This window comes from Oncorhynchus gorbuscha, linkage group LG19 (assembly GCF_021184085.1).
Source record: "Oncorhynchus gorbuscha isolate QuinsamMale2020 ecotype Even-year linkage group LG19, OgorEven_v1.0, whole genome shotgun sequence".
Classification (NCBI taxonomy): Eukaryota; Metazoa; Chordata; class Actinopteri; order Salmoniformes; family Salmonidae; genus Oncorhynchus; species Oncorhynchus gorbuscha.
In genome coordinates this window covers 6,687,581-6,759,669 of record NC_060191.1, presented here as the reverse complement: position 1 = coordinate 6,759,669, position 72,089 = coordinate 6,687,581, and the positions used below count along the sequence as shown (strand labels likewise).

At 43.8% G+C, this 72,089-nt stretch overlaps 1 pseudogene; it reads right to left on the bottom strand.

The window, feature by feature from the left end:
- Positions 1 to 16,184: 16,184 nt before the first annotated feature.
- LOC124005951 lies at positions 16,185 to 65,966 on the bottom strand (annotated as a pseudogene).
- Between the last annotated feature and the right edge of the window lie 6,123 nt (positions 65,967 to 72,089).

Sequence of the window (72,089 nt, the reverse complement as noted above, 5' to 3'; positions counted from 1 at the left end):
TGGAGCTGATTATTATTATTATACACTTAAGAGACTGGAGTGAACAGCATCTCTGGTATTATGCTGGAGCTGATTATTATTATTATTATACACTTAAGAGACTGGAGTGAACAGCATCTCTGGTATTATGCTGGAGCTGATTATTATTATTATTATACACTTAAGAGACTGGAGTGAACAGCATCTCTGGTATTATGCTGGAGCTGATTATTATTATTATTATTATTATTATTATTATTATTATACACTTAAGAGACTGGAGTGAACAGCATCTCTGGTATTATGCTGGAGCTGATTATTATTATTATACACTTAAGAGACTGGAGTGAACAGCATCTCTGGTATTATGCTGGAGCTGATTATTATTATTATTATTATTATACACTTAAGATACTGGAGTCAACAGCATCTCTGGTATTATGCTGGAGCTGATTATTATTATACACTTAAGAGACTGGAGTGAAGAGCATCTCTGGTATTATGCTGGAGCTGATTATTATTATTATTATACACTTAAGAGACTGGAGTGAACAGCATCTCTGGTATTATGCTGGAGCTGATTATTATTATTATTATACACTTAAGAGACTGGAGTGAACAGCATCTCTGGTATTATGCTGGAGCTGATTATTATTATTATTATTATTATTATTATTATACACTTAAGAGACTGGAGTGAACAGCATCTCTGGTATTATGCTGGAGCTGATTATTATTATTATACACTTAAGAGACTGGAGTGAACAGCATCTCTGGTATTATGCTGGAGCTGATTATTATTATTATTATACACTTAAGAGACTGGAGTGAACAGCATCTCTGGTATTATGCTGGAGCTGATTATTATTATTATTATACACTTAAGAGACTGGAGTGAACAGCATCTCTGGTATTATGCTGGAGCTGATTATTATTATTATTATTATTATTATTATTATTATTATTATACACTTAAGAGACTGGAGTGAACAGCATCTCTGGTATTATGCTGGAGCTGATTATTATTATACACTTAAGAGACTGGAGTGAACAGTATCTCTGGTATTATGCTGGAGCTGATTATTATTATTATTATACACTTAAGAGACTGGAGTGAACAGCATCTCTGGTATTATGCTGGAGCTGATTATTATTATACACTTAAGAGACTGGAGTGAACAGCATCTCTGGTATTATGCTGGAGCTGATTATTATTATTATTATAATACACTTAAGAGACTGGAGTGAACAGCATCTCTGGTATTATGCTGGAGCTGATTATTATTATTATTATACACTTAAGAGACTGGAGTGAACAGCATCTCTGGTATTATGCTGGAGCTGATTATTATTATACACTTAAGAGACTGGAGTGAACAGCATCTCTGGTATTATGCTGGAGCTGATTGTTATTATTATTATACACTTAAGAGACTGGAGTGAACAGCATCTCTGGTATTATGCTGGAGCTGATTATTATTATTATTATACACTTAAGAGACTGGAGTGAACAGCATCTCTGGTATTATGCTGGAGCTGATTATTATTATTATTATACACTTAAGAGACTGGAGTGAACAGCATCTCTGGTATTATGCTGGAGCTGATTATTATTATTATTATACACTTAAGAGACTGGAGTGAACAGCATCTCTGGTATTATGCTGGAGCTGATTATTATTATTATTATACACTTAAGAGACTGGAGTGAACAGCATCTCTGGTATTATGCTGGAGCTGATTATTATTATTATTATACACTTAAGAGACTGGAGTGAACAGCATCTCTGGTATTATGCTGGAGCTGATTATTATTATACACTTAAGAGACTGGAGTGAACAGCATCTCTGGTATTATGCTGGAGCTGATTATTATTATTATTATACACTTAAGAGACTGGAGTGAACAGCATCTCTGGTATTATGCTGGAGCTGATTATTATTATACACTTAAGAGACTGGAGTGAACAGCATCTCTGGTATTATGCTGGAGCTGATTATTATTATTATTATAATACACTTAAGAGACTGGAGTGAACAGCATCTCTGGTATTATGCTGGAGCTGATTATTATTATTATTATACACTTAAGAGACTGGAGTGAACAGCATCTCTGGTATTATGCTGGAGCTGATTATTATTATTATTATACACTTAAGAGACTGGAGTGAACAGCATCTCTGGTATTATGCTGGAGCTGATTATTATTATTATTATACACTTAAGAGACTGGAGTGAACAGCATCTCTGGTATTATGCTGGAGCTGATTATTATTATACACTTAAGATACTGGAGTCAACAGCATCTCTGGTATTATGCTGGAGCTGATTATTATTATTATTATTATTATACACTTAAGAGACTGGAGTCAACAGCATCTCTGGTATTATGCTGGAGCTGATTATTATTATTATTATTATTATACACTTAAGATACTGGAGTCAACAGCATCTCTGGTATTATGCTGGAGCTGATTATTATTATTATTGTACACTTAAGAGACTGGAGTGAACAGCATCTCTGGTATTATGCTGGAGCTGATTATTATTATTATTATTATTATACACTTAAGATACTGGAGTCAACAGCATCTCTGGTATTATGCTGGAGCTGATTATTATTATACACTTAAGAGACTGGAGTGAAGAGCATCTCTGGTATTATGCTGGAGCTGATTATTATTATTATTATACACTTAAGAGACTGGAGTGAACAGCATCTCTGGTATTATGCTGGAGCTGATTATTATTATTATTATACACTTAAGAGACTGGAGTGAACAGCATCTCTGGTATTATGCTGGAGCTGATTATTATTATTATTATTATTATTATTATTATTATACACTTAAGAGACTGGAGTGAACAGCATCTCTGGTATTATGCTGGAGCTGATTATTATTATTATACACTTAAGAGACTGGAGTGAACAGCATCTCTGGTATTATGCTGGAGCTGATTATTATTATTATTATACACTTAAGAGACTGGAGTGAACAGCATCTCTGGTATTATGCTGGAGCTGATTATTATTATTATTATACACTTAAGAGACTGGAGTGAACAGCATCTCTGGTATTATGCTGGAGCTGATTATTATTATTATTATTATTATTATTATTATTATTATACACTTAAGAGACTGGAGTGAACAGCATCTCTGGTATTATGCTGGAGCTGATTATTATTATACACTTAAGAGACTGGAGTGAACAGTATCTCTGGTATTATGCTGGAGCTGATTATTATTATTATTATACACTTAAGAGACTGGAGTGAACAGCATCTCTGGTATTATGCTGGAGCTGATTATTATTATACACTTAAGAGACTGGAGTGAACAGCATCTCTGGTATTATGCTGGAGCTGATTATTATTATTATTATAATACACTTAAGAGACTGGAGTGAACAGCATCTCTGGTATTATGCTGGAGCTGATTATTATTATTATTATACACTTAAGAGACTGGAGTGAACAGCATCTCTGGTATTATGCTGGAGCTGATTATTATTATACACTTAAGAGACTGGAGTGAACAGCATCTCTGGTATTATGCTGGAGCTGATTGTTATTATTATTATACACTTAAGAGACTGGAGTGAACAGCATCTCTGGTATTATGCTGGAGCTGATTATTATTATTATTATACACTTAAGAGACTGGAGTGAACAGCATCTCTGGTATTATGCTGGAGCTGATTATTATTATTATTATACACTTAAGAGACTGGAGTGAACAGCATCTCTGGTATTATGCTGGAGCTGATTATTATTATTATTATACACTTAAGAGACTGGAGTGAACAGCATCTCTGGTATTATGCTGGAGCTGATTATTATTATTATTATACACTTAAGAGACTGGAGTGAACAGCATCTCTGGTATTATGCTGGAGCTGATTATTATTATTATTATACACTTAAGAGACTGGAGTGAACAGCATCTCTGGTATTATGCTGGAGCTGATTATTATTATACACTTAAGAGACTGGAGTGAACAGCATCTCTGGTATTATGCTGGAGCTGATTATTATTATTATTATACACTTAAGAGACTGGAGTGAACAGCATCTCTGGTATTATGCTGGAGCTGATTATTATTATACACTTAAGAGACTGGAGTGAACAGCATCTCTGGTATTATGCTGGAGCTGATTATTATTATTATTATAATACACTTAAGAGACTGGAGTGAACAGCATCTCTGGTATTATGCTGGAGCTGATTATTATTATTATTATACACTTAAGAGACTGGAGTGAACAGCATCTCTGGTATTATGCTGGAGCTGATTATTATTATTATTATACACTTAAGAGACTGGAGTGAACAGCATCTCTGGTATTATGCTGGAGCTGATTATTATTATACACTTAAGATACTGGAGTCAACAGCATCTCTGGTATTATGCTGGAGCTGATTATTATTATTATTATTATTATACACTTAAGAGACTGGAGTCAACAGCATCTCTGGTATTATGCTGGAGCTGATTGTTATTATACACTTAAGAGACTGGAGTGAACAGCATCTCTGGTATTATGCTGGAGCTGATTATTATTATTATTATACACTTAAGAGACTGGAGTCAACAGCATCTCTGGTATTATGCTGGAGCTGATTATTATTATTATTATTATTATACACTTAAGAGACTGGAGTGAACAGCATCTCTGGTATTATGCTGGAGCTGATTGTTATTATACACTTAAGAGACTGGAGTGAACAGTATCTCTGGTATTATGCTGGAGCTGATTATTATTATTATTATACACTTAAGAGACTGGAGTGAACAGCATCTCTGGTATTATGCTGGAGCTGATTATTATTATACACTTAAGAGACTGGAGTGAACAGCATCTCTGGTATTATGCTGGAGCTGATTATTATTATTATTATAATACACTTAAGAGACTGGAGTGAACAGCATCTCTGGTATTATGCTGGAGCTGATTATTATTATTATTATACACTTAAGAGACTGGAGTGAACAGCATCTCTGGTATTATGCTGGAGCTGATTATTATTATTATTATACACTTAAGAGACTGGAGTGAACAGCATCTCTGGTATTATGCTGGAGCTGATTATTATTATACACTTAAGAGACTGGAGTGAACAGCATCTCTGGTATTATGCTGGAGCTGATTATTATTATTATTATACACTTAAGAGACTGGAGTGAACAGCATCTCTGGTATTATGCTGGAGCTGATTATTATTATACACTTAAGAGACTGGAGTGAACAGCATCTCTGGTATTATGCTGGAGCTGATTATTATTATTATTATAATACACTTAAGAGACTGGAGTGAACAGCATCTCTGGTATTATGCTGGAGCTGATTATTATTATTATTATACACTTAAGAGACTGGAGTGAACAGCATCTCTGGTATTATGCTGGAGCTGATTATTATTATTATTATACACTTAAGAGACTGGAGTGAACAGCATCTCTGGTATTATGCTGGAGCTGATTATTATTATTATTATACACTTAAGAGACTGGAGTGAACAGCATCTCTGGTATTATGCTGGAGCTGATTATTATTATACACTTAAGATACTGGAGTCAACAGCATCTCTGGTATTATGCTGGAGCTGATTATTATTATTATTATTATTATACACTTAAGAGACTGGAGTCAACAGCATCTCTGGTATTATGCTGGGGCTGATTGTTATTATACACTTAAGAGACTGGAGTGAACAGTATCTCTGGTATTATGCTGGAGCTGATTATTATTATTATTATACACTTAAGAGACTGGAGTGAACAGCATCTCTGGTATTATGCTGGAGCTGATTATTATTATTATTATACACTTAAGAGACTGGAGTCAACAGCATCTCTGGTATTATGCTGGAGCTGATTGTTATTATACACTTAAGAGACTGGAGTGAACAGCATCTCTGGTATTATGCTGGAGCTGATTATTATTATACACTTAAGAGACTGGAGTGAACAGCATCTCTGGTATTATGCTGGAGCTGATTATTATTATACACTTAAGAGACTGGAGTGAACAGCATCTCTGGTATTATGCTGGAGCTGATTATTATTATTATTATAATACACTTAAGAGACTGGAGTGAACAGCATCTCTGGTATTATGCTGGAGCTGATTATTATTATTATTATACACTTAAGAGACTGGAGTGAACAGCATCTCTGGTATTATGCTGGAGCTGATTATTATTATTATTATACACTTAAGAGACTGGAGTGAACAGCATCTCTGGTATTATGCTGGAGCTGATTATTATTATTATTATACACTTAAGAGACTGGAGTGAACAGCATCTCTGGTATTATGCTGGAGCTGATTATTATTATACACTTAAGATACTGGAGTCAACAGCATCTCTGGTATTATGCTGGAGCTGATTATTATTATTATTATTATTATACACTTAAGAGACTGGAGTCAACAGCATCTCTGGTATTATGCTGGAGCTGATTATTATTATTATTATTATTATACACTTAAGATACTGGAGTCAACAGCATCTCTGGTATTATGCTGGAGCTGATTATTATTATTATTGTACACTTAAGAGACTGGAGTGAACAGCATCTCTGGTATTATGCTGGAGCTGATTATTATTATTATTATACACTTAAGAGACTGGAGTGAACAGCATCTCTGGTATTATGCTGGAGCTGATTATTATTATACACTTAAGAGACTGGAGTGAAGAGCATCTCTGGTATTATGCTGGAGCTGATTATTATTATTATTATTATTATTATTATTATTATACACTTAAGAGACTGGAGTGAACAGCATCTCTGGTATTATGCTGGAGCTGATTATTATTATTATTATACACTTAAGAGACTGGAGTGAACAGCATCTCTGGTATTATGCTGGAGCTGATTATTATTATTATTATACACTTAAGAGACTGGAGTGAACAGCATCTCTGGTATTATGCTGGAGCTGATTATTATTATTATTATACACTTAAGAGACTGGAGTGAACAGCATCTCTGGTATTATGCTGGAGCTGATTATTATTATTATTATTATACACTTAAGAGACTGGAGTGAACAGCATCTCTGGTATTATGCTGGAGCTGATTATTATTATTATTATACACTTAAGAGACTGGAGTGAACAGCATCTCTGGTATTATGCTGGAGCTGATTATTATTATTATTATACACTTAAGAGACTGGAGTGAACAGCATCTCTGGTATTATGCTGGAGCTGATTATTATTATTATTATACACTTAAGAGACTGGAGTGAACAGCATCTCTGGTATTATGCTGGAGCTGATTATTATTATTATTATACACTTAAGAGACTGGAGTGAACAGCATCTCTGGTATTATGCTGGAGCTGATTATTATTATTATTATACACTTAAGAGACTGGAGTGAACAGCATCTCTGGTATTATGCTGGAGCTGATTATTATTATACACTTAAGAGACTGGAGTGAACAGCATTTCTGGTATTATGCTGGAGCTGATTATTATTATTATTATACACTTAAGAGACTGGAGTGAACAGCATCTCTGGTATTATGCTGGAGCTGAGTGAACTGGAGTGAACAGCATCTCTGGTATTATGCTGGAGCTGATTATTATTATTATTATACACTTAAGAGACTGGAGTGAACAGCATCTCTGGTATTATGCTGGAGCTGATTATTATTATACACTTAAGAGACTGGAGTGAACAGCATCTCTGGTATTATGCTGGAGCTGATTATTATTATTATTATACACTTAAGAGACTGGAGTGAACAGCATCTCTGGTATTATGCTGGAGCTGATTATTATTATTATTATACACTTAAGAGACTGGAGTGAACAGCATCTCTGGTATTATGCTGGAGCTGATTATTATTATACACTTAAGAGACTGGAGTGAACAGCATCTCTGGTATTATGCTGGAGCTGATTATTATTATACACTTAAGAGACTGGAGTGAACAGCATCTCTGGTATTATGCTGGAGCTGATTATTATTATTATTATACACTTAAGAGACTGGAGTGAACAGCATCTCTGGTATTATGCTGGAGCTGATTATTATTATTATTATACACTTAAGAGACTGGAGTGAACAGCATCTCTGGTATTATGCTGGAGCTGATTATTATTATTATTATACACTTAAGAGACTGGAGTGAACAGCATCTCTGGTATTATGCTGGAGCTGATTATTATTATATTATACACTTAAGAGACTGGAGTGAACAGCATCTCTGGTATTATGCTGGAGCTGATTATTATTATACACTTAAGAGACTGGAGTGAACAGCATCTCTGGTATTATGCTGGAGCTGATTATTATTATTATTATACACTTAAGAGACTGGAGTGAACAGCATCTCTGGTATTATGCTGGAGCTGATTATTATTATTATTATACACTTAAGAGACTGGAGTGAACAGCATCTCTGGTATTATGCTGGAGCTGATTATTATTATTATTATACACTTAAGAGACTGGAGTGAACAGCATCTCTGGTATTATGCTGGAGCTGATTATTATTATTATTATACACTTAAGAGACTGGAGTGAACAGCATCTCTGGTATTATGCTGGAGCTGATTATTATTATTATTATACACTTAAGAGACTGGAGTGAACAGCATCTCTGGTATTATGCTGGAGCTGATTATTATTATTATTATACACTTAAGAGACTGGAGTGAACAGCATCTCTGGTATTATGCTGGAGCTGATTATTATTATACACTTAAGAGACTGGAGTGAACAGCATCTCTGGTATTATGCTGGAGCTGATTATTATTATTATTATACACTTAAGAGACTGGAGTGAACAGCATCTCTGGTATTATGCTGGAGCTGATTATTATTATTATTATACACTTAAGAGACTGGAGTGAACAGCATCTCTGGTATTATGCTGGAGCTGATTATTATTATACACTTAAGAGACTGGAGTGAACAGCATCTCTGGTATTATGCTGGAGCTGATTATTATTATTATTATACACTTAAGAGACTGGAGCTGATTACAGAGACTGGATCTCTGGTATTATGCTGGAGCTGATTATTATTATTATTATTATTATACACTTAAGAGACTGGAGTGAACAGCATCTCTGGTATTATGCTGGAGCTGATTATTATTATTATTATTATTATACACTTAAGAGACTGGGGTGAACAGCATCTCTGAACAGCATCTCTGGTATTATGCTGGAGCTGATTATTATTATTATTATACACTTAAGAGACTGGAGTGAACAGCATCTCTGGTATTATGCTGGAGCTGATTATTATTATTATTATATTATACACTTAAGAGACTGGAGTGAACAGCATCTCTGGTATTATGCTGGAGCTGATTATTATTATTATTATTATTATACACTTAAGAGACTGGAGTGAACAGCATCTCTGGTATTATGCTGGAGCTGATTATTATTATTATTATTATTATACACTTAAGAGACTGGAGTGAACAGCATCTCTGGTATTATGCTGGAGCTGATTATTATTATTATTATTATTATACACTTAAGAGACTGGAGTGAACAGCATCTCTGGTATTATGCTGGAGCTGATTATTATTATTATTATTATTATACACTTAAGAGACTGGAGTGAACAGCATCTCTGGTATTATGCTGGAGCTGATTATTATTATTATTATTATTATACACATTAAGAGACTGGAGTGAACAGTATCTCTGGTATTATGCTGGAGCTGATTATTATTATTATTATTATACACTTAAGAGACTGGAGTGAACAGCATCTCTGGTATTATGCTGGAGCTGATTATTATTATTATTATACACTTAAGAGACTGGAGTGAACAGCATCTCTGGTATTATGCTGGAGCTGATTATTATTATTATTATACACTTAAGAGACTGGAGTGAACAGCATCTCTGGTATTATGCTGGAGCTGATTATTATTATTATTATTATTATACACTTAAGAGACTGGAGTGAACAGCATCTCTGGTATTATGCTGGAGCTGATTATTATTATTATTATTATTATACACTTAAGAGACTGGAGTGAACAGCATCTCTGGTATTATGCTGGAGCTGATTATTATTATTATTATACACTTAAGAGACTGGAGTGAACAGTATCTCTGGTATTATGCTGGAGCTGATTATTATTATTTATTATTATACACTTAAGAGACTGGAGTGAACAGCATCTCTGGTATTATGCTGGGAGCTGAGCTGTATTATTATTATTATACACTTAAGAGACTGGAGTGAACAGCATCTCTGGTATTATGCTGGAGCTGATTATTATTATTATTATACACTTAAGAGACTGGAGTGAACAGTATCTCTGGTATTATGCTGGAGCTGATTATTATTATTATTATTATACACTTAAGAGACTGGAGTGAACAGCATCTCTGGTATTATGCTGGAGCTGATTATTATTATTATTATACACTTAAGAGAGACTGGAGTGAACAGCATCTCTGGTATTATGCTGGAGCTGATTATTATTATTATTATACACTTAAGAGACTGGAGTGAACAGCATCTCTGGTATTATGCTGGAGCTGATTATTATTATTATTATACACTTAAGAGACTGGAGTGAACAGCATCTCTGGTATTATGCTGGAGCTGATTATTATTATTATTATACACTTAAGAGACTGGAGTGAACAGCATCTCTGGTATTATGCTGGAGCTGATTATTATTATTATTATTATTATTATATTATACACTTAAGAGACTGGAGTGAACAGCATCTCTGGTATTATGCTGGAGCTGATTATTATTATTATTATACACTTAAGAGACTGGAGTGAACAGCATCTCTGGTATTATGCTGGAGCTGATTATTATTATTATTATACACTTAAGAGACTGGAGTGAACAGCATCTCTGGTATTATGCTGGAGCTGATTATTATTATTATATTATACACTTAAGAGACTGGAGTGAACAGCATCTCTGGTATTATGCTGGAGCTGATTATTATTATTATTATTATACACTTAAGAGACTGGAGTGAACAGCATCTCTGGTATTATGCAGCTTTAAGAGACTGGAGTGAACAGCATCTCTGGTATTATGCTGGAGCTGATTATTATTATTATTATACACTTAAGAGACTGGAGTGAACAGCATCTCTGGTATTATGCTGGAGCTGATTATTATTATTATTATACACTTAAGAGACTGGAGTGAACAGCATCTCTGGTATTATGCTGGAGCTGATTATTATTATACACTTAAGAGACTGGAGTGAACAGCATCTCTGGTATTATGCTGGAGCTGATTATTATTATTATTATACAAGAGACTGGAGTGAACTTAAGAGACTGGAGTGAACAGCATCTCTGGTATTATGCTGGAGCTGATTATTATTATACACTTAAGAGACTGGAGTGAACAGCATCTCTGGTATTATGCTGGAGCTGATTATTATTATACACTTAAGAGACTGGAGTGAACAGCATCTCTGGTATTATGCTGGAGCTGATTATTATTATTATATACTTAAGAGACTGGAGTGAACAGCATCTCTGGTATTATGCTGGAGCTGATTATTATTATTATTATACACTTAAGAGACTGGAGTGAACAGCATCTCTGGTATTATGCTGGAGCTGATTATTATTATACACTTAAGAGACTGGAGTGAACAGCATCTCTGGTATTATGCTGGAGCTGATTATTATTATTATTATAATACACTTAAGAGACTGGAGTGAACAGCATCTCTGGTATTATGCTGGAGCTGATTATTATTATTATTATAATACACTTAAGAGACTGGAGTGAACAGCATCTCTGGTATTATGCTGGAGCTGATTATTATTATTATTATACACTTAAGAGACTGGAGTGAACAGCATCTCTGGTATTATGCTGGAGCTGATTATTATTATTATTATACACTTAAGAGACTGGAGTGAACAGCATCTCTGGTATTATGCTGGAGCTGATTATTATTATACACTTAAGAGACTGGAGTGAACAGCATCTCTGGTATTATGCTGGAGCTGATTATTATTATTATTATAATACACTTAAGAGACTGGAGTGAACAGCATCTCTGGTATTATGCTGGAGCTGATTATTATTATTATTATAATACACTTAAGAGACTGGAGTGAACAGCATCTCTGGTATTATGCTGGAGCTGATTATTATTATACACTTAAGAGACTGGAGTGAACAGCATCTCTGGTATTATGCTGGAGCTGATTATTATTATTATTATAATACACTTAAGAGACTGGAGTGAACAGCATCTCTGGTATTATGCTGGAGCTGATTATTATTATACACTTAAGAGACTGGAGTGAACAGCATCTCTGGTATTATGCTGGAGCTGGAGTGAACAGCATCTCTGGTATTATGCTGGAGCTGATTATTATTATTATTATATACTTAAGAGACTGGAGTGAACAGCATCTCTGGTATTATGCTGGAGCTGATTATTATTATACACTTAAGAGACTGGAGTGAACAGCATCTCTGGTATTATGCTGGAGCTGATTATTATTATTATTATACACTTAAGAGACTGGAGTGAAGAGCATCTCTGGTATTATGCTGGAGCTGATTATTATTATTATTATACACTTAAGAGACTGGAGTGAACAGCATCTCTGGTATTATGCTGGAGCTGATTATTATTATTATTATTATTATTATTATTATACACTTAAGAGACTGGAGTGAACAGCATCTCTGGTATTATGCTGGAGCTGATTATTATTATTATTATTATTATTATAATACACTTAAGAGACTGGAGTGAACAGCATCTCTGGTATTATGCTGGAGCTGATTATTATTATTATTATACACTTAAGAGACTGGAGTGAACAGCATCTCTGGTATTATGCTGGAGCTGATTATTATTATTATTATACACTTAAGAGACTGGAGTGAACAGCATCTCTGGTATTATGCTGGAGCTGATTATTATTATTATTATACACTTAAGAGACTGGAGTGAACAGTATCTCTGGTATTATGCTGGAGCTGATTATTATTATTATTATATACTTAAGAGACTGGAGTGAACAGCATCTCTGGTATTATGCTGGAGCTGATTATTATTATACACTTAAGAGACTGGAGTGAACAGCATCTCTGGTATTATGCTGGAGCTGATTATTATTATTATTATATACTTAAGAGACTGGAGTGAACAGCATCTCTGGTATTATGCTGGAGCTGATTATTATTATACACTTAAGAGACTGGAGTGAACAGCATCTCTGGTATTATGCTGGAGCTGATTATTATTATTATTATACACTTAAGAGACTGGAGTGAAGAGCATCTCTGGTATTATGCTGGAGCTGATTATTATTATTATTATACACTTAAGAGACTGGAGTGAACAGCATCTCTGGTATTATGCTGGAGCTGATTATTATTATTATTATTATTATTATTATACACTTAAGAGACTGGAGTGAACAGCATCTCTGGTATTATGCTGGAGCTGATTATTATTATTATTATTATTATTATAATACACTTAAGAGACTGGAGTGAACAGCATCTCTGGTATTATGCTGGAGCTGATTATTATTATTATTATACACTTAAGAGACTGGAGTGAACAGCATCTCTGGTATTATGCTGGAGCTGATTATTATTATTATTATACACTTAAGAGACTGGAGTGAACAGCATCTCTGGTATTATGCTGGAGCTGATTATTATTATTATTATTATTATTATAATACACTTAAGAGACTGGAGTGAACAGCATCTCTGGTATTATGCTGGAGCTGATTATTATTATTATTATACACTTAAGAGACTGGAGTGAACAGCATCTCTGGTATTATGCTGGAGCTGATTATTATTATTATTATACACTTAAGAGACTGGAGTGAACAGCATCTCTGGTATTATGCTGGAGCTGATTATTATTATTATTATACACTTAAGAGACTGGAGTGAACAGCATCTCTGGTATTATGCTGGAGCTGATTATTATTATTATTATTATTATTATAATACACTTAAGAGACTGGAGTGAACAGCATCTCTGGTATTATGCTGGAGCTGATTATTATTATTATTATACACTTAAGAGACTGGAGTGAACAGCATCTCTGGTATTATGCTGGAGCTGATTATTATTATTATTATACACTTAAGAGACTGGAGTGAACAGCATCTCTGGTATTATGCTGGAGCTGATTATTATTATTATTATACACTTAAGAGACTGGAGTGAACAGTATCTCTGGTATTATGCTGGAGCTGATTATTATTATTATTATAATACACTTAAGAGACTGGAGTGAACAGCATCTCTGGTATTATGCTGGAGCTGATTATTATTATTATTATATACTTAAGAGACTGGAGTGAACAGCATCTCTGGTATTATGCTGGAGCTGATTATTATTATACACTTAAGAGACTGGAGTGAACAGCATCTCTGGTATTATGCTGGAGCTGATTATTATTATTATTATACACTTAAGAGACTGGAGTGAAGAGCATCTCTGGTATTATGCTGGAGCTGATTATTATTATTATTATACACTTAAGAGACTGGAGTGAACAGCATCTCTGGTATTATGCTGGAGCTGATTATTATTATTATTATTATTATTATTATACACTTAAGAGACTGGAGTGAACAGCATCTCTGGTATTATGCTGGAGCTGATTATTATTATTATTATTATTATTATAATACACTTAAGAGACTGGAGTGAACAGCATCTCTGGTATTATGCTGGAGCTGATTATTATTATTATTATACACTTAAGAGACTGGAGTGAACAGCATCTCTGGTATTATGCTGGAGCTGATTATTATTATTATTATACACTTAAGAGACTGGAGTGAACAGCATCTCTGGTATTATGCTGGAGCTGATTATTATTATTATTATTATTATTATAATACACTTAAGAGACTGGAGTGAACAGCATCTCTGGTATTATGCTGGAGCTGATTATTATTATTATTATACACTTAAGAGACTGGAGTGAACAGCATCTCTGGTATTATGCTGGAGCTGATTATTATTATTATTATACACTTAAGAGACTGGAGTGAACAGCATCTCTGGTATTATGCTGGAGCTGATTATTATTATTATTATACACTTAAGAGACTGGAGTGAACAGCATCTCTGGTATTATGCTGGAGCTGATTATTATTATTATTATTATTATTATAATACACTTAAGAGACTGGAGTGAACAGCATCTCTGGTATTATGCTGGAGCTGATTATTATTATTATTATACACTTAAGAGACTGGAGTGAACAGCATCTCTGGTATTATGCTGGAGCTGATTATTATTATTATTATACACTTAAGAGACTGGAGTGAACAGCATCTCTGGTATTATGCTGGAGCTGATTATTATTATTATTATACACTTAAGAGACTGGAGTGAACAGCATCTCTGGTATTATGCTGGAGCTGATTATTGCCCTGCTCCATTGCTGCTTATTTTAGAGAAAGTCCAATGAAATATGACTGAAAACAATATTTATTGTATTCCATAAGAATAGTAGATGTATGTAGAGGTATGAACAAATTCAATATTTACTTTACAGTGGTTACAGTAATAATTTAAAGCCTGTATATTCATTAATCAGTAAACGTTCAATCGATTTGATCAAATATAAATCAGTCCATTGACAGACATGGAGTCATGATTCATGATGTGATTTCATTATCAAACATGTCATTGCTGTCATATACAGTGTCATAAAGATACATGGAGTTCAGTGATACAGACAAACACTACAAACACATTCATACATTCAACAATACCAGGACAAGGAGACCAACCATGATATTCACAGATGAAGAACATAGAACATCTGTCCATTTTTGTAGTTTGAAAGACACGGAGAGACCTGAGAAACTGAAATAGTGAAAAGGAATAGGCTGTCTGTCTTGAGTAGAAACAAATCATTAAAGATGATTGAGATCCACAGAAAAATAAGGAAAGAGGCTACCATGGTACAAAAAGTATTATTAGCTACTAGAAATTCCGAAACTACAAGTCCCAGAAGCACTGTGTACACCTGTTCTTCCTGCTCCCTGAAAGCTGTACATCTGCAGAGCATCAAATGAGCCTGCACAGAACTCCATTACCCAGGATGCACCTTGACACCTTCTCACTGAATGAGGCCAGAGAGGTCTTCATTTAAGAAACAGAATCCACAGAATTCCCTCAGTCGCCATCTAAATCAGCTCTTCAGAATCTTAGTTCTCCCTATCTCCATCCATATCCGGCACGGTAGGAAGAGATGACACAATGAAGACACGAGTGGAGGAGGAGGGTGGTGAGGTGGGTGGTGAGGTGGGGGAGACGGGGGAGGAAGGCTCCTGAGGGGGACAGTCTGTCCCTTCACTGTTGGGGGTGGAGGTATCACACTCTGCACCTGCACTGGAGCCACCTGCTCCTCCGGTGTTCCCCCTGGGTTCCTCCTGAGCCTCATCCATGTCTCCCACTGTCCTAACCACCTCATCATCCTTCCACCTTTCCATCTCTTCCTCCCTCTTTTCTCCATCTCTACCCTTTTCTTCCTTAACCTCCCACCTAAACCCCTCGGCCCCTTTCTTCCTACTACCCCCTCCCTCCCTCTTCCCCCCCTCACCCCACAGCTCCCTCTCCCTGGTGGGGGAGGAGGGGGTGGTGGGAGGAGCCTCGTGCTTCTTGGCTTTACGGTTGGCATCTCTGAAACTGGCCAGAGGGGGGCGCAATCTCACCCCACAACGGGTGGAGCCCTCGATGGCCTTCTGCAACTGTGAGAGGTAAGAGAGAGGGAGAGATAGAGAAGGAGAGATTCAAGGGGAGAGATAAATATAGAGGGGGAGAAGAGAAAATGGAGGGAGAGAGAAGGGAGAAGGGGAGAGAGAGAAATAAAGAAAGAGGGGAGGGAAATAGAGATTGAGATGGAGGGTGGGTGATAGAGGAAGGGAAAGAGAGTGAATAGAAGTGGTTAACATAGCATGTCATAACACAAGCAAAGCATCTTAATACAGGTTTACTGTGATAAGTCAGAGACTAACACCGTTGATGGTGTAATAGTGTGACTCACTATTCGGGTACAACAGAACAGCAAAGCAACAGCCAACTGAACAGGCTCCATGTATTTGTATGTGTATTTATTATGGATCCTCATTTTTTCCTGCCAAGGCAGCAGCTACTCTTCCTGAGGTCCAAACAAGATTAAGGCGATTACATCACCTAAAAATGTAACAGTACATCATAAAACACATTACTAGACCACTACTCTACCACTACATATCTACAATACAAAATGTATAATTTTACAATGTACATGTGTGTAAACTGTGTGTGTTAGCGTGTGTGTGCGTTTGCGTATGTGTCTCTTCATAGTCCACGTTGTTCCTTATGTAGTATTGCACGTGTCTGTTCTGGACTTGGGGACTGTGAAGAGACCCCTGGTGGACAGGCGTGTGGGGTATGAATGAGTGTCTGAGCTGTGTGCTAATTGTTTTAACAGACAGCTCAGTGATTTCAACACGTCAATACGTCTCACGAAGACATGTAGTGATGCAGTCAATGTCTCCTCTACTTTGAGCCAGTAGAGATTGACCTGCATGTTAATGATGTTATCTCTCCTCTACTTTGAGCCAGTAGAGATTGACCTGCATGTTAATGATGTTATCTCTCCTCTACTTTGAGCCAGTAGAGATTGACCTGCATGTTAATGATGTTATCTCTCCTCTACTTTGAGCCAGTAGAGATTGACCTGCATGTTAATGATGTTATCTCTCCTCTACTTTGAGCCAGTAGAGATTGACCTGCATGTTAATGATGTTTTCTCTCCTCTACTTTGAGCCAGTAGAGATTGACCTGCATGTTATTGATGTTATCTCTCCATGGACATGTGTTCTTCTATGTGGCACTTGACCATATGACTGGGCAGTAGTCCAGGTGTGACACAACTAGGGCCTGTAGGACTTGTTTTGTTGATAGCGATGTCAAGAAAGCAGATCTTAGCAAACGTTGCATCAATATGTCTTGACCATGACAGTTTACAATCCAGGGTTACTCCAAGCAGTTTAGTCAAGCCCACTACTGTTGTGTCGTCTGCAAACTTGATGATTGAGTTGGAGGCGTGCATGGCCACACAGTTGTGGGTGAACAGGGAGAGGGCTGAGCACACACCCTTGTGGGGCCCCAGTGTTGAGGGTCAGTGAGGTGGAGATGTTGTTTCCTACCTTCACCACCTGGGGGAGGCCCGTCAGAATGTCCAGGACCCAGTTGTACAGGGCAGGGTTGAGACCCAGGGCCTCCAGCTTGATGATGAGCTTGGAGGGTACTATGGTGTTGAATGCTGAGCTGTAGTCAATGAATAGCAGTCTTACATAGGTATTCATTTTGTCCAGATGGGATAGGGCAGTGAGCAGTGCGATGGCGATTGCATCTGTGGACCTGCTGGGGGGGTATGCAAACTGAAGTGGGTCTAGGGTGGCCAGTAAGGTAGCGGTGATATGATCCTTGACTAGTCTCTCAAAGCACTTTATGATGACAGAAGTGAGTGCTACGGGGCAGGAGTCATTTACTTCAGTTATCTTTGCCTTCTTGGGTACAGGAACGATGGTAGCCATCTTTAAGCATATGGGGACAGCAGACCGGGATAGGGAGAAATTGGAAATATTCGTAAACACACCAGCCAGCTGGTCTGTGCATGCTCTGTGGATGGGGCTAGGGATGCCATCTGGGCCTGCTGACTTGAGAGGGTTAACACGTTTAAATGTTTTACTCACATCTGCCACTGAGAAGGAGCAACTCCACCTTGTCCCTGTACCTGCATTTCGCTTGTTTGATTGCCCTGTGGAGGGAATAACTACACTGTTTATATTCAGCCATATCACCAGACCTCTTTCCATGGTTAAATGCGGTGGTTCGCTCTTTCAGTTTTGTGCAAATGCCGCCATCCGTCCGCGGTTTCTGGTTAGGGTAGGTTTTAATAGTCACTGTGGGTACGACATCTCCAATGCACTTATTTATACACACACTCACCCAGTCAGCGCCAATGTCATTCTCTGAGGCTGACTGGAACATATTCCAGTCCGCATGATAAAAACAATCTTGGAGCGTTGCTTCTGATTGGTCAGACCAGCATTGAATGGTTCTCGTCATTGGTACATCCTGTTTGAGTTTCTGTCTATAAGCCGGGACGAGCAAGATGGCGTCGTGGTCGGATTTGGAGGGCGGGGGAGGGCTTTGTTTGCATCGCGGAGGTTAGAGGAGCAGTGGTCGAGAATATTAGCCCTACATGTTGTGTAATCAATATGCTGATAAGATTTGTAACATTGATCTCAAATTTGCTGTGTTAAAATCTCCAGCTACAATAAACGCAGCCTTCGGGTATATAGTTTCCAGTTTACATAGAGTACAGTGAAGTTCCTTGTGTGCCGTCTTGGTGTTCTTAGTATCAATTTCTCTCAGCCAATCATCAGTCATTTGTGTAAGTGCCGTACATGCTGAGTGCCCTTCTCTATAAGCGTGCTGAAAGTAATTTGTTTACTGTGATATAGCATTGTCTCTGGTCAAAAATGTTTTTCAAACGTCTACTAAGGGTTGGTAGCAGGCTGATTGGTTGGCTGTTTGAACCAGTAAAGGGTGCTTTGCTATTCTTGGGTACCGGAATGACTTTTGCTTCTCTCCAGGCATGATGGCGCATGCTTTCCTGTAGGATTAGTTTAAAGAGATGGCAAATAAGAGTGGCAATATAGTCCGCCATCATCCTCAGTAATTTTCCATCCAAGTTGTCATTCCCAGGTGGTTTGTCATTGTTGATAGACAACAATAATGTTTTTACCTCATCCACACTCACTTTACGGAATTAAAAAGGACAACGCTTGTCTTTCATAATTTGGTCAGTTATGCATGGATGTGTAGGTTCAGAGCTTGCTGTTGGCATGGCATTCCTCAGTTTGTTATGTCAATGTAATTACTGTGACACTGTGAGATCATCATCAGAGAACGACGACAGAGAGGCAGAACAAATGGACAAGCTGTGTGTCTGATGCTTCTACACTGCAGAAAAGGAAGACTCGGCATACAGACAGGGAGAGAGAGAGAGAGATAGAGAGAGCTTGTGTGATCTCACCTACGACTCCCACCAGTTTCCCAATGCTGGTAACCTAGGCATGGCTGAGACCCAGCAAGGGGAACAAAGTGTGGGTCTGTCAGAGAGAGAGAGAGAGAGAGAGAGGGAGGCATATTTGTCAATATCCTACAGCATGTAGTGTTTATAATGGCTTAAAGTGGCTACATAATAGCACAAGGTGCTAGCTACAGTTGATACCTTGTGAAAGGGGGTTCTCTCCACCAGCTGAAATGTGGAAGGATCAATCCATATCTACTCCATACTGATTGGCTTATCCAACTCTTCTTCTTCCCAGGCTTTGATCTGCATTAGCCAATCAGAGAGCAGAGAGGGTGATTGACAATATAAAGAGGGAGTAATAATTTATGATATTTGATTCTACTCGTGGAATCCTTTTAGTGCTAGATGAAGTGCCCAGGTCAGGGTGTAGAGGTCAGGGATCAGGGGTTAGGGGTTAAAGGTTGATCAGGGTGAGTGAGACACATTACCTCCTCTGAGGACATGGTGTCAGTGAGTGGAGGTGGGGTGGATTCCTGGAGAGAGGAAAAGAGAGAAAGGAAGAGATAGAGAGAGAGAGAAAGAGAGAGAGAGAAAGAAAAGAAGGAGTGTGAGGCAGAAGGGGGTGTTGGTTTAGAGATTTTAGTTATTTTCTCCCTCCAGGTTTACAAAGTGTCAGATCAGATGCCCCCTTGTGGTGCTATTTCTCCATCACACAGAATGACACATTTGCTCATTACATATCATATGGTACATTATAGCAAGGTCATGCCATTGACATGAGCGTGTGTCCCCTACTGGACAGAATGTGATATTGCTCCTCTTCGAGCTACCAGAGGAACGCTTGAGGTTGATGTTGGCCTTAACCACAGATCCAGGATCTGGATGCCCTTAACACCAATCCAAACCTCAACCATTATGGGAATGAAAAACATATTCTAATATATCTGACTCTGTATCAGTGGTTACAGCCAACCTCTATATTGATATGGAATGATACCTGAGCTTCAGCCTGGCTGGTTGAGGAAGAGGAGAAGAGGCGCTGAAATATTGCCCTCACAGACTGTAGGGAACGCTTCTCTGAAAGACAGGACAGACATTTAGAAGTGAGTACATTGGGTAAACATTCTCACTCCAACACATTCTCACTCAAACACCTTTGTACAGAAGGTGCTGGTTAATTGTTGTAAACAAACCCCATGAGCAATCGATAGAACAGCAGGTCTAATATTGATTGCTTATAAAAATTTGAAGCGCTAACAGCAAACCAACAAGCCAACTACCATATGTACACAGAGATTGTACACAGAGATGTTTTTATTGTAGATACAGTATCTGGTTGTAGAGTAGTGGCCTAAGAGAACACACTTTATGTGTTGTGAAAAGTGTTATGAAATGTAATGTAATACTTTAAATTGTATATAACTGCCTTAATGTTGCTAGACCCCAGGAAGAGTAGCTGATTCTTGGCAGCAGCTAATGGGGATCCATAATAAATATATACATGGATGCACTGGTAAGAAAATAGCAATAGTGGGTACATATGCTGACATTTTGTGTGATTCATGTCACCTGAGCAAGTGTGATTGGTGGAGGGCTCCTGTGGTTTGGGGTTGGGAGTGGCCTATTCTGTTCATCTTGTACAGGAGAGGTCTAGAGAACAAACAAAAGGGCTAACCAGGTTGATAACCAAGTATTACATGATGGTGTGGATAATTATAATGTATTATAAATGTAATTATAAAGGCATTATAAGTATACTGATATGTATTCCTTTAATAAGTATAATAAATATGATGCTATCGTTCAATCATTCCATCTATCCATCCATCCTTCCATCCTGTCACCTCTCCTCCCTCCTCGTCTACTAAAGTGAAGGACTTCCAGCCCTGACCTCAAAGATACGCCTCTCGGCTGAAAGCCACCAATCAGAGATGGCCTGCAGCTCTGTCCTCTCTATAGACCCCAATAGGATCATAGACTCTGAGGAAAGACAGGGAACGGGGAGAGAAAGAGAGTAGAGAGAGAGCGAGAGAAGGAGAGAGAGACAAGAGAGGGATTTCAGTGGATGGATGTGTGTCATCTACGGTGCATGGCATCAACCTTCCTATAACATGTCTCACCTTTGGAGTCGACCAGAGGGATGGTTTTAAGGGAGGTGGAGTCTAGCAGATAGCCCAGCTCCCGATAGGTCGACTGGGAGGACAGGAAGTTCACCTTCCGCACCATCATGTCCTCCACAAAGATGTTGTACTTACTGAGAGAGGATATATGTGAACAGTGGCTGCTTGAATCTTTATAGCACACAAGGTTGCATGTACACTAGAACTGTTTGAGCCACAACAGTTCTCTGCATAAACACTTATTAGAGCCATAATGGCGACCGTTCCAGTACCTGATGTGTCCGAGGCTGAGCTCGGGAAGGTATGGCAGTTTCTTGACCTGGATAATGGAGTCGTAGAGGGAGGGCTGCAGGCCCTGGGCCACCATGTTGGCCAGGATCACCGCCACCATCATGGGCAGGATGTGGGAGATCTGGCCTGTCAGCTCAAAACAGATCACAGCCGTGGACACCGTGTGGGTTACTGCCCCGGTCAGGGCCGCGGCACCTGGGATAAGGAGGGCGGGAGAGAGAAGGGGGGGAAGGAGAGAGGGAGAGAGGTAGGGGAAGGAGAGAGGGAGCGGAAGGAGAGAGGAAGGAGAGAAGGAGGGAAAGGAGAGAGGAAGAGAGAGTATAGAGGGAGGGAATGAGAGATCAGGAGTCACGACAAGGCAGAAAGGGAAGGAGAGATGGTGTTAAATGACATCATTGTGTATGACAGGATAGTGGGCTGTCATTTTTGATACCGTTCAAAAGTTGGGGTCACTTAGTAATCATTTCCTTGTTTTTGAAAGAAAGGCCGTTTTTTTGTCCATTCAAATAACAACAAATTGATCAGAAATACAGTGTAGACATTGTTAAAGTTGTAAATGACTATTGTAGCAGGAAACGGCTGATTTTTAATGGAATATCTACATAGGCGTATCGAGGCTCATTATCAGCAACCATCAATCCTGTGTACCAATGACACGTTGTGTTAGCTAATACAAGTTTATAATTTTAAAAGGCTAATTGATCTTTATAAAACCCTTTTGCAATTATGTTAGGACAGCTGAAAACTGTTGTGCTGATTAAATACAACTGGCCTTCTTTAGACTAGTTGAGTATCTGGAGCATCAGCATTTGTGGGTTTGAGTACAGGCTCAAAATGGCCAGAAACAAAGTACTTTCTTTTGAAACTCGTCAGTCTATTCTTGTTCAGAGAAATGAAGGCTATTCCATGCAAGAAATTGCCAAGAAACAGAAGATCTCGTACAGCGCTGTGTACTACCCCCTTCACAGAACAGCGCAAACTGGCTCTAACCAGAATAGAAAGAGGAGTGGAAGGCCCATGTTTCTGGCCAGTTTAAGCCTGTAATCGAACCTCTAAATGCTGATGCTCCCGAAATAGTCTAAAGAAGGCCAGTTTTATTGCTTATTTAATCAGAAATACAGTTCTCAGCTAACATAATAATAATTGCAAAAGGGTTTTCTAATGATCCATCACCTTTCCAGAAACAAGTCTCTCACTGTTTCAACTTGCTATAGACTTCCCTCTGCCCCCAGCTGTGCCCTCGATACCATATGTGAATTGATTGCCCCCCCATCTATCTTCTGAGCTCATGCTACTAGGTGACCTAAACTGGGACATGCTTAACACCCCGGCCATCCTACAATCTAAGCTTGATGCCCTCAATCTCACACAAATTATCAATGAACCTACCAGGTACAACCCCAAATGCGTAAACATGGGCACACTCATAGATGTCATCCTAACTAACTCGCCCTCCAAATACACCTCTGCTGTTTTCAATCAAGATCACAGCAATCACTGCCTCATTGCCTGCATCCGTAATGGGTCTGTGACCAAACAACCACCCCTCATCACTGTCAAATGCTCCCTAAAACACTTCTGCGAGCTGGCCTTTCTAATCGACCTGGCCGGGGTATCCTGGAATGACATTGACCTCATCGCGTCAGTAGATGATGCCTGGCTATTCTTTAAAAGTGCCTTCCTTACCATCTTAACCTCTTCAACCTAAGGGGGCGCTATGTCATTATTGGATTAAAAAACGTGCCCGTTTTAAGCGCAATATTTTGTCACGAAAAGATGCTCGACTATGCATATAATTGGCAGCTTTGGAAAGAAAACACTTTTCAAAACTGCAAAGATATTATCTGTGAGTGCCACAGAACTCATGCTACAGGCGAAATCAAGATGAAACCTCAAACAGGAAATGAGCAGAATTTTTGAGGCTCTGTTTCCCATCGTCTCCTTATATGGCTGTGAATGTGCCATGAATGAACCTAAGCTCTCTGCCGTTCGTCCAAGATGTCTGCAGCATTGTGACGTATTTGTAGGCATATCATTGGAAGATTGGCCATAAGAGACTACATTTGCCAGGGGTCCGCCCTGTGTCCTTTGTCTAAATTGGTGCGTAATTTTCAGCTGCTGGCATTTTCCCATGGGATACATAGGGGAAAGCACGCTTCCACAAATGATATATCTTTGAAGAGATATGTAGAAAAACACCTTGAGGATTGATTCTAAACAACGTTTGCCCTGTTTCAGTCGATATTATGGAGTTATTTTGGAAAAAGTTCAGCGTTTTTATAACTGAATTTTAGAACATTTGCTATCTAACTGAGAGTCTCCTCATTGAAAACATCCAAAGTTCTTCAAAGGTAAATTATTTTATTTGAATGGTTTTCTGGTTTTTGTGAAAATGTTGCCTGCTGAATGCTAACGCTAAATGCTAATGCTAGCTATCAATAGCTATCAATACTGTTACACAAATGCTAGTTTTGCTATGGTTGAGAAGCATATTTTTGAAAATCTGAGATGACAGTGTTGTTAACAAAAGGATAAGCTTGAGAGTTAGCATATTGATTTAATTTCATTTGCGATTTTCATGAATAGTTAACGTTGCGTTATGGTAATGAGCTTGAGGTTGTATTCACGATCCCGGATCCGGGATTGCTCGCCGCAAGAAATAAGCATGCCCCATTCAAAAAATGTAGAACTAGGAATAGATATAGTCCTTGGTTCACTCCAGACCTGTCTGCCCTTGACCAGCACAAGAACATCCTGTGGCGTTCTGCATTCGCATCGAATAGCCCCTGTGATATGCATCTTTTCAGGGAAGTTAGGAACAAATATACACAGGCAGTTAGAAAAGCTAAGGCTAGCTTTTTCAAACAGAAATTTGCATCCTGTAGTACTAACTCAAAAAAGTTCTGGGACACTGTAAAGTCCATGGAGAATAAGAACACCTCCTCCCAGCTGCCCACAGCTCTGAGGCTAGGAAACACTGTTACCACTGATAAATCTACTATAATTGATCATTTCAATAAGCATTTCTCTACGGCTGGCCATGTTTCCCACCTGGCTACCCCTACCCCGGTCAACCGCCCGGCACCCTCCACAGCAACCCGCCAAAGCCCCCACCATTTCTCCTTCACCCAAATCCAAATAGCTGATGTTCTGAAAGAGCGGCAAAATCTGGACTCAATCTGAACCCTCTCTTTCTAAAATTATCTGTCGAAATTGTTGCAACCCCTATTACTAGCCTGTTCAACCTGTCATGTTTTGTCATTTATTATCTTGTCTTGTCCCTGTGCTTCCCATTCTATTCGTTTCCCTCTGCTGGTCTTATTAGGTTCTTTCCCTCTTTCTATCCCTCTCTCTCCCCCTCCCTCTCTCACTCTCTCGCTCTCTCTTCTCTCTATCGTTCCGTTCCTGCTCCCAGCTGTTCCTATTCCCCTAATCAATCATTTAGTCTTCCCACACCTGTTCCCGATCCTTTCCCCTGATTAGAGTCCCTATTTCTTCCTTTGTGTTCCGTTCCTGTCCTGTCGGTTCCTTGTTTAGAATTCACCGTGCTGTGATTGTGTATCGCCCTGTCGTGTCGTGTTTTCCTCAGATGCTGCGTGGTGAGCAGGTGTCTGAGTCTGTCTGGTTCAAGTGCCTTCCCGAGGCAACCTGCTGTTCACCTGCTGTTCAAGATCGAGTCTCCAGTTTGTCCTCGTCATTTCGAGTGAAAGTTGTGTTTTTTTGTTTGTATTTACTTTACTGGATTAAAGACTCTGTTTTCGCCAAGTCGCTTTTGGGTCCTCTTTCACCTGCATGACAGAAGGAACCGACCAAGGAATGGACCCAGCGACTTCAGACGCTCGTTACACTGCCGTCGAGATCCAAGGAGCCATGCTCGGCAGACACGAGCAGGAATTGTCTGCTGCTCGCCATGCCGTGGAGAACCTGGCCGCTCAGGTTTCCGACCTCTCTGGACAGTTCCAGAGTCTACGTCTCGTGCCACCTGTTACTTCCTGGCCTGCCGAGCCTCCAGAACCTAGGGTTAATAACCCACCTTGCTACTCCGGGCAGCCCACTGAGTGCCGCTCCTTTCTCACGCAGTGTGAGATTGTGTTCTCTCTCCAACCCAACACATACTCTAGAGAGAGAGCTCGGGTTGCTTACGTCATTTCACTCCTTACTGGCCGGGCTCGAGAATGGGGCACAGCTATCTGGGAGGCAAGGGCTGATTGCTCTAACAAGTTCCAGAACTTTAAAGAGGAGATGATTCGGGTTTTTGACCGTTCAGTTTTTGGTAGGGAGGCTTCTAGGGCCCTGGCTTCCTTATGCCAAGGTGAACGGTCCATAACGGATTATTCTATTGAGTTTCGCACTCTTGCTGCCTCTAGTGAGTGGAACGAGCCGGCGCTGCTCGCTCGTTTTCTGGAGGGACTCCACGCAGTGGTTAAGGATGAGATTCTCTCCCGGGAGGTTCCTTCAGATGTGGACTCTTTGATTGCTCTCGCCATCCGCATAGAACGACGGGTAGATCTTCGTCACCGGGCTCGTGGAAGAGAGCTCGCATCAACGGTGTTTCCCTGCTCCGCATCGCAACCATCTCCCTCCTCTGGCTCAGAGACTGAGCCCATGCAGCTGGGAGGGATTCGCATCTCGACTAAGGAGAGGGAACGGAGGATCACCAACCGCCTGTGCCTCTATTGCGGAGTTGCTGGACATTTTGTTAATTCATGTCCAGTAAAAGCCAGAGCTCATCTGTAAGCGGAGGGCTACAGGTGAGCGCAACTACTCAAGTCTCTCCATCAAAATCCTGTACTACTTTGTCGGTCCATCTACGCTGGACCGGTTCGGGTGCTACATGTAGTGCCTTGATAGACTCTGGGGCTGAGGGTTGTTTCATGGACGAAGCATGGGTTCGGAAACATGACATTCCTTTCAGAGAGTTAGAGAAGCCTACGCCCATGTTCGCCTTAGATGGTAGTCATCTTCCCAGTATCAGATTTGAGACACTACCTTTAACCCTCACAGTATCTGGTAACCACAGTGAGACTATTTCTTTTTTGATTTTCCGTTCACCGTTTACACCTGTTGTTTTGGGTCATCCCTGGCTAGTATGTCATAATCCTTCTATTAATTGGTCTAGTAATTCTATCCTATCCTGGAACGTTTCTTGTCATGTGAAGTGTTTAATGTCTGCCATCCCTCCCGTTTCTTCTGTCCCTACTTCTCAGGAGGAACCTGGCGATTTGACAGGAGTGCCGGAGGAATATCATGATCTGCGCACGGTCTTCAGTCGGTCCCGAGCCAACTCCCTTCCTCCTCACCGGTCGTATGATTGTAGTATTGATCTCCTTCCGGGGACCACTCCTCCTCGGGGTAGACTATACTCTCTGTCGGCTCCCGAACGTAAGGCTCTCGAGGATTATTTGTCTGTGTCTCTTGACGCCGGTACCATAGTGCCTTCTTCCTCTCCGGCCGGGGCGGGGTTCTTTTTTGTTAAGAAGAAGGACGGTACTCTGCGCCCCTGCGTGGATTATCGAGGGCTGAATGACATAACGGTTAAGAATCGTTATCCGCTTCCCCTTATGTCATCAGCCTTCGAGATTCTGCAGGGAGCCAGGTGCTTTACTAAGTTGGACCTTCGTAACGCTTACCATCTCGTGCGCATCAGAGAGGGGGACGAGTGGAAAACGGCGTTTAACACTCCGTTAGGGCATTTTGAGTACCGGGTTCTGCCGTTCGGTCTCGCCAATGCGCCAGCTGTTTTTCAGGCATTAGTTAATGATGTTCTGAGAGACATGCTGAACATCTTTGTTTTTGTCTATCTTGACGATATCCTGATTTTTTCTCCGTCACTCGAGATTCATGTTCAGCACGTTCGACGTGTTCTACAGCGCCTTTAGAGAATTGTCTCTACGTAAAGGCTGAGAAGTGCTCTTTTCATGTCTCCTCCGTTACTTTTCTCGGTTCCGTTATTTCCGCTGAAGGCATTCAGATGGATTCCGCTAAGGTCCAAGCTGTCAGTGATTGGCCCGTTCCAAGGTCACGTGTCGAGTTGCAGCGCTTTTTAGGTTTCGCTAATTTCTATCGGCGTTTCATTCGTAATTTCGGTCAAGTTGCTGCCCCTCTCACAGCTCTTACTTCTGTCAAGACGTGTTTTAAGTGGTCCGGTTCCGCCCAGGGAGCTTTTGATCTTCTAAAAGAACGTTTTACGTCCGCTCCTATCCTCGTTACTCCTGACGTCACTAGACAATTCATTGTCGAGGTTGACGCTTCAGAGGTAGGCGTGGGAGCCATTCTATCCCAGCGCTTCCAGTCTGACGATAAGGTTCATCCTTGCGCTTATTTTTCTCATCGCCTGTCGCCATCTGAGCGCAACTATGATGTGGGTAACCGTGAACTGCTCGCCATCCGCTTAGCCCTAGGCGAATGGCGACAGTGGTTGGAGGGGGCGACCGTTCCTTTTGTCGTTTGGACAGACCATAAGAACCTTGAGTACATCCGTTCTGCCAAACGACTTAATGCCCGTCAAGCTCGTTGGGCGTTGTTTTTCGCTCGTTTCGAGTTTGTGATTTCTTACCGTCCGGGTAGCAAGAACACCAAGCCTGATGCCTTATCCCGTCTGTTTAGTTCTTCTGTGGCTTCTACTGATCCCGAGGGATTCTTCCTTATGGGCGTGTTGTCGGGTTAACAGTCTGGGGAATTGAAAGACAGGTTAAGCAAGCACTCACGCACACTGCGTCGCCGCGCGCTTGTCCTAGTAACCTCCTTTTCGTTCCTGTTTCCACTCGTCTGGCTGTTCTTCAGTGGGCTCACTCTGCCAAGTTAGCTGGTCATCCCGGTGTTCGAGGCACTCTTGCGTCTATTCGCCAGCGCTTTTGGTGGCCGACTCAGGAGCGTGACACGCGCCGTTTCGTGGCTGCTTGTTCGGACTGCGCGCAGACTAAGTCGGGTAACTCTCCTCCTGCCGGTCGTCTCAGACCGCTCCCCATTCCTTCTCGACCATGGTCTCACATCGCCCTAGACTTCATTACCGGTCTGCCTTTGTCTGCGGGGAAGACTGTGATTCTTACGGTTGTCGATAGGTTCTCTAAGGCGGCACATTTCATTCCCTCGCTAAACTTCCTTCCGCTAAGGAGACGGCACAAATCATTATCGAGAATGTATTCAGAATTCATGGCCTCCCGTTAGACGCCGTTTCAGACAGAGGCCCGCAATTCACGTCACAGTTTTGGAGGGAGTTCTGTCGTTTGATTGGTGCGTCCGTCAGTCTCTCTTCCGGGTTTCATCCCCAGTCTAACGGTCAAGCAGAGAGGGCCAATCAGACGATTGGTCGCATACTACGCAGCCTTTCTTTCAGAAACCCTGCGTCTTGGGCAGAACAGCTCCCCTGGGCAGAATACGCTCACAATTCGCTTCCTTCGTCTGCTACCGGGTTATCTCCGTTTCAGAGTAGTCTGGGTTACCAGCCTCCTCTGTTCTCATCCCAGCTTGCCGAGTCCAGCGTTCCCTCCGCTCAAGCGTTTGTCCAACGTTGTGAGCGCACCTGGAGGAGGGTGAGGTCTGCACTTTGCCGTTACAGGGCACAGACTGTGAGAGCCGCCAATAAACGCAGGATTAAGAGTCCAAGGTATTGTTGCGGCCAGAGAGTGTGGCTTTCCACTCGCAACCTTCCTCTTACGACAGCTTCTCGTAAGTTGACTCCGCGGTTCATTGGTCCGTTCCGTGTTTCCCAGGTCGTCAATCCTGTCGCTGTGCGACTGCTTCTTCCGCGACATCTTCGTCGCGTCCATCCTGTCTTCCATGTCTCCTGTGTTAAGCCCTTTCTTCGCACCCCCGTTCGTCTTCCCTCCCCCTCCCGTCCTTGTCGAGAGCGCACCTATTTACAAGGTACATAAGATCATGGACATGCGTTCTCGGGGACGGGGTCACCAATACTTAGTGGATTGGGAGGGTTACGGTCCTGAGGAGAGGAGTTGGGTTCCGTCTCGGGACGTGCTGGACCGTTCACTCATTGATGATTTCCTCCGTTGCCGCCAGGATTCCTCCTCGAGTGCGCCAGGAGGCGCTCGGTGAGTGGGGGGTACTGTCATGTTTTGTCATTTATTATCTTGTCTTGTCCCTGTGCTTCCCATTCTATTCGTTTCCCTCTGCTGGTCTTATTAGGTTCTTTCCCTCTTTCTATCCCTCTCTCTCCCCCTCCCTCTCTCACTCTCTCGCTCTCTCTTCTCTCTATCGTTCCGTTCCTGCTCCCAGCTGTTCCTATTCCCCTAATCAATCATTTAGTCTTCCCACACCTGTTCCCGATCCTTTCCCCTGATTAGAGTCCCTATTTCTTCCTTTGTGTTCCGTTCCTGTCCTGTCGGTTCCTTGTTTAGAATTCACCGTGCTGTGATTGTGTATCGCCCTGTCGTGTCGTGTTTTCCTCAGATGCTGCGTGGTGAGCAGGTGTCTGAGTCTGTCTGGTTCAAGTGCCTTCCCGAGGCAACCTGCTGTTCACCTGCTGTTCAAGATCGAGTCTCCAGTTTGTCCTCGTCATTTCGAGTGAAAGTTGTGTTTTTTTGTTTGTATTTACTTTACTGGATTAAAGACTCTGTTTTCGCCAAGTCGCTTTTGGGTCCTCTTTCACCTGCATGACACAACCTCTCTTTCGTATCGTCTGAGACTCCCAAAGATTGGAAAGCTGCCGCGGTCATCCCTCTCTTCAAAGGGGGTGATACTCTAGACCCAAACTGCTACAGACCTATATCTATCCTACCCTGTCTTTTTAAGGTCTTCGAAAGCGAAGTTAACAAACAGATTACCGACCATTTCGAATCCCACCGTACCTTCTCCTCTATGCAATCTGGTTTCAGAGCTAGTCATGGGTGCACCTCAGCCACGCTCAAAGTCCTAAACGACATCATAACCTCCATCGATAAGAGACAATACTGTGCAGCCGTATTCATCGACCTGGCCAAGGCCTTCGACTCTGTCAATCACCACATTCTTATTGGCAGACTCGACAGCCTTGGTTTCTCAAATGATTGCCTCGCCTGGTTCACCAACTACTTCTCTGATAGAGTTCAGTGTGTCAAATTGGAGGGCTCACATTTACAGACTCACATTAAGCATCTCCAATTCTAAATGAATCGGCTTTCTATATTGCAACAAAGCATCCTTCACTCATGCTGCCAAACATACCCTCGTAAAACTGACCATCCTACCGATCCTCGACTTTGGTGATGTCATCTATAAAATAGCCTCCAACACTCTACTCAAAACTGGATGCAGTCTATTACAGTGCCATCCGTTTTGTCACCAAAGACCCATACACTACCCACCAAACCCACTGGCTACAGGTTATCTACAAGTCTTTGCTAGGTAAAGCCTTGCCTTATCTCAGCTCACTGGTCACCATAGCAGCACCCACTCGTAGCACGCGGTCCAGCAGGTACAGTGGGGCAAAAAAGTATTTAGTCAGCCACCAATTGTGCAAGTTCTCCCACTTAAAAATATGAGAGAGGCCTGTAATTTTCATCATAGGTACACTTCAACTATGACAGACAAAATGAGAAAACAAATCCAGCAAATCCTGCAAAAATCTCTGAAGCTGGAGACTCACATCTCCCTCACTAACTTTAACCTACCTCATCCTCATACTGTATTTATTTATTTATTTATCTTGCTCCTTTGCACCCCAGTATCATCTACTGCACATCTACAGCACCATTCCAGTTTTTAATTGCTATATTGTAATTACTTTGCCACCATGGCCTATTTATTGCCTTAACTTACCTCATTTGCACTCACTGTATATAGACTTTTAGTTTTCTTTGGTTCTACTGTATTATTGACTGTATGATTTGTTTATTTCATGCGTAACTCTGTGTTGTTGTATGTGTCGAATTGCTATGCTTTATCTTGGCCAGGTCGCAGTTGCAAATGAAAACTTGTTCTCAACTAGCTTACCTGGTTAAATAAAGGTGAAATAAAATGTAAAAATAGCCTTTTAAAATGATAAACTTGGATTAGCTAACACAACATGCCATTGGAACACAGGAGTGATGGTTGCTGATAATGGGCTTCTGTACGCCTATGTAGATATTCCATAAAAAAATCTGCCGTTTCCAGCTACAATAGTCATTTACAACATTAACAATGTCTACACTGTATTTCTGATCAGTTTGATGTTATTTTAATGGACAAAAAATGTGCTTTTCTTTAAAAAACAAGGACATTTCTAAGTGATCCCAAACTTTTGAACGGTAGTGTGTATACTCGTAATAAGACTAAGTAATTGGCCTATTAAAATGTTTATCTGTCTCCGTAAAGATAATTAGCAATATGCAAGAGACTATGGTTGAGTTACACTAATAGACAATGAATAATAAACATCTGAGTTGTTTGGACTCAAAACCTGAGTTGTTGACCAATAGTATTACTGTAAAGTTAACCTCCAATCAGATGTCAGACCTACATGATGTAACCTCTCAGAGGTGTGACAATGATAACCCATAGCAAATTCCTGCATACAGCTGATAAGAAGAGCCACTTCTGGGGCTGGGCTGCCCTGCAACAGCAGCAAGGCAAGATGAGACTTCAGAGGAGACTCACCAATGACAGCATAGCCCCCGGGGAGATAAACTATCCCATCACACAGGATACCGTTTGGGAAGAGAGTGGCCATGATCTCCCCTACCAGACGCCCAAATGCTGCCCCTGGGGAGAGGGATTTATAGGCAATACATGGATTTATAAAAGGTTATTCTATAAGTCATGAACATAAACTCTAATAAGTTCAACAATGTTCTCTGACCTCTCCAGCCATGAACTGTCCGAATCCAGGAGGAAAGGTCAGGGTGGCGATGACAAACGTCACTGTACCTGGGTAGATCAACCGACTGAACACACGCACGCACGCACGCACGCACGCACGCACGCACACACACACACACACACACACACACACACACACACACACACACACACACACACACACACACGCATGCGCACAAACACAAAGACACACACACAACACACAATATTATTAAACAACTGGGATACTCAGCCGTTATAACAAACCACAATGCCATTACTTAAATGTGAAGCATTTTAGGGTAATGACATAAATTGTCAGGAATCTCCTCCCAGTTCATTGTCTGGCTGTCAGGCTGTTGAGTTCATGGCAGGACACCTCTACAGCTCTGCCCCTCCTAATGTGGGAGCTCAATGTACCTTGACTGGTGAGTCAATGGCTAAGTGAATGTGTCTAACTGGGTGAATGGCTGGCTGTTAAGCCCTGCTTGTCTGGGTCAATGTCGTGTAACAGATTACTTTGTAAGAAGAGGCTACCCAAATGAAACTCATCTGGAATGGAATGTGGAAAGTGTCAGGGATCTGGGTAATAGTGTCTGCTAAGCATTACAATTGTGAAGACATTTGAGTAAGTGTAACAGTGTGTGTGTACTGTGTGTACGTATTGTGTGTATGTACTGTGTGTGTGTACTGTGTGTGTGTACTGTGTGTACGTATTGTGTGTTAATGTACTGTGTGTGTGTACTGTTTGTGTGTACTGTGTGTATGTACTGTGTGTATGTACTGTGTGTGTGTACTGTGTGTGTGTAATGTGTGTGTGTACTGTGTGTATGTACTGTGTGTATGTACTGTGTGTGTGTACTGTGTGTGTGTACTGTGTGTGTGTACTGTGTGTATGTACTGTGTGTGTGTACTGTGTGTGTGTACTGTGTGTGTGTACTGTTTGTGTGTACTGTGTGTGTGTACTGTGTGTGTGTACTATGTGTATGTACTGTGTGTGTGTACTGTTTGTGTGTACTGTGTGTGTGTACTGTGTGTGTGTACTGTGTGTATGTACTGTGTGTACGTATTGTGTGTATGTACTTTGTGTATGTACTGTATGTATGTACTGTTTGTGTGGATTGTGTGTGTGTACTGTGTGTATGTACTGTGTGTATGTACTGTTTGTGTGTACTGTGTGTGTGGATTGTGTGTGTGTACTGTGTGTGTGTGTACTGTGTGTGTGTACTGTGTGTGTGTACTGTGTGTGTGTACTGTGTGTGTGTGTACTGTGTGTGTGTGTACTGTGTGTGTGTACTGTGTGTATGTACTGTGTATATGTACTGTGTGTGTGTACTGTGTGTGTACTGTGTGTGTCTACTGTGTGTGTGAACTGTGTGTGTACTGTGTGTATGAACTGTGTGTGTACTGTGTGTATGTACTGTGTGTATGTACTGTGTGTGTACTGTGTGTATGTACTGTGTGTGTACTGTGTGTATGTACTGTGTGTACGTATTGTGTGTATGTACTTTGTGTATGTACTGTGTGTATGTACTGTGTGTGTGTACTGTGTGTGTGTACTGTGTGTATGTACTGTGTGTACATATTGTGTGTATGTACTTTGTGTATGTACTGTGTGTATGTACTGTTTGTGTGGATTGTGTGTGTGTGTACTGTGTGTATGTACTGTTTGTGTGTACTGTGTGTGTGGATTGTGTGTGTGTACTGTGTGTATGTACTGTGTGTATGTACTGTTTGTGTGTACTGTGTGTGTGTACTGTGTGTGTGTACTGTGTGTATGTACTGTGTGTGTGTACTGTGTGTGTGTACTGTGTGTGTGTGTACTGTGTGTGTGTACTGTGTGTATGTAGTGTGTATATTGTAAAGTGACTGTTCCACTGGATGTCATAAGGTGAATGCACCAATTTGTAAGTCGCTCTGGATAAGAGCGTCTGCTAAATGACTTAAATGTAAATGTAAATGTATATGTACTGTTTGTGTGTACTGTGTGTGTGTATTGTGTATGTGTACTGTGTGTGTGTACTGTGTGTGTGTACTGTGTGTATGAACTGTGTGTGTACTGTGTGTGTGTACTGTGTGTATGTACTGTGTGTGTGTACTGTGTGTGTGTACTGTGTGTATGTATGCGAGTGTGTGCATGCGTGATGTCTCACTGCTTGGTGAGAAAGCTCCTGAGAGAAGTCTGTCTCCTCATCACTAGAACCACCTGTCTGTTCAGGTAGACAACAGACAGACAGGGGACAGAGAGTCAGGAACCCACAGGAGATTCTACAACAGACAGACAGGGGACAGAGAGTCAGGAACCTACAGGAGATTCTACAACAGACAGACAGGGGACAGAGAGTCAGGAACCTACAGGAGATTCTACAACAGACAGACAGGGGACAGGGAGTCAGGGACCCACAGGAGATTCTACAACAGACAGACAGGGGACAGAGAGTCAGGAACCCACAGAAGATCCTACAACAGACAGACAGGGGACAGAGAGTCAGGAACCTACAGGAGATTCTACAACAGACAGACAGGGGACAGGGAGTCAGGGATCCACAGGAGATTCTACAACAGACAGACAGGGGACAGAGAGTCAGGAACCCACAGAAGATCCTACAACAGACAGACAGGGGACAGAGAGTCTGGAACCTGTAAAGAATTGCTATTCTCTTATGCAAGTGATCAGCCTACTGCTAAATGCATGGCTATAACTCACAGTAAAGGATGTGGGGCCCCCTACAGGATAACTCACGCACACACACCCCCATCCAGCACACACACAGTCCCCTTTAGCTGAACGGATGTGACGGCGGGATTCGAGAGTGACGGACGGCCCAGCTGAGCCAATGGCGGAAGACTACAGACGGAAGGCCCAGCTGAACCAATCCAAAGACCCGATCTCCCAGAATCAACCTACTTTCTGTTTTGTATAAATTGTATTGTAACGGTTCACTCTTTCTCTTTTTCCTGCTGTTCTGTGCGAGCGAATGGGAGAGCCGTATATACGTGTACCAGATATTCTCACTCTGAATAAATCTGTCGCTTGTCGTACAATCTACCACCTTGTCTGAATCGATCCTTAACCGGCTCACCCTTCTACATATCCTTTTATCAACAGAATTTGGTAGCGGGAGGATGGTTTAATAACGGTCCGGTCGAAGAGAGTTGATTGGGTGTGAGAAGGAGAGTGACGGAAGGACGGTTCCAAAAAGACGGGTGAAAGAAATTCGGGGAGGACAATAATTCTGCTCAACTCGGGAAACTGATCTAAAAGGTGCACCATAAATAAGGTAAGCAAAACCTGTTAAATCAAACTTTGCATATTGTCGTATAGTCTGTCTAAATTTTGATCAGTATTTCCGAGTAAGTATGAATTCTTGTGTAAATTTATAATTTGCTGACAAGTTGAAAGTACAGTGAAGTGAACATATGTGGTACAAACCGGCGACGGCCGGGTGATTAAATCATTGATGAGATATCAGTAAGGGGGTAGTTAATTACTATTCATTAAATCTGGCGACGAGGGGATAAATTGTAATTTTGTCCCGTGACCCGGTCAGCACAGTCTGATAGCTTTCAATGATGAGGTATCACTTTTGAGGCCTGGAGTAGTTCCGATAGGGGTCAATAACAGATCAGTAAGTGAATGGTTAATTACTATTCATTAAACCTGGCGCCGAGGGGACAAATTGTAATTTTGTTCCGAGACTCGGTCGAAGTCCAGTCTGATGGTGTTGATTGATAGGGGTCGGACACGGACATGGATTTGGATAAGATAAGTTCCGATAGCGGTTAATAACAGGTCAGTAAGTGAATAGTTAATTACTATTCATTAAACCTGGCGCCGAGGGGACAAATTGTAATTTTGTTCCGAGACTCGGTCGAAGTCCAGTCTGATGGTGTTGATTGATAGGGGTCGGACATGGATTTGGATTCAGCACGGTAGAGATTAGGGATAAAAATCAGTAAGGGGATAGTTAATTACTATTCATTAAACCTGGCGCCGATAGGGGAAAAGATTGGCAACTTTGTCCCGCGACTCGGTCGAAGTCCAGTCTGATAAGTAGTCCAAAAGATAGGCTGATAATGTTTAGAGAGAACACGTGTATTTGTAACTGTTCATATAAAATGTAATGTGGTTGTAATTGTCTCCATCAAGATTGTTGATGGTTTGAGAGAGAGAGAGAACTCAAGAAGGGTTATTGGATAATCCGAAACTTATATGTTGTATGTAAACTTCCATGTTGTATGTAAACTTCCATGTTGTATGTATCTATAACTTCTGTGTAAAATGTATAATCAGGAACAAAATGACTGATGTATAATTGAAATAAGATCTGAATATAATAATTAATATTGTGACTATATAGTCGAATAGATCCCTTGGTTGCGCGCTCCACAAAAGCTATACCAACCCAATCGTTTTTCTCGAACTGAATATTCAAGGAAAAGGCAGAGTGTGAGCAATAGTGCCTCCTCGAATACATCGTTGTTATTAACTAACGACGGGCTAAGCATATTCTAATTATATTCAAGTAGTCTGATAAAATTCCGATTAAGTTACGATTGAATTAAAATTGAATTACGATTTAAAATTCACAATGGCGACCCCCAATACTTCAAAGCTGAAGTTTAATGAGTTCCTAGATAAAAAAATAGAATATAGATCAGGGGGAAAGAGACAGTGGAAGGATATAAAGAAAGTCTGGGAGGGAGTAAAGTTAAGATGGACGCAAGCAGGTTACCTAGGAGGGGGACTGCCAACCGGGGTCCAGTTGAAAACAATGGAATGTGGGTTAAGGGAGACGTTGCAGGAAGCTAGAGACAAGGAATTGGGAAGAAACAAGGCCCATGTATTCAGGAACCTAGGGACCAAACAGAGAAAGAGAGCAGAAGAGGAACTAAAGATAGGAACTTGGGCCATAGAAGAAGCGCAGAAAGCACAACTGAATAAAAATCCTGAAATAATGGGGGTGGTCACTTCCTCACAAGGGGCAGATGAACAGACGAGCTACCACCAGAAGATGGCGCCAAATCCCTTTCCCTCTGCCCTGGTCACTTCCTCACAAGGGGCAGATGAACAGACGAGCTACCACCAGGAGATGGCGCCAAATCCATTCCCCTCTGCTCCATCAAAATCTGAGCCCTCAACAACCCAACCCCTTTACCCAATCCTGTCAAATATGCCTCCACCTTATAATGAAGAGAAGAGAAGGGCTGGGCCCGCATCAACACAGGCCCCTGTTTTCCTTGTAAAAGAAGGAGTACTAAAAGGGGATACTTTGATCATAGGGGGCCACCTGGAGTGTGAATTATTAGAACCTGGCCCACAGAGTTACTCCACACCAGGGGTGCACAAAGGTGCACACCAGGGCCATCTGACCTGCATGCCCCTCGATCTATGCGAGAACAGCTCCACCTCAGTGGCCACACAAGGAATCCATTCACAGATGGAGCAGGGGGCAACGGGAGCAGCTGGAAGTCAAAGGGGAGAGATACCCCATCTCCCGCACATCCAGTGTATATGGAGAACATAAAGGGGAACCAAGGAGCGACATTCGTAAGGAATATTTCACAAGTGGCAGAATACCAGACGAAAATCTAATGTCTTTCAGCGAACCGGAAGAAGAGGGGGAAGATGATATGGAACTGCAAGAGGAGACAGAGGAAGACGTTCCCCTCATGTCTGCAGGTGTATGGGAGGCGAAACCCAACTTAAACTCATGGAAGAGGTTACAGCAGAAACGGGTGAAGCAGTCCTGTTACAAGGGATTTTTAAGGGAAAATCAACCCCGTTCAAACGGCAGTAAGACAGTCGCAGCGCATCATAGATAGACAAAGGAGAAAAGGGGAAGAAGAAGCGAAAAACGACAGGAGCTGTATCAAATGCCACTCAGGATGGATGAAACATCTAACCGAGAGGAATACGTTGCCTGGAAGATGCAAGATTTAACGGCCCTGATGGAACAGCTTCCGAGCTTACATGGGGGGGCCTCAGCCTGGCTGTTTCAGCTTCAAGCCTTAACTTCCGGGATCCGGCTTGCCCTGGGGGACATGAAAGCCTTATTGGCTAGGTCAACCGACTTCACGACCATGAAGGCCATAATAAACACAGCAGGACTGGGATCCCATGGGGCTTCAACAGAACCTGAAAAATATAGGGGAGCACTGTGGGATGAGCTGAGAAGGGCATATCCCACCGAGAAAAACTATGACACCCTTACCTCATTCACTATGGAAGAAGGGGAGAAGGCAGCTCAATACCTGGACAGGGCAAAGACAACCTGGAGATCAGTGCATATTGAACCCCATGACCAGAGCGGTACCACTCTCAGCATGTGGAAGGAGATGGTGGTGAATGGGACGCCGACAGAGGTGAAGAACAAGCTTAGGGCCACAGTGGGGCTGATGGCCTTGTCCACTGCTCAATTCAACTCCCATATACACCATCACATCTCTCAATACAATAAAGACAAAGGCACGGCTGATTCACAAGTACAATCGCTGCAACTCCAGTTGCTCAAACTACAATTAAATGAAGCCCAAAAGATCGCGAAACCAAAAAAGCAAATGGTGGTGGAAGACCCCACGGATATAGCTAAGATTGTATCCCAGACCATAAATCAGATGTTGGTGACCGTTCCAGTATCACCAACCCCCGCACAGGCACCGGTCGAGTACCCTCCAACTCCAGGAGCCAACTACGGATATGGGGGTTATGATCAGCCAGGGTTCTCCAACCCCCCGGGACCAACATGGGGGGGGCCGACACGAGTAAGACCCTCTCATTGCTACAACTGTAAACACGAAGGCCATTACGCCAGAGACTGCTCCGCTCCCCCCACACAGCAGCGCCTGTCATATTTGGCTAACAGGGGGAGGAGAGGTGGACAAAGGGGAAGAGGGGCCCCATGGTACCTAGCCCCTGTCCAGGGATATCCACCAGCCCCTGCCCAGGGATATCAACCAGCATACAACCCAGCGTCTCCTACTGGCCCGACCTTCCAGGGGATGTCAGAGGGGCAACCCTCATGGGAATGAAGCTGCCCACCACCACCAGTCGGGTTAGATGGCCAACGATTCCCCGTCCACACAGAACCCACCATCATGTGTGATATACAGGGAGTCACTCACAGGTTCCTTGTGGACACAGGATGCACACATTCCGCCATCAATTCGCATCAACCCCTCTCTTCAGACAAAGTAAAGGTGGTGGGGGTTTCCGGAAATCCTGAAGATCAATACAAAACTACTCCACTATTATTCCAGTGGGGGCCTTCCAGTTTAAAACACCAATTCCTATATTGTCCAAATTGCCCAATTAACCTACTGGGTCGAGACCTGCTCTGTAAATTGGGATGCGCAATCTACCTAACTGAATCAGGGGTGGAGGTTTCGCTCGATACACCGCCAAGGGCCCGAATCCTGATGCTCCCAATTCTGCCCGCACCTGTTCTATCCACCACACAGGAGGTTTACTGGTTCAAATGCCTGCCATCTGGACCTGGCACTCCTGCCATCCAATTTCAATTCAACCAATGGAGGAAGCTAATATACACCTTTCATCCCTACAAGACACCACAGGCAGAATTACACTGCACACTCAACGTTACTGACGATGAAGACACACCATACACACAAGATTGGGATGAAAACATGATGCATCTTACCCCGAATATACGGTGTCTCACCATTGTGTGTGGCCCTGAGGGGGTGGCAGCCCCAGTCATACTCCCACAACATATTAAACCTTGGTATCAACTGGGACCGGACTCTACTCCTCACGTGACCCTCGCAGTGGGAAATGGACATGAGGCCCGAAGTCTAGGTCCAATGATAAAAAGGGCCTCGAAACTCACTTGGGAAGCGACTAGTGCACCAGGCCTGTTGAAGGCAACCACCGAAGAGATGTGGCGGCTGACTATGGTGGACACTGAAGAGCGGTGCCAGCCTGAGCGTCTCACGCTCCCCAGGCACCACGGAAAACCATATTCTGATCACCCTTCCTCCTGTGCTGTCTTGAATTCCATTGACAAGGCAATATGGACAACCACACCATTTGACGTGGGAAAGATACAGGTCCAACCAGTGCGCATTACCCTACCTAATCCAGCACAAGTACCAATATTTCGAACCCAATATCGACTGAAGCATGAACAGACTGAGGGGATCAGACCCACTATTGAAGGCCTCCTGGGAGCTGGATGCATATACAGGACTCAGTCACCCTGGAACACCCCCATACTTCCGGTTCTGAAGGCAGGAGGAGAAACATACCGGATGGTACAGGATTTCCGGGCTGTGAATGAAGTTATCACACCCATTGATCTCCCTGTTCCCGACCCACACATTACTCTGAGCAACCTGTCACCCAAACATCGGTACTTCACCGTGGTGGACTTGGCAAATGCTTTTTCAGCATCCCACTGGATGAGGCTTCCCAGCCGCTGTTTGCCTTTACCTACGAGAATCAGCAATTTACTTATTCCGTACTTCCTCAAGGCTATACTTCTTCCCCTGGAATCTTCAATTATATCCTGAAGACACACCTGGCAGAACTGAAGATCCCGGAAGGCGTAATACTCATACAATATGTAGACGATCTGTTGTTGGGGGCTCCCAACTCAGACCTTTGTCTGGAGATGACCAAAACCTTACTAGATTTTCTGGCAGTGAAAGGATACAAAGTCAAGAGGTCGAAAGTCCAATCATGCAGACGAACCGTTCTGTTCCTGGGAAGGGAAATCTCAAGCGAGGGAGCAGGCCTCTCCAAATCACATCGAGACTCAATCCTACATCATCCCAGGCCCATTACTGTTTCAGGAATGCTCTCTTTCCTGGGGTTGACGGGATACAGCCGCACTCACATCCCAGACTATACTGAAAGAACTGAACCCCTGAGAGAAATTGTTAGAGAAGCTGGCCCAAGAAACCTACAGGCCCCTCTTACATGGACTCCTGAAGCTTCAACGGCGTTTGGGCTCCTGAAAACTGACCTGTCTGTGGCTGCTGCTCTCACGGCACCAGACTACAGTAAAACATTTCACCTGGATGTTTCTGAAAGGGAAGGTTTTGCATCCGCCGTCCTTTTCCAGAAACATGAGGGGGAGAGAAGAGTACTCATGTACCACTCTTCAAAACTTGACCACATTGAAACCGGCCAGACCGACTGTTCCAGATACGTTGCGGCAGTAGCCAAGGCGATTGAGAAGACAGCCCATCTGGTAATGTGCCACAAGATGCAGATACATACCCACCACGGGGTGGCAGCATACCTCAACAGCAAAGAATTCACCTTCAGTGCGGACAGAAAAAACAAAATCCAGAACAAATGCAATCAGTCGCACATCACTTTTGTGAACACCGACAAGAATATGGCAGATGCACTCACCGCAGAAGATGGCCTAGCACACTCCTGCCAAGAGAGGGCAGCACAGGAGCTCAAACTGAGACCAGACCTAGAAAATGAACCATTGACATCACCAGACCTATGGCTATACACAGACGGATGTTGCTACAAGGGAGACAAAGGGAACATAGCTGCCTATGCGGTAGTACAGCAGTTGCATGACAAAACACATGTCACGCTGGAGTCAGGAATTATCCCCCAGCCAGCATCGGCACAATTTGCGGAAATTGTGGGTTTGACTCAAGCCCTAGAAAGAGCAGAAGGAAAGACTGTAAATATTTACACAGACTCGGCTTACGCACACGGAGCTGTGCACATAGACGGACCACAATGGGTTAGGCGCAACTTCACCACCACAGGTAATCTACCCATCAAGCACAGAGCCCAGATGGAACGTCTGATACATGCCGTATCATTACCAAAGACAGTGGCCATAATGAAATGCCGAGGCCACCAAAGACTGACCAGCAGAATCAATCATGGAAATGATGCCGCAGACTTGGCAGCCAAGGCCGCAGGAGGCTACAGCCCCCGACAGATGGTGCTTAGAATAGAACCAGCAAGGACTGAATTGACAAGCCAACACATACTAGAACTACAGGAAGAGGCAGGCCCTTACGAACATTCAGTGTGGACACAGAAGGGAGGCTCTAAAGGACCAGACGGAATTTGGAGGTGCCATGATGGTCGACTGGTGGCTCCGGCGAATCTCTGTCCAGAACTGATAAGGGAAGCCCACGGACCCACCCACGAAGGAAAACTCAGAACTCTACAGAAGGTTTCATATATATGGTGGCACCCCCACATGAAGGACATGACAGATTTATTCTGTGACGAGTGCAACATATGTGGGAGCTACAATTCAAAGAAGCCTTACCAAACCCCAATGGGAGCATACCCGGTGCCTAACGCATGTTTCCAAGACATTAGTATAGACTATACCGACATGGGAGAGGACAATGTAAAATACGGGAAGAGATATTTGCTAGTGATGGTAGATAGATTCTCTAGATGGGTAGAAGCAATTCCAACAGCTAAGGAGGATGGGAAGACAGTCATTAAGTGGCTGCAGTCAGAACTAATACCTAGATATGGGGTCCCTAGGCAAATTCGAAGCGACAATGGGTCCCACTTCGCAAACAAACACCTGAGACAGGTGGAGGAGAGGTTCGGCATTATCCACAAGTTTGGTTCCGTGTATAAGCCGCAGGCCCAGGGCCTTGTGGAGCGCTGCAACCAATCTCTGAAGAATAAGATAGCCAAAATATGTGCAGGTACAAAACTGACATGGGTGGAGGCCCTGCCACTGGCGTTGATGGCCATGAGGTCATCACCTGGGGCAGGGACTCATCTCTCACCCCACGAAATTATGACAGGGAGAGTAATGCCAGGTCCACCAAGAGAGGGAGGTCATATGCCCCCTCTTGATGTACACCAGATAGGTATGACTGATTATGTAAGAAAATTGACGGAACTGTCTGCAGCTCTATCCAAACAGATACACAAAGTCCATGTGGGGGAGCTGACGGGAGATCCAGAGCAACCAAGGATAAAGGTCGGCGATTGGGTAAGGATCAAAGTCCACAAAAGAAAGTGGGCGGATCCCAGGTGGACTGGACCGTACGAAGTGAAGGAGGTTACTTCACACTCAGTCCAGGTCAAAGGTAAATCGGGCGCACCTTGGCACCACTTGACGCATTGTACCCCAGCACCGACTCCTTCCAGAACACTGACTGAAGTCAGGGTCGATTTAAGCGACCTAAATTTGATTCCAAACACAGAACCTTTAGTTGGTGAGGATGTGGGAGCAATTCCCCGGCACTCCGACTAACCGGTCATCCAGGGATAGGGGCCATCTCTGGACGAGTTTGGGGAAAGTGGGTCCCGGGTTTGTTATTTTTATTGTAGTGACAGGAGTCTCCGTAGGGATTCTCCTGTGGGTATTAGAGCACAATACACCTACATCACAAGCAGGTATAGGACCCTCTAATGGGTCATCCAACATGACCACATCCATGGCACATATAGAACTGATTAATCATTTGCACAAAAGGTTTTACACCACCCCTGACACTAATTGTATGGCAAACGACATACAGAGCACAACTGTTTGCGTCCCCGTCACCGCAACTAATATCATTGACATCCCTTGGGGGAGTTTAGGGCACTCTAGGCAAAAGGGAAGGGAACAGTTAGGGCCCGATCCACTCTGGTTTTCCGGTCATGTCTGGTATATGACATTAGGGAAGGTTGATGATTGGTCTTGGAAAAATTTGGTGGGGGAGACAGGTGATGGGTGGGAAGACTGGACAACAAACGAGGAGGCAGTGAAATGGCGGAAGCGACTGACTTTAACTGAGACAAAAACGGGACTGAAACTTACCATTAGGCCAGGGGGCCAGCCCTTAGGGTGTTATGATTTCATTCTGGCCCCTACGGATTCTGGGTCCTGCTATTGGCTGTGGCGAATTTGCGTGACTACTAATCCTAAGCCAAATTCGGTTACAGTAAGGAATGACATGACCACATCCAGAAAAGGGCCCCCAATATCCCCACTGTTTGGCCCGGTGGAGGCAATATCCAGGCTTAAAAGTCCGGATGATGTAATTTTAACAGCTACAGGAGTCTCAGGTTTTTCCAATAATTGGCTATTATTGACCGAGGAAGCGGCAAATACCACGAGGCAGAGTTGTGTGGTGTGCATGGGAGCTCGTCCATTGCTCCGCATTGTCCCAGCAGTAGTGACTCTAGCATGTCTGATCCCTCTTATGACTACAGATAACCCCAGGGATAATTGTGCTGCCTGGGATGCTGTCTATCCGGTTACTGATTTCACCACTAGGAACCCAGTATTTTCTAACCAGGTTGCAAGGGCAAATTTTACCTGTGTAAATGTGACTGGAGGAGGAACCGAAGTGGGATGGATTCCTGCGGATTGGTGTCTGAATACAGTTAATATTAAAGGGAGTTTCAGGCCAATATCCAGAGCAGATGTGTGGTGGTGGTGTGGTAGTACGGTCCTGTTTGATAAGTTACTCTCCAACGGTACTGGACGCTGTGCACTTGTTACTCTTTTGTTGCCTGTTTCTATCTACCCTATAGGAGCCGAGGACCTCGTTCTGCGGATTCAGGGAGTGAATCCCGGATATAGGGGACGGTCCAGGCGAGCCACCACCCCATCTAATGGAGACCCCTCCTACATAGACGCTATTGGAGTCCCTAGGGGAGTGCCTGATGAGTATAAGCTAATAGATCAGGTAGCTGCAGGATTTGAATCATCCATCTGTTGGTGGTGCACAATTAACAAAAATGTGGATCGTATCAACTATATACATTACAACGTCCAAAGATTAGGCAATTGGACTCAGCAGGGCTTTGAAGCGGTACACGGCCAACTGGCTGCTACCAGCCTGATGGCCTTCCAAAATAGAATTGCTATTGATATGTTACTCTCTGAGAAGGGCGGAGTTTGTTCTATGTTTGGGGACCAGTGTTGTACTTTCATCCCTAATAACACAGCCTCGGATGGTAGTTTGACGGTCGCGTTGGAGGGTCTGCGGACGCTTAATGGTAAAATGAAATCTCATTCTGGGATAGATACCTCGATGTGGGACTCTTGGATGAGTGCGTTTGGTAAATATAAAACCCTGGTTTCCTCCATTTTGGTCTCCATTTCGGTGTTCGCTTCTATTTTAGTTCTCTGTGGATGCTGTTGCATTCCATGTATCCGTTCCCTTACCACTAGGGTTATCTCTAAAGCTATTGACCCTTCCTCCCCTCCCAGATGTTTCCTCTGCTTCCTAAAGACCTACTGGAATTCGAGGATGAGGAGGAGAGTACCTACTAAGTTTACATTATATCTGCTGTGGCCTTGTATGGCTGTACGTATGTGTTATGCATGTGGGTCATTTCCACATGACTGGTTTAGTTTAGGTCACATCTCTTTGGAGATGTGAAGAGAGGGAATCACAACGTTTTCCCGCTGGGAAAAGTTGGCGTAATGTGGACAATCATTTTTACTTTTATTTGACGTAATGTGGACAATCATTTTTACTTTTATTTGACGTAATGTGGACAATCATTTTTACTTTTATTTGAGCTGTTGTTCTCCGCTCTGTAGAATGAGGGTTGTAAGTTCCTAGGTGGCTGGTAGCCAACTTAGTACATAATGGGATTGAGCGGAGAACATGATGGTATATATATATCTATTTCTGTGTAATACAGTGCCTTATTTCTTAGTCCATTAGGGAGTGCCTTATTTCTTAGTCCATTAGGGAGAAGTTTCTCTTTGTGTCTGGATCTAGTTAGGTTGTGTCACGTCTCTGGTGAGACGTGAAGAGAGGGTTTTGTAAAGAATTGCTATTCTCTTATGCAAGTGATCAGCCTACTGCTAAATGCATGGCTATAACTCACAGTAAAGGATGTGGGGCCCCCTACAGGATAACTCACGCACACACACCCCCATCCAGCACACACACAGTCCCCTTTAGCTGAACGGATGTGACGGCGGGATTCGAGAGTGACGGACGGCCCAGCTGAGCCAATGGCGGAAGACTACAGACGGAAGGCCCAGCTGAACCAATCCAAAGACCCGATCTCCCAGAATCAACCTACTTTCTGTTTTGTATAAATTGTATTGTAACGGTTCACTCTTTCTCTTTTTCCTGCTGTTCTGTGCGAGCGAATGGGAGAGCCGTATATACGTGTACCAGATATTCTCACTCTGAATAAATCTGTCGCTTGTCGTACAATCTACCACCTTGTCTGAATCGATCCTTAACCGGCTCACCCTTCTACATATCCTTTTATCAACAAACCCACAGGAGATTCTACAACAGACAGACAGGGGACAGAGAGTCTGGAACCCACAGGAGATTCTACAACAGACAGACAGGGACAGAGAGTCAGGAACCCACAGGAGATTCTACAACAGACAGACAGGGGACAGAGAGTCAGGAACCCACAGGAGATTCTACAACAGACAGACAGGGGACAGGGAGTCAGGAACCCACAGGAGATTCTACAACAGACAGACAGGGGACAGAGAGTCTGGAACCCACAGGAGATTCTACAACAGACAGACAGGGGACAGAGAGTCAGGAACCCACAGGAGATTCTACAACAGACAGACAGGGGACAGAGAGTCTGGAACCCACAGGAGATTCTACAACAGACAGACAGGGACAGAGAGTCAGGAACCCACAGGAGATTCTACAACAGACAGACAGGGGACAGAGAGTCAGGAACCCACAGGAGATCCTACAACAGACAGACAGGGGACAGAGAGTCTGGAACCCACAGGAGATTCTACAACAGACAGACAGGGGACAGGGAGTCAGGAAACCACAGGAGATTCTACAACAGACAGACAGGGGACAGAGAGTCTGGAACCCACAGGAGATTCTACAACAGACAGACAGGGGACAGAGAGTCAGGAACCCACAGTAGATTCTACAACAGACAGACAGGGGACAGAGAGTCAGGAACCCACAGGAGATTCTACAACAGACAGACAGGGGACAGAGAGTCAGGAACCCACAGGAGATTCTACAACAGACAGACAGGGGACAGGGAGTCAGGAACCCACAGGAGATTCTACAACAGACAGACAGGGGACAGAGAGTCTGGAACCCACAGGAGATTCTACAACAGACAGACAGGGGACAGAGAGTCAGGAACCCACAGGAGATTCTACAACAGACAGACAGGGGACAGAGAGTCAGGAACCCACAGGAGATTCTACAACAGACAGACAGGGGACAGAGAGTCTGGAACCCACAGGAGATTCTACAACGGGGAGTCAGGAAGACACACACACAATCCCATTGATCCCCACACCATCACTAAGTGAGTGCAGTTCAGTTGAAGACTGTAGAGTCTAAAAGGGGTGTGTAGAATGTTGACTAAGTTCTCACCCAATGATAGCGAAGGCTGGGAGCTCCTGCAGGTCAAAGGGAAAATCCATCCGGAAGTTGGTCCGGAAAAGAGCTTTAATGGTGACTGTGACAGGGACAGCGAGAGAGTGAAGCTGATCCTATTCTAAAACACCTGGCATGAATAAACATATGACATCACCATGAGAGAAAAGGTGTACAGTGGGATTCAGTTGTTTTGCTTTGTGAATCAGAGACATGACTGTAGGCAAGATGAATGGAGAATATAAAATACAATATTTGAAAAGTAGACAAATTATTTTAGCTGAGTGTTTCCATTCTATGCTGAGGCTATCAAAGCATTGTAGATTACTGTTACAGGAAGGGGAGAGCAGTGTGTGTGTGTGGGGGGGGGTTAGAGGGACAGAGAGGGATGTAGAGAGAGATAGAGGGGTTAGATGGAGAGAGAGGGATGTAGAGAGAGATAGAGAAGGTTAGAGGGACAGAGAGGGATGTAGAGAGAGATAGAGGGGTTAGATGGAGAGAGAGAGGGGGATGTAGAGAGATATATAGGGGGTTAGAGGGAGAGAGAGAGAGGATGTAGAGAGAGAGGGGGTTAGAGGGAGAGAGAGAGAGGGGGATGTAGAGAGATATAGGGGGTTAGAGGGAGAGAGAGAGGGGGATGTAGAGAGAGGGGGTTAGAGGGAGAGAGAGAGGGGGATGTAGAGAGAGATATAGGGGTTAGAGGGAGAGAGAGGGGATGTAGAGAGAGTTATAGGGGGTTAGAGGGAAAGAGAGGGGTGTAGAGAGAGATATAGGGGGTTAGAGGGAGAGAGAGAGAGGGATGTAGAGAGATATATAGGGGTTAGAGGGAGAGAGAGAGAGAGAGAGAGAGAGAGAGAGAGAGAGAGAGAGAGAGAGAGAGAGAGATGTAGAGAGAGATATAGGGGGTTAGAGGGAGAGAGAGGGGGATGTAGAGAGAGATAGGGGGTTAGAGGGAGAGAGAGGGGATGTAGAGAGAGTTATAGGGGGTTAGAGGGAAAGAGAGGGATGTAGAGAGAGATAGGGGGTTAGAGGGAGAGAGAGGGGATGTAGAGAGAGTTATAGGGGGTTAGAGGGAAAGAGAGGGATGTAGAGAGAGATAGGGGGTTAGAGGGAGAGAGGGGGATGTAGAGAGAGTTATAGGGGTTAGAGGGAAAGAGAGGGATGTAGAGAGAGATATAGGGGGTTAGAGGGAGAGAGAGAGAGGGATGTAGAGAGAGATATAGGGGGTTAGAGGGAGAGAGAGAGGGATGTAGAGAGAGATAGGGGGTTAGAGGGAGAAAGAGAGAGATGTAGAGAGAGATAGGGGGTAAGAGGGAGAGAGAGAGAGGGATGTAGAGAGAGATATAGGGGGATGTAGAGAGAGATGGAAGGGGTTAGAGGGAGAGAGAGGGAGAGGGATGTTGAGAGAGATAGAAAGTGGTGGGAATGACATGGAGAGGTATTCGAAAAGGTAGAGCAGGGGTTAAAAAGGAGGACAGGATTGTGAGAGTGGTATAGAAAGAGGTGTAGTGAAGGAGTGATAGTGGTATAGAAAGAGGTGTAGTGAAGGAGTGATAGTGGTATAGAAAGAGGTGTAGTGAAGGAGTGATAGTGATATAGAGAGGTGTAGTGAAGGAGTGATAGTGGTATAGAAAGAGGTGTAGTGAAGGAGTGATAGTGGTATAGAGAGGTGTAGTGAAGGAGTGATAGTGGTATAGAAAGAGGTGTAGTGAAGGAGTGATAGTGGTATAGAGAGGTGTAGTGAAGGAGTGATAGTGGTATAGAAAGACGTGTAGTGAAGGAGTGATAGTGGTATAGAAAGAGGTGTAGTGAAGGAGTGATAGTGGTACAGAAAGAGGTGTAGTGAAGGAGTGATAGTGGTATAGAGAGAGGTGTAGTGAAGGAGTGATAGTGGTATAGAAAGAGGTGTAGTGAAGGAGTGATAGTGGTATAGAGAGGTGTAGTGAAGGAGTGATAGTGGTATAGAAAGAGGTGTAGTGAAGGAGTGATAGTGGTATAGAAAGAGGTGTAGTGAAGGAGTGATAGTGGTATAGAAAGAGGTGTAGTGAAGGAGTGATAGTGGTATAGAGAGAGGTGTAGTGAAGGAGTGATAGTGGTATAGAAAGACGTGTAGTGAAGGAGTGATAGTGGTATAGAAAGATGAGTAGTGAAGGAGTGATAGTGGTATAGAAAGAGGTGTAGTGAAGGAGTGATAGTGGTATAGAGAGAGGTGTAGTGAAGGAATGATAGTGGTATAGAGAGAGGTGTAGTGAAGGAAGGATAGTGGTACAGAAAGACGTGTAGTGAAGGAGTGATAGTGGTATAGAGAGAGGTGTAGTGAAGGAGTGATAGTGGTATTTAAAGAGGTGTAGTGAAGGAGTGATAGTGGTATTTAAAGAGGTGTAGTGAAGGAGTGATAGTGGTATAGAGAGAGGTGTAGTGAAGGAGTGATAGTGGTATTTAAAGAGGTGTATTGAAGGAGTGATAGTGGTATAGAAAGAGGTGTAGTGAAGGAGTGATAGTGGTATAGAGAGAGGTGTAGTGAAGGGGTGATAGTGGTATAGAAAGAGGTGTAGTGAAGGAGTGATAGTGATATAGAAAGATGTATAGTAAAGGAGTGATAGTGGTATAGAGAGAGGTGTAGTGAAGGTTTGATAGTGGTATAGAAAGAGGTGTAGTGAAGGATTGATAGTGGTATAGAAAGAGGTGTAGTGAAGGAGTGATAGTGGTATAGAACAAGGTGTAGTGAAGGAGTGATAGTGGTATAGAGAGAGGTGTAGTGAAGGAGTGATAGTGGTATAGAGAGAGGTGTAGTGAAGGAGTGATAGTGGTATAGAGAGAGGTGTAGTGAAGGAGTGATAGTGGTATAGAAAGTGGTGTAGTGAAGGAGTGATAGTGGCATAGAAAGAGGTTTAGTGAAGGAGTGATAGTGGTATAGAAAGTGGTGTAGTGAAGGAGTGATAGTGGTATAGAAAGAGGTGTATTGAAGGATTGATAGTGGTATAGAAAGTGGTGTAGTGAAGGAGTGATAGTGGTATTTAAAGAGGTGTAGTGAAGGAGTGATCGTGGTATTTAAAGAGGTGTAGTGAAGGAATGATAGTGGTATTTAAAGAGGTGTAGTGAAGGAGTGATAGTGGTATTTAAAGAGGTGTAGTGAAGGAGTGATAGTGGTATAGAGAGAGGTGTAGTGAAGGAGTGATAGTGGTATAGAGAGAGGTGTAGTGAAGGAGTGATAGTGGTATAGAAAGTGGTGTAGTGAAGGAGTGATAGTGGTATAGAAAGAGGTGTAGTGAAGGAGTGATAGTGGTATAGAAAGAGGTGTAGTGAAGGAGTGATAGTGGTATAGAAAGAGGTGTAGTGAAGGAGTGATAGTGGTATAGAGAGAGGTGTAGTGAAGGAGTGATAGTGGTATAGAAAGACGTGTAGTGAAGGAGTGATAGTGGTATAGAAAGATGAGTAGTGAAGGAGTGATAGTGGTATAGAAAGAGGTGTAGTGAAGGAGTGATAGTGGTATAGAGAGAGGTGTAGTGAAGGAATGATAGTGGTATAGAGAGAGGTGTAGTGAAGGAAGGATAGTGGTACAGAAAGACGTGTAGTGAAGGAGTGATAGTGGTATAGAGAGAGGTGTAGTGAAGGAGTGATAGTGGTATTTAAAGAGGTGTAGTGAAGGAGTGATAGTGGTATTTAAAGAGGTGTAGTGAAGGAGTGATAGTGGTATAGAGAGAGGTGTAGTGAAGGAGTGATAGTGGTATTTAAAGAGGTGTATTGAAGGAGTGATAGTGGTATAGAAAGAGGTGTAGTGAAGGAGTGATAGTGGTATAGAGAGAGGTGTAGTGAAGGAGTGATAGTGGTATAGAAAGAGGTGTAGTGAAGGAGTGATAGTGATATAGAAAGATGTATAGTAAAGGAGTGATAGTGGTATAGAGAGAGGTGTAGTGAAGGTTTGATAGTGGTATAGAAAGAGGTGTAGTGAAGGATTGATAGTGGTATAGAAAGAGGTGTAGTGAAGGAGTGATAGTGGTATAGAACAAGGTGTAGTGAAGGAGTGATAGTGGTATAGAGAGAGGTGTAGTGAAGGAGTGATAGTGGTATAGAGAGAGGTGTAGTGAAGGAGTGATAGTGGTATAGAGAGAGGTGTAGTGAAGGAGTGATAGTGGTATAGAAAGTGGTGTAGTGAAGGAGTGATAGTGGTATAGAAAGAGGTTTAGTGAAGGAGTGATAGTGGTATAGAAAGTGGTGTAGTGAAGGAGTGATAGTGGTATAGAAAGAGGTGTATTGAAGGATTGATAGTGGTATAGAAAGTGGTGTAGTGAAGGAGTGATAGTGGTATTTAAAGAGGTGTAGTGAAGGAGTGATCGTGGTATTTAAAGAGGTGTAGTGAAGGAATGATAGTGGTATTTAAAGAGGTGTAGTGAAGGAGTGATAGTGGTATTTAAAGAGGTGTAGTGAAGGAGTGATAGTGGTATAGAGAGAGGTGTAGTGAAGGAGTGATAGTGGTATAGAGAGAGGTGTAGTGAAGGAGTGATAGTGGTATAGAAAGTGGTGTAGTGAAGGAGTGATAGTGGTATGGAAAGATGAGTCGTGAAGGAGTGATAGTGGTATAGAAAGAGGTGTAGTGAAGGAGAGATAGTGGTATAGAGAGAGGTGTAGTGAAGGAGTGATAGTGGTATAGAGAGAGGTGTAGTGAAGGAGTGATAGTGGTATAGAAAGTGGTGTAGTGAAGGAGTGATAGTGGTATGGAAAGATGAGTCGTGAAGGAGTGATAGTGGTATAGAAAGAGGTGTAGTGAAGGAGTGATAGTGGTATAGAAAGGGGTGTAGTGAAGGAGTGATAGTGGTATAGAAAGAGTTGCAGTGAAGGAGTGATAGTGGTATAGAGAGAGGTGTAGTGAAGGAGTGATAGTGGTATAGAGAGAGGTGTAGTGAAGGAGTGATAGTGGTATAGAAAGTGGTGTAGTGAAGGAGTGATAGTGGTATAGAAAGAGGTGTATTGAAGGATTGATAGTGGTATAGAAAGTGGTGTAGTGAAGGAGTGACAGTGGTATAGAAAGTGGTGTAGTGAAGGAGTGATAGTGGTATTTAAAGAGGTGTAGTGAAGGAGTGATAGTGGTATAGAGAGAGGTGTAGTGAAGGAGTGATAGTGGTATTTAAAGAGGTGTATTGAAGGAGTGATAGTGGTATAGAAAGAGGTGTAGTGAAGGAGTGATAGTGGTATAGAGAGAGGTGTAGTGAAGGAGTGATAGTGGTATAGAACGAGGTGTAGTGAAGGAGTGATAGTGGTATAGAGAGAGGTGTAGTGAAGGAGTGATAGTGGTATAGAGAGAGGTGTAGTGAAGGAGTGATAGTGGTATAGAAAGTGGTGTAGTGAAGGAGTGATAGTGGTATGGAAATATGAGTAGTGAAGGAGTGATAGTGGTATAGAAAGAGGTGTAGTGAAGGAATGATAGTGGTATAGAGAGGTGTAGTGAAGGAGTGATAGTGGTATAGAAAGAGGTGTAGTGAAGGAGTGATAGTGGTATAGAGAGGTGTAGTGAAGGAGTGATAGTGGTATAGAAAGAGGTGTAGTGAAGGAGTGATAGTGATATAGAAAGATGTATAGTAAAGGAGTGATAGTGGTATAGAGAGAGGTGTAGTGAAGGATTGATAGTGGTATAGAAAGAGGTGTAGTGAAGGATTGATAGTGGTATAGAAAGAGGTGTAGTGAAGGAGTGATAGTGGTATAGAACAAGGTGTAGTGAAGGAGTGATAGTGGTATAGAGAGAGGTGTAGTGAAGGAGTGATAGTGGTATAGAGAGAGGTGTAGTGAAGGGGTGATAGTGGTATAGAGAGAGGTGTAGTGAAGTAATGATAGTGGTATTTAAAGAGGTGTAGTGAAGGAGTGATAGTGGTATAGAGAGGTGTAGTGAAGTAATGATAGTGGTATTTAAAGAGGTGTAGTGAAGGAGTGATAGTGGTATAGAGAGGTGTAGTGAAGGAGTGATAGTGGTATAGAAAGAGGTGTAGTGAAGTAATTATAGTGGTATAGAGAGAGGTGTAGTGAAGGAGTGATAGTGGTATAGAGAGAGGTGTAGTGAAGGGGTGATAGTGGTATAGAGAGAGGTGTAGTGAAGTAATGATAGTGGTATTTAAAGAGGTGTAGTGAAGGAGTGATAGTGGTATAGAGAGGTGTAGTGAAGGAGTGATAGTGGTACAGAAAGATGTATAGTGAAGGATTGATAGTGGTATAGAGAGAGGTGTAGTGAAGGAGTGATAGTGGTATAGAGAGAGGTGTAGTGAAGTAATGATAGTGGTACAGAAAGATGTATAGTGAAGGAGTGATAGTGGTATAGAGAGAGGTGTAGTGAAGGAGTGATAGTGGTATTTAAAGAGGTGTAGTGAAGGAGTGATCGTGGTATTTAAAGAGGTGTAGTGAAGGAGTGATCGTGGTATTTAAAGAGGTGTAGTGAAGGAGTGATAGTGGTATTTAAAGAGTAGTGGAGAGGGTAGCTAGTTTTAAGTTCCTTGGCATACACATCACAGACAAACTGAATTGGTCCACTCACACTGACAGCGTCGTGAAGAAGGCGCAGCAGCGCCTATTCAACCTCAGGAGGCTGAAGAAATTCGGCTTGTCACCAAAAGCACTCACAAACTTCTACAGATGCACAATCGAGAGCATCCTGGCGGGCTGTATCACCGCCTGGTACGGAAACTGCTCCGCCCTCAACCGTAAGGCTCTCCAGAGGGTAGTGAGGACTGCACAACGCATCACCGGGGGCAAACTACCTGCCCTCCAGGACACCTACACCACCCGTTGTTACAGGAAGGCCATAAAGATCATCAAGGACATCCAGAAGGCGAGGTCAGTACAGGTGCATCAAAGCTGGGACCGAGAGACTGAAAAACAGCTTCTATCTCAAGGCCATCAGACTGTTAAACAGCCACCACTAACACTGAGTGGCTGCTGCCAACACACTGTCATTGACACTGACCCAACTCCAGCCATTTTAATAATGGGAATTGATGGGAAATGATGTAAATATATCACTAGCCACTTTAAACAATGCTACCTTATATAATGTTACTTACCCTACATTATTCATCTCATATGCATATGTATATACTGTACTCTACATCATCGACTGCATCCTTATGTAACACATGTATCACTAGCCACTTTAACTATGCCACTTTGTTTACTTTGTCTACACACTCATCTCATATGTATATACTGTACTCGATACCATCTACTGTATGCTGCTCTGTACCATCACTCATTCATATATCCTTATGTACATGTTCCTTATCCCCTTACACTGTGTATAAGACAGTAGTTTTGGAATTGTTAGTTAGATTACTTGTTGGTTATCACTGCATTGTCGGAACTAGAAGCACAAGCATTTCGCTACACTCGCATTAACATCTGCTAACCATGTGTATGTGACAAATACAATTTGATTTGATTTGGAGTGATAGTGGTATTTAAAGAGGTGTAGTGAAGGAGTGTTAGTGGTATAGAGAGAGGTGTAGTGAAGGAGTGATAGTGGTATAGATCGAGGTGTAGTGAAGGAGTGATAGTGGTATCGAGAGAGGTGTAGTGAAGGAGTGATAGTGGTATTTAAAGAGGTGTAGTGAAGGAGTGATAGTGGTATAGATCGAGGTGTAGTGAAGGAGTGATAGTGGTATCGAGAGAGGTGTAGTGAAGGAGTGATAGTGGTATAGAGAGAGGTGTAGTGAAGGAGTGATAGTGGTATAGAGAGAGGTGTAGTGAAGGAGTGATAGTGGTATAGAAAGTGGTGTCATGAAGGAGTGATAGTGGTATAGAAAGAGGTGTAGTGAAGGAATAATAGTGGTATAGAAAGAGGTGTAGTGAAGGAATAATAGTGGTATAGAAAGAGGTGTAGTGAAGGAATAATAGTGGTATAGAAAGAGGTGTAGTGAAGGAGTGATAGTGGTATAGAAAGAGGTGTAGTGAAGGAGTAATAGTGGTATAGAAAGAGGTGTAGTAAAGGAGTGATAATGGTATAGGAAGACGTGTAGTGAAGGAGTGATAGTGGTATGGAAAGATGAGTAGTGAAGGAGTGATAGTGGTATAGAAAGAGGTGTAGTGAAGGAGTGATAGTGGTATAGATCGAGGTGTAGTGAAGGAGTGATAGTGGTATTTAAAGAGGTGTAGTGAAGGAGTGATAATGGTATAGGAAGACGTGTAGTGAAGGAGTGATAGTGGTATGGAAAGATGAGTAGTGAAGGAGTGATAGTGGTATAGAAAGAGGTGTAGTGAAGGAGTGATAGTGGTATAGATCGAGGTGTAGTGAAGGAGTGATAGTGGTATCGAGAGAGGTGTAGTGAAGGAGTGATAGTGGTATAGAGAGAGGTGTAGTGAAGGAGTGATAGTGGTATAGAGAGAGGTGTAGTGAAGGAGTGATAGTGGTATAGAAAGTGGTGTAGTGAAGGAGTAATAGTGGTATAGAAAGAGGTGTAGTAAAGGAGTGATAATGGTATAGGAAGACGTGTAGTGAAGGAGTGATAGTGGTATGGAAAGATGAGTAGTGAAGGAGTGATAGTGGTATAGAAAGAGGTGTAGTGAAGGAGTGATAGTGGTATAGAAAGAGGTGTAGTAAAGGAGTGATAATGGTATAGGAAGACGTGTAGTGAAGGAGTGATAGTGGTATGGAAAGATGAGTAGTGAAGGAGTGATAGTGGTATAGAAAGAGGTGTAGTGAAGGAGTGATAGTGGTATAGAGAGAGAGAGTGCCGAAACAGCAGCCCACCCCCACGCCCACTGTCAGAATGTCTGTGTAACCACAGGGGTTCTACTGACAGAGATGAGAGGGAGGGAGGGAGGGAGGCGAGAGACAGAGGTAGAAAATACAGAACATCACAGCAGAGAACCGCCAAACCAACCAAGCTCACCAGAGAGTCGCACAAGCCCTGAACAAATCATCAAAATAGACAGAGACAGTGAGAGACCAGACAGACAGAACATGATGTCTAGTCAATAGGATAAAATGCTCAGGCCATTGCAGATAGAATTACTTACACCTAGCAATATGCATTATTCATTACACAGTTATTTCCATTCTATACAATACATTTATATCTGTAACATTCTATGCATTGCACCCCACTGCTCCATAACCTCCAGGTCGCTAGAGTTGCATATAGGGACATGTGGGCGGTACTTGCCTCCCAATGGGGCAACGAAGCAGGTGGCCACTCCCACGGCACACGCACATACCAGCAGGTCCTGGTTATGGGCACTACTCTTGGGGCAGGGGTCCACGTAACAAACGAGAGGTGGTGGGTGGGGGGAGGGGGAGGGGATAAACAAGGGGGGAAAGAGAGAGCGGAGAGGGAGTGGGAGAGGAGAGGAAGGGGTTAACATGGGAGGCAGGGATGGGGAGGAGATGTGGGGAGGGAGAGAGGGAAGTCACGGGAGGTCAGTGTTAATACACATGCTAGACATAAATATCACACTATTAATACACAGACAATGTGTGTGAGACTGCTGAGCCTAAACAAAGACATGAGGGAAGGAGGGAGAGAAAGAGACAGAGAGAGAGTGAGAGACAGAGAGAAGAGAGAGAAAGAGAGAGAGAGAGAGAGAGAGAGAGAGAGAGAGAGAGGGGGGAGAGAGACAGGGGAGAGAGGGAGAGAGAGAGCGAGAGAGATGGCGGGAGAGAACAAGAGACGAGAGAGAGAGAGAGAGAGGGGGGAGAGAGACAGGGGAGAGAGAGAGTGAGAGAGATGGCGGGAGAGAAGAAGAGACAGGGGAGAGAGAGGGAGAGAGAGAGGGAGAGAGAGAGAGAGAGAGAGAGAGAGAGAGAGAGAGAGAGAGAGAGAGAGAGAGAGAGAGAGAGAGAGAGAGAGGGAAAGAGAGAGAGAGAGAGTGAGAAAGAGAGAGAGAGAGAGAGAGAGAGAGAGGGAAAGAGAGAGAGAGAGAGAGAAAGAGAGAGAGAGAGAGAGAGAGAGAGAGAGAGAGAGAGAGGGGGGGGGACAGGGGAGAGAGCGAGAGAGATAGCGGGAGAGAACAAGAGACAGGGGAGAGAGAGAGAGAGAGAGAGAGAGAGAGAGAGAGAGAGAGAGAGAGAGAGAGAGAGAGAGAGAGAGAGAGAGAGAGAGAGAGAGAGAGAGAGAGAGAGAGAGAGAGAGAGAGAGTGAGTGAGAGAGAGAGAGAGAGAGAGAGGGAAGAGAGAGAGAGAGAGAGAGAGAGAGAGAGAGAGAGAGAGAGAGAGAGAGAGAGAGAGAGAGAGAGAGAGAGAGAGAGAGAGAGAGAGAGGGAGAGAAGGAGCGAGAGAGATGGCGGGAGAGAGGGAGAGAGAGAATAAGAGACAGGGGAGAGAGAGAGAGAGAGAGAGAGAGAGAGAGAGAGAGAGAGAGAGAGAGAGAGAGAGAGAGAGAGAGAGAGAGAGAGAGAGAGAGGGAAAGAGAGAGAGAGTAATAATAGCAACAAGAACACGAGTGGTGAAAGACACAATTAAGAGGTCAGACATGACAGAGCGACAGCCTCACAGCCACATTACTGTTATTACTCAGGTCAAAGGTCATGCTAGTCAGAGTGGGGGTTGCTGGGAGTTATAGTTTGTTTTGGTCAGGGCTTCGGCTTACCTCATACACTCCAGAGAAGATGGACATGATTTTACTCAGTACAAGAGCAGAGATACTGGCAATGTGAACGAAGGGACCCTAGGAAGCACGGGAGGGAGGAGGACAGAGTCAGTCACACACTTGAGGTAGAAGTTGCCCTTCTCAGATCTACAGATCTAGGATCAGATTACCCTTAATCCAAATTCTTAACCTTTAGGGGGATGAGAAAATACCTGACCTTGTATCAGTGGTTGGGAAAATCCCCTGCTACTCACAGAGACAAAGAGCACAGAGCACAGAGGTAGATCCACCATACACATGATCTGCGTAGACATGGACAATTTGCTCTGACTTGAATTCTCAAATGGGTCACATTGTATCAGCAAAGATGAATCATGTTATAATTGCTATGTTTGACAGTTGACCAGCCTCCATAAAGGGAAAATGTTGAGGAGTTGAGTACATTTGTCGAGGAGTTCAGTAAATTGTTTCTGTCCCACAAGGGGTGGAGGAAAAAACACGACAGAAGATGATTTATTATACTACTCACTGGGACAGAAGGAGACAGAAAGGAGGAGAGGGGGAGGGAAGATACAGTAAGGGACTAAAGGAAGGAAGGAGAGGAAGAGGAGGTGAAGAAGCAGAGAGATAAAAAGAGGATGAGAGAATAGATACAGAGAGAGAGTTAGAGAAAGAGGTCAGAGGTCAGAGAGAGAGAGAGAGAGGTCAGAGAGAGAGTTAGAGAAAGAGGTCTTAGAGAGAGAGGTCAGAGAAAGAGTTAGAGAAAGAGGTCAGAGAGTGATAATACTAATAATTGGAGGAGAAGAGTAGGTCCACCTCTTTCCCCACGGGCATGCTACTGCTCAGGCCGGTGGTCAGCCCGATGACTTTGGCCATAAAGGAGTTAGATACTCTTTCAACACCACCCCTCGCAGAATGGTCTTCAGCTCAGCAATACCAGAACCTACATGAGACAGAACAACAGAGAAAATGTTGGAGTAAAAGATTGAACGATAGGTAGATCCTGGAAACAGAGCAGTTATATCCCACTTGTGTACTTTTGGGCAACCGGGTGGGAGAAATAGATGGAGATAAGGAGAGCAACACTATGTTCAGTACCTACCTATGGCCTGAGGGGCGACTATGTTGCAGAAGAGGGAGGCGAACATGACGAGGACCATGGGGTAGACGGCCCAGGCCAGGTACTGGATCAGGACATTGCCCTTCAGCTCCCAGTGCATCTACTTATACGCTGGGAGAGGGGAGAGAGGAGTAGGAGGAGGGGACAGACGAGTAGGAGGAGGAGGGAGAGAGGAGGAAGAGGAGACATGGGAGTAGGAGGAGGGGACATAGGAGTAGGAGGAGGGGGAGGAAGAGGGGAGAGAGGAGGAAGAGGAGACATGGGAGGAGGAGGAAGAAGAGGGGAGAGAGGAGTAGGAGGAGGGGGAGGAAGAGGGGAGAGAGGAGGAAGAGGAGACATGGGAGGAGGAGGAAGAGGGGAGTAGGAGGAGGGGACAGAGGTGTAGGAGGAGGGGGAGGAAGAGGGAGAGAGGAGGAAGAGGAGACATGGGAGGAGGAGGAAGAAAAGGGGAGAGAGGAGTATGAGGAGGGGACAGAGGAGTAGGAGTAGGAGGAGGAGGAGGAAGAGAGGGGAGAGAGGAGGAAGAGGAGACATGGGAGGAGGAGGTAGAAGAGGGGAGAGAGGAGTAGGAGGAGGGGACAGAGGAGTAGGAGGAGGGGACAGAGGAGTAGGAGTAGGAGGAGACAGAGGAGTAGGAGGAGGAAGAGGGGAGAGAGGAGGAGGAGGGGACATAGGAGGAGGAAGAAGAGGGGAGAGAGGAGTAGGAGGAGGTGGAGGAAGAGGGGAGAGAGGAGGAAGAGGAGACATGGGAGGAGGAGGAAGAAGAGGGGAGAGAGGAGTAGGAGGAGGGGGAGGAAGAGGGGAGAGAGGAGGAAGAGGAGACATGGGAGGAGGAGGAAGAAGAGGGGAGAGAGGAGTAGGAGGAGGGGACAGAGGAGTAGGAGTAGGAGGAGACAGAGGGGAGAGAGGAGGAAGAGGAGACATAAGAGGAGGAGGAAGAAGAGGGGAGAGAGGAGGAAGAGGAGACATAAGAGGAGGAGGAAGAAGAGGGGAGAAAGGAGGAAGAGGAGACAGGAGGAGGAGGAAGAAGAGGGGAGAGTGGAGCAGTGGGTTACACTCTTAGGAAAAAAAGGTAATATCTAGAACCTAAAACAGTTCTTCAGCTTCCATCGGAGAACCCTTTGAAGATCCCTTTTTGAGTCCAGGTAGAGTAGAACCCTTTCCACACAGGGTTCTATATGGAACCAAAAGGGTTATAATTGAAACCAAAAAGGGTTCAACCTGGAACCAAAAAAGGTTCTCCTATGGGGACAGCCAAAGAACCCTTTTGGAACCCTTTTTTCTGTGTGTAGCGCAGGAAAAGACATGGAAGAGTGTAGAGCAGGGAAGAGTGTAGAGCAGGGAAGAGCAGGAAAGAGTGTAGAGCAGGGAAGAGTGTAGAGCAGGGAAGAGCAGGAAAGAGTGTAGAGCAGGGAAGAGCAGGGTAGAGTGTAAAGCAGGGAAGAGCAGGAAAGAGTGTAGAGCAGGGAAGGGCAGGAAAGAGTGTAGAGCAGGGAAGAGCAGGGTAGAGTGTAAAGCAGGGAAGAGCAGGAAAGAGTGTAGAGCAGGGAAGAGTGTAGAGCAGGGAAGAGTGTAGAGCAGGGAAGGGCAGGAAAGAGTGTAGAGCAGGGAAGAGCAGGGTAGAGTGTAAAGCAGGGAAGAGCAGGGTAGAGTGTAGAGCAGGGAAGAGCAGGAAAGAGTGTAGAGCAGGGAAGAGTGTAGAGCAGGGAAGAGCAGGGAAGAGTGTAGAGCAGGGAAGAGTGTAGAGCAGGGAAGAGCAGGAAAGAGTGTAGAGCAGGGAAGAGTGTAGAGCAGGGAAGAGCAGGAAAGAGTGTAGAGCAGGGAAGAGCAGGGTAGAGTGTAAAGCAGGGAAGAGCAGGAAAGAGTGTAGAGCAGGGAAGAGTGTAGAGCAGGGAAGGGCAGGAAAGAGTGTAGAGCAGGGAAGAGCAGGGTAGAGTGTAAAGCAGGGAAGAGCAGGAAAGAGTGTAGAGCAGGGTAAAGTGTAAAGCAGGGAAGAGTGTAGAGCAGGGAAGAGTAGGGAAGAGTGTAGAGCAGGGAAGAGTAGGGAAGAGTGTACAGTCGTGGCCAAAAGTTTTGAGAATGACACAAATATTAATTTCCACAAAGTTTGCTGCTTCAGTGTCTTTAGATGTTTTTGTCAGATGTTACTATGGAATACTGAAGTATAATTACAAGCATTTCATAAGTGTCAAAGGCATTTATTGACAATTACATGAAGTTGATGCAAATAGTCAATATTTGCAGTGTTGACCCTTCTTTTTCAAGACCTCTGCAATCCGCTCTGGCATGCTGTCAATTAACTTCTGGCCACACTGATGGCAGCCCATTCTTGCATAATCAATGCTTGGAGTTTGTCAGAATTTGTGGGTTTTTGCTTGTCCACCCGCCTCTTGAGGATTGACCACAAGATCTCAATGGGACAACGGTCTGGGGAGTTTCCTGGCCATGGACCCACTTAATTATCACCTTTGCCTTATGGCAAGGTACTCCATCATGCTGAAAAAGGCATTGTTCGTCACCAAACTGTTCCTGAATGGTTGGGAGAAGTTGCTCTCGGAGGATGTGTTGGTGCCATTCTTTATTCAGTACTCTGTTCTTAGGCAAAACCCCACACATGAACGGTCTCAGGATGCTTTACTGTTGGCATGACACAGGACTGACGGTAGCGCTCACCTTGTCTTCTCCGGACAAGCTTTTTTCTGGATGCCCCAAACAATCAGAAAGGGGATTCATCAGAGAAAATGACTTTACCCCAGTCCTCAGCAGTCCAATCCCTGTACCTTTTGCAGAATATCAGTCTGTCCCTGATGTTTATCATGGAGAGAATTGGCTTCTTTGCTGCCCTTCTTGACACCAGGCCACCCTCGAAAAGTCTTCGCCTCACTGTGCGTGCAGATGCACTCACACCTGCCTGCTGCCATTCCTGATTAAGCTCTGTACTGGTGGTGCCCCGAATCCGGAGCTGAATCAACTTTAAGAGACGGTCCTGGCACTTACTGGACTTTCTTGGGCGCCCTGAAGCCTTCTTCACAACAATTGAACCGCTCTCCTTGAAGTTCTTGATGAGCCGATAAATGGTTGATTTAGGTGCAATCATACTAGCAGCAATATCATTGCCTGTGAAGCCCTTTTTGTGCAAAGCAATGATGACGGCACGTGTTTCCTTGCAGGTAACCATGATTGACAGAGGAAGAACATGATTCCAAGCACCACCCTCCTTTTGAAGCTTCCAGTCTGTTATTCTAACTCAATCAGCATGACAGAGTGATATCCAGCCTTGTCAACACTCACACCTTTGTTAACGAGAGAATCACTGACATGATGTCAGCTGGTCCTTTTGTGGCAGGGCTGAAATGCAGTGGAAATGTTTTGGGGGGTTCAGTTCATTTGCATGGCAAAGGGGGACTTTGCAATTAATTGCAATTCATCTGATCACTCTTCATAACATTCATAACATTCTGTATATGCAAATTGCCATCATACAAACTGATGCAGCAGACTTTGTGAAAATGTATATTTGTGTCATTCTCAAAACTTTTGGCCACGACTGTAGAGCAGGGAAGAGTGTAGAGCAGGGAAGGTCAACATCTGTACATCTATACATTTCAACATCATCCCCACAGTGACCGCACGTACTTATCCCAACCAGAAGCCATGGATTACAGGCAACATCCTCACTGAGCTAAAGGCTAGAGCTGCTGCTTTCAAGGAGCGGGACACTAATCCAGATGCTTAGAAGAAATGCCACTACGTCCTCTGACGAACCATCAAACAGGCAATGCAGGACTAAGATTGAATCCTACGACACTGGCTCTGATGCTCGTCAGATGGGGCAGGGATTACAAACTATCACGGATTACAAAAGGTAATCCCTGCCGAGAGCTGCCCAGTGACGCAAGCCGACTAGATGGGCCACCCCCAGGTGGTGAGGGTAGGCAACAACACATGCACCACGCTGTCCCTCAACATGGGGGCCCCTCAGGGGTGTGTGTTCAGTCCCCTCCTGTACTCCCTGCTTACCCACGACTGAGTGACCACGCATGACTACAACACCCTCATTAAGTTTGCCGACAACACGATGGTGGTAGGCCTGATCACTGATGACGATGAGACCTGGCAGAACAACCCCTCCCTCAATGTGGCCAAGGCGAAGGACCTTATCGTGGACTACAGGAAACAGAGGGCAGAACATGCACTCATTCACATCGACAGGACTGTAGTGGAGCAGGTCAAGAGCTTCAAGTTCCTCAGTGTCCAAATCACTAAGGACCTATCATGGTCCAAATGCACCTACACAGTCATGAAGAGGGCACGACAACGCCTCTTCCCCCTCAGGAGACTGAAAGGATTTGGCATGGGCCCTCAGTTCCTCAAACAATTCTACAGCTGCATCATTGAGAGCATCTTGACTGGCTGCATCACCACTTGGTATGGCAACTGCTCAGCATTTGACCGCAAGGCACTACAGAGGGTAATGTATACGGCCCAGTACATTACTGGCGACGAACTCCCTGCCATCCAGAACCTCTATGCAAGACGGTGTCAGAGGAAGGCCCCAAAAATGGTCAAAGACTCCAGTCACCAAGTCATAGACTGTTCTCTCTGCTACCGCACTGCAAGCAGTACCGGAGCGCCAAGTCTGGGACCAAAAGGCTCCTGAACAACTTCTAACCCGAAAGTCATAAGACTGCTGAAGAGTTAATCAAATGGCTTCCCAGACGATTTACATGGACGCCTTTATTATTTATTTACACTTTCTTTTACAATGACTCTTGCACTGGCTAAATGTACACTCACTAGACTCTACCCACACACACCACACTGACACTCCAACACAGGCACACACACACGCTACATAAACCCACACATACAAACATATTGACACCACACACACACACTCACACATAGATGCACTTTCACACTCTTCACATACGCTGCTGCTACTCTGTTAGTTATATATGCTGATTGCCTAGTGACGTTAGCCTCGTTATTGTTCTCATTGTCTTATTATTTCCTTTTTTATTCAGCAAATATGTGTCTTACTTTTTAACTCTGTATTGTTGGGAATGGGCTCATAAGTAAGTATTACACTGTGAAGTCTACACCTGTGGTATTCTGCGCATCTGACTAATTACATTACATTTAAGTCATTTAGCAGACGCTCTTATCCAGAGCGACTTACAAATTGGCATTGTATTTGACTTTATTTGACCTACCTAGGGGTTAGGGACGGGGGCTGACTTGGAATTGGGCAGTAGGCCTAAATTGATGTCAAATACCTCATGATATTGCTCATCTGTTTTTATCCTGTCTTGTATGGCCATCTAGTGAGGGAACCTGGTCTGCTACTGCCACAGTGGATTATGGGGACTGTAGTCATGTACCTTGTAAGCTCTTGGCACTGGTGTTGTCTATACTCCAGCTGACCAGGGCCATAGTGAGGCCCAGCAGCACCAGGAAGATCCAGTCCTCCCCCAGGTTGGTCACGATGTACCACTGTATACTAGCCACACAGTCTGGACCAACACAATAAGTTATATTACTGTATGTGTTTAGGCCTCAAAATAACTTTTACCGGGGGTTATTTACACTGATGTAGCTAGAACTAGTCCTTGTCTCTCACCTTGGCATTTGGAGTAGGGGCGGGGCTGAGATATGACTCCATGGTGAAGGTGTTGTTGGCCACGCCCCTGTCTGGCATTGACCATGTTGTTTTCTGCTTTCTACTTCCTCCATTGTCTCTCTGTCAGCAACCGTGTGGCTGGGAACAACCGAGTTGTTCCCTGTACTCCCCGTAGAGCTGGACAGAGGAAAGACTACATTACCCAGGAAGCAATGTTGAATCTACATTATATTACCCAGATCTCCACGGATCTGGACAGAGCAGGATACTACATATAATTACCAAGATCAATAGAGATAGAGCAAAGACTATATAGTATTACCCAGAAACCCTTGCAGTTTCCTGGACAGAGCAGACTTCATTACCCAGAAAGCATTCTAGTTGTCTTCATTACCAAGAGGCTCCCTAGAATCAGAGGAAATTAAAAGGGGGATCATAAAACAGAGTGGTGGAGAAAACTGAATCCGGCACAGTGGGATAGCTGGAGATAACGAGGTAGAGAGGGAATGTGTGGCGTATCTGTAAGGGATACACACCAACCTGAATACCCTGCCGCAGGCCAGAAATAGACAAAACGGGCCAAGAGATCGGAAAAAATCGCTCCCTGAGTAGAAGGTGGGCTGGACAGGAGCCAGGTTGCCAGAGAATGCCACACCTTCCTCTTCCAACACACACAGAGAGAGAGAGAGAGAGAGAGAGAGAGAGAGAGAGAGAGAGAGAGAGAGAGAGAGAGAGAGAGACAGAGACAGAGACAGAGACAGAGACAGAGAGACAGACAGAGAGAGAGAGAGAGACAGAGAGAGAGAGAGAGAGAGAGACAGAGAGACAGACAGAGAGTACACAGCGGCAGAATACCTGACCACTGTGACTGACCCAAAATTAAGGAAAGCTTTGACTATGTACAGACTCAGTGAGCATAGCCTTGCTATTGAGAAAGGCCGCCGTAGGCAGACATGGCTCTCAAGAGAAGACAGGCTATGTGCTCACTGCCCAAAAAATGAGGTGGAAACTGAGCTGCACTTCCTAACCTCCTGCCCAATGTATGACCATATTAGAGAGACATATTTCCCTCAGATTACACAGATCCACAAAGAATTCGAAAACAAATCCAATTTTGATAAACCCCCATATCTACTGGGTGAAATTCCACAGTGTGCCATCACAGCAGCAAGATTTGTGACCTGTTGGCAACCAGTGAAGAACAAACACCATTGTAAATACAACCCATATTTATGCTAATTTATTTTCCCTTGTATACCTTAACCATTTGTACATTGTTAAAACACTGTATATATTATTTATTTACACTGTAAACAATATTTATTGTTTTGAAACTTCTGTGTGTGTAATGTTTACTGTTAATTTTATTGTTTATTTCACTTTATATATTCACTTTATATATTATCTACCTCACTTGCTTTGGCAATGTTAACACGTGTCCCATGCGAATAAAGCCCTTAAATTGAATTGAATTGAATGGATTTGAATTGAGAGAGAGAGTGAGTGAGTGAGAGAGAGAGAGAGAGAGAGAGAGAGAGAGAGAGAGAGAGAGAGAGAGAGAGACAGAGAGAGGGAGGGAGGGGTAGAGAGAGACTCACAGAGTGAGTGAGAGCTGCTAACAGATTCAGAGAGTGAAGGGCAGGGTAACATTCAGAGTTAATTAAAAAATAGTAATAACCACACATTCCTGGGTCCCTGGTATATCAAATCAAATGTTATTTGTTACATATGCTGAATACAACAAGACCTTACCTTGAAGTGCTTACTAACAAGCCCTTAACCAACAAGACCTTACCTTGAAGTGCTTACTAACAAGCCCTTAACCAACAAGACCTTACCATGAAGTGCTTACTAACAAGCCCTTAACCAACAATGCAGCTCAAGAAATAGAGTTACTAAATAAACGAAAGCAAAAACAAATTCTAATCAATCAAAAAGTAACAAAATAAATGTACTTAACAATAGTGAGGCTATATATAGTGGGTACCGGTCCGAGTCAATGTGCAGGGGTACAGGTGTGCCGAGGTCATTTGTAAAGTGACTATGCATTGATAATAAACAGCGAGTAGCAGCAGTGTAAAAACAAACGGAGGGGGGAGGTCAATGTCAATAGTCCAGGTGGCTATTTGATTAGTTGTTCAGCAGTCTTATGGCTTGGGGATAGAAGCTGTTAATGAGCATATTGGTCCTAGACTTAACGCTCCGGTACCACTTGGAACTCCAAGTGGTTCCTCTGGTTGCACATGTGACATGCTAGTAGAAATGAGGTAAAACTGATTTAAGTTTGCTTCTCTTAAAGTCCCTGGCCACTAGCAGCACCTCTCCTGAGCATGTTCTTGTTGTATAAGGCTTATGGCCTTATACAGCTGGTTGAGTGCGGTCTTAGAGCCAGCATCGATTTGTGATGGTAAATAGACGGCTACGAAAAAAACAGATGAGAACTCTCTTGGTAGATAGTCTGGTCTACAGCTTATCATGATGTATTCTACCTCCCTCTCTGCATCCCTTGACTCTCTATGTCCCCTATCCTCCAGGCCGGCTCGGTCCTCCCCTCCCGCTCCGTGGCTCGATGACTCATTGCGAGCTCACAGAACAGGGCTCCGGGCAGCCGAGCGGAAATGGAGGAAAACTCGCCTCCCTGCGGACCTGGCATCCTTTCACTCCCTCCTCTCTACATTTTCCTCCTCTGTCTCTGCTGCTAAAGCCACTTTCTACCACGCTAAATTCCAAGCATCTGCCTCTAACCCTAGGAAGCTCTTTGCCACCTTCTCCTCCCTCCTGAATCCTCCGCCCCCTCCCCCCTCCTCCCTCTCTGCAGATGACTTCGTCAACCATTTTGAAAAGAAGGTCGACGACATCCGATCCTCGTTTGCTAAGTCAAACGACACCGCTGGTTCTGCTCACACTGCCCTACCCTGTGCTCTGACCTCTTTCTCCCCTCTCTCTCCAGATGAAATCTCGCGTCTTGTGACGGCCGGCCGCCCAACAACCTGCCCGCTTGACCCTATCCCCTCCTCTCTTCTCCAGACCATTTCCGGAGACCTTCTCCCTTACCTCACCTCGCTCATCAACTCATCCCTGACCGTTGGCTACGTCCCTTCCGTCTTCAAGAGAGCGAGAGTTGCACCCCTTCTGAAAAAACCTACACTCGATCCCTCCGATGTCAACAATTACAGACCAGTATCCCTTCTTTCTTTTCTCTCCAAAACTCTTGAACGTGCCGTCCTTGGCCAGCTCTCCCGCTATCTCTCTCTGAATGACCTTCTTGATCCAAATCAGTCAGGTTTCAAGACTAGTCATTCAACTGAGACTGCTCTCCTCTGTATCACGGAGGCGCTCCGCACTGCTAAAGCTAACTCTCTCTCCTCTGCTCTCATCCTTCTAGATCTATCGGCTGCCTTCGATACTGTGAACCATCAGATCCTCCTCTCCACCCTCTCCGAGTTGGGCATCTCCGGCGCGGCCCACGCTTGGATTGCGTCCTACCTGACAGGTCGCTCCTACCAGGTGGCGTGGCGAGAATCTGTCTCCTCACCACGCGCTCTCACCACTGGTGTCCCCCAGGGCTCTGTTCTTGGCCCTCTCCTATTCTCGCTATACACCAAGTCACTTGGCTCTGTCATAACCTCACATGGTCTCTCTTATCATTGCTATGCAGACGACACACAATTAATCTTCTCCTTTCCCCCTTCTGATGACCAGGTGGCGAATCGCATCTCTGCATGTCTGGCAGACATATCAGTGTGGATGACGGATCACCACCTCAAGCTGAACCTCGGCAAGACGGAGCTGCTCTTCCTCCCGGGGAAGGACTGCCCGTTCCATGATCTCGCCATCACGGTTGACAACTCCATTGTGTCCTCCTCCCAGAGCGCCAAGAACCTTGGCGTGATCCTGGACAACACCCTGTCGTTCTCAACTAACATCAAGGCGGTGGCCCGTTCCTGTAGGTTCATGCTCTACAACATCCGCAGAGTACGACCCTGCCTCACACAGGAAGCGGCGCAGGTCCTAATCCAGGCACTTGTCATCTCCCGTCTGGATTACTGCAACTCGCTGTTGGCTGGGCTCCCTGCCTGTGCCATTAAACCCCTTCAACTCATCCAGAACGCCGCAGCCCGTCTGGTGTTCAACCTTCCCAAGTTCTCTCACGTCACCCCGCTCCTCCGTTCTCTCCACTGGCTTCCAGTTGAAGCTCGCATCCGCTACAAGACCATGGTGCTTGCCTACGGAGCTGTGAGGGGAACGGCACCTCAGTACCTCCAGGCTCTGATCAGGCCCTACACCCAAACAAGGGCACTGCGTTCATCCACCTCTGGCCTGCTCGCCTCCCTACCACTGAGGAAGTACAGCTCCCGCTCAGCCCAGTCAAAACTGTTCGCTGCCCTGGCCCCCCAATGGTGGAACAAACTCCCTCACGACGCCAGGACAGCGGAGTCAATCACCACCTTCCGGAGACACCTGAAACCCCACCTCTTTAAGGAATACCTAGGATAGGTTAAGTAATCCCTCTCACCCCACCCCCCTAAGTTTTAGATGCACTATTGTTAAGTGACTGTCCCACTGGATGTCATAAGGTGAATGCACCAATTTGTAAGTCGCTCTGGATAAGAGCGTCTGCTAAATGACTTAAATGTAATGTAAATGTAAAAATACCTTGAGATTTCTTTAATATTAGACATTGCGCACCAGCAGTTATTGACAAATAGACACACACCCCCACCCCTCCTCTTACCAGACGTAGCTGCTCTGTCCTGACGAAACACGGACAAGCCAGCCAGCTCTATATTATCTGTGTTGTCGTTCAGCCAGGTCTCTGTAGAACATAAGATATTATTTGATTTGATTTGAGTTAGGATTTGTGACTGACAGTACTGGAAATATAATATATGCATACAAAGATACAGATGTACAAGGTAAAGTACCGTACACACCTACTGGGATGTTCTCTCTATCTCTCAAAACAATCTGACCTATTCCCCCTCCTCCCTTTCAATTCCCCCAAACTTCCCCTCTCACCATCCCTCTCCGCTGTCCATCCCTTAACCATCGCCTTCTGGGGTGAATTTAGAGCCAGTGAGACTCATTGCTCACTGAGACGCTTCTCCGGAAACCTCTCTCTCTCAGATCTGTGTAACAACCGAATTAGACCATTTGGTACAGATAGTAATATAGTATTTACCAAGATATTACATGGTGAAAAAGACAAAACAGGTGACCAAAACATTCCAAATGTCGGATGGATTGTCTCTCCCACGATGTGATGTCTTAAAACCAGGCTTCTCAAACTATAGCAAACTGACTGACTATAGCTTACTGACTTACAATAGCCTACTGACTGACTATAGCTTACTGACTTACAATAGCCTACTGACTGACTACAGCCTACTGACTGACAAAAGCCTACTGACTGATCATAGTCTACTGACCCAGACAATAGGCTACCGACTGAATATAGCCTACTGACACAGACTATAGCCAACTGACTGACTACAGCCTACCTACCCAGACTACAGCCTACTGAACCAGACTACAGCCTACTGACTGACTATAGCATACTGACCCAGACAATAGTCTACTGATTGACTATAGCCTACTTACCCATACTATAGTCTACTGACCCAGATTACTGTCTACTGACCCAAACTACATCCTACTGACCCAAACTACATCCTACTGACTGACTACAGCCTACTGACCTAGACTACAGTCTACTGACTGACTATAGCCTACTGAACCAGACCAAAACCTACTGACCCAGGTGACAGCCTACTGACCCAGCCTACAGAATATTATAGCCTACTGATTGTCTATAGCCTACTGACTGACTACAGCCTACCTACCCAAACTACAGTCTACTGACTGACTATAGCATACTGATTTACTATAGCCTACCGACTGACCAAAGCCTACTGACTGACTATAGCCTACTGACTAATCATAGTCTACTGACCCAGACAATAGGCTACCGACTGAATATAGCCTACTGACTCACTTAACTGTAGCATACTGACACAGACTATATCCTACTGACCCAGACTATAGTATACAGACTGACTATAGTCTACTGACCCAGACTACAACCTACTGACTGACTACAGCCTACCAACTGACTATAGGCTACTGACCCAGAGTATAGGCTACTGAATGACTATAGTCTACTGACTGACAATAGCCTACTGACTGACTACAGTCTACTGACTGACTA